General features: G+C 37.2%; 3 protein-coding genes across 3 annotated transcripts in view; 1 reads left to right on the top strand and 2 right to left on the bottom strand.

The window, feature by feature from the left end:
- LOC112053458 (transcription factor ces-2-like) overlaps positions 1–2015 on the bottom strand; it is a 10082-nt gene extending 8067 nt beyond the window's left edge. Inside the window, exon 1 of the mRNA XM_052889871.1 lies at positions 1895–2015. Coding sequence (XP_052745831.1) covers positions 1895–2015 — 121 coding nt within the window. The remainder of the gene's footprint in view (positions 1–1894) is intronic.
- A 15725-nt stretch (positions 2016–17740) lies between these two features.
- LOC128199607 (phenoloxidase-activating factor 2-like) lies at positions 17741–33576 on the top strand. Its single transcript, XM_052889831.1, has 7 exons — positions 17741–17908; positions 18572–18691; positions 24684–24766; positions 26758–26978; positions 31476–31642; positions 32299–32463; positions 33389–33576. The coding sequence occupies exons 2-7, from the start codon at positions 18572–18574 to the stop codon at positions 33548–33550; spliced, it is 918 nt and encodes a 305-aa protein (XP_052745791.1). The 5' UTR covers positions 17741–17908; the 3' UTR covers positions 33551–33576.
- Positions 33565–45355, bottom strand: LOC128199605 (zinc finger protein 613-like). Its single transcript, XM_052889825.1, has 6 exons — positions 45099–45355; positions 43327–44003; positions 42290–42470; positions 39265–39406; positions 37989–38526; positions 33565–36293 (listed from the first exon to the last, which is right to left on the bottom strand). The coding sequence occupies exons 1-5, from the start codon at positions 45246–45248 to the stop codon at positions 38339–38341; spliced, it is 1338 nt and encodes a 445-aa protein (XP_052745785.1). The 5' UTR covers positions 45249–45355; the 3' UTR covers positions 33565–36293; positions 37989–38338.
- Between the last annotated feature and the right edge of the window lie 26734 nt (positions 45356–72089).

The raw sequence follows: 72089 nt of genomic DNA, 5'->3' as shown, positions 1-72089 counted from the left end.
CTATGGCGTATGCTTAATTACCGAGGATTCGATCACTTTACAATCAAAGTATCTTTAATATTGTGTACATTTGACCTTACTCGTATTTAATTATTACACACTAACAATCCATAATCGATCGTTGAGCACGAGGCTCCTCTCAGAATGAGAGGGGTTAGGCTAATAGTCCACCAATGCGGATTGGCAGACTAAAATTCTCAAATAATGCGGGTTTCCTCACGATGTTCACCGTTGAGACACGGGATATTTAAATACTTAAGCATGTAACTGAAAAGTTAGCGGTGCTTGTCCCGAACCAATTTCGAACCTACGCCCTCGGAAATCTGAGACAGAGATCATATCCACTGGGCTATCACAGCTCTTTTCCCCCACTCTCATAGTCCGATGGGACGACAGATTCGACCGGTGAGAGATCAGACGCAGGACCGACGGCTTCACGTGCTCTCCGAGGCACGGGAGTCTACCAACACCGCCAACTTTCCAACTCCAGGATTGGAGATTAAGATTTTTCTAAAGAAGAAGAAAAGAAGAAAAATCCCAATATCGTATTTTTTGTTGGTCTGAGCTCATTCATTGTTCGTAGCTGAACCAGATAACCACGGCACTAATGTGATAGATATCCAAGTTATAAGAGTCAGAAAACACAGATTTGGGAAGGGTACAACAAACCTTAGCCGTGCATTGATATAAGAAGACGCAAAGCATTTTATAGGAGTCCAAGAGACATCAACAACTTAGGGATGAAAACCCATCCTATCTCTTTCGTCACCTACCACTCTCAGGTCTCACTCGTGTTAAAAACACCGTGTCTGAATTTATATCTAAAGTCCAAATCCAAAAGTAATGTTGGTCCCTGTATCCGTACTTTATAACATTACGTATTTTTTTCTAAAATTATGGAGGTTTGACTCCTTTCAGCAGGTAGTATCGACTTGGGAATTGTTGTAGCTAAATGAATAACACATAGCTCAACGAGTTGCGAAGCTGAAGTAGCAATGGGCGGGGCACATAGTTCGAAGAGCCGATAGACGTTGGGGTCCCAAAGTGCTGGAATGGTGACCGCGCACTCGTAAGCGCAGTGTTAGTCGACCCCCCACCAGATGAACTGACGACATCAAGCAAGTCGCAGAGATTCGCTGGAAGCAGGTGGCTCAGTAATGTTTGGAACAAAAAGCCTATGTCCTGCAGTGGACGTCCATTGGCGGAGATGATGATGATGATGATGATGATGATGATGATGATGATGATGATGATGATGATGATGATGATGATGATGATGATGATGATGATGATGATGATGAAATGAATAAATAAACGAAGCGCTGTTACGGTGGTGCTGTGAGAGCTGGCTTTCGAAACACTCACTGGATGCAGTTTGTACACCATTCTAAGCTATGATCCATTGTCACTGTCACTCATGCTTATTAACCTCTTCGGATTAACCATTTCGTCCACAATCTTGTGAGCAAAAAGTGCTGTGATAGCGCAGTGGATATGACCTCTGCTTCCGATTCCGGAGGGTGTGGGTTTTAATCCGGTCCGGGGCATGCACCTCCAACTTTTCGATTGTGTGCATTTTAAAAAAAAAAAAAAACATACATACAGCCGAACGTAGAACCTCCTCCTTTTTGGAAGTCGGTTAAAAATTAAATATCACGTGTCTCAAACGGTGAGGAAAACATCGTGAGGAAACCTGTATACCCGAGAATTTTCTATATTCTCTACGTGTGTGAAATCTGCCAATCCGCATTGGGCCAGCGTGGTGGATTGGCCCAACCCCTTTCATTCTGAGAGGAGACTCGAGCTTAGCATTGAGCCGAATATGGGTTGAAAATGATGATGATGACTTATTTTCTGTAATTTTAAGGAGATTTCTTTGAAGTCTAACACTCACCAGGTGGTACCACAAAATGATTGTAGCTTCGCAACAGTCGAAGCGCTGTGACGGCGCTGTTGTGAGTGCTGGCTGTTGATCCACACACTGGATCCAGTTCGTACAGCATGCTGTGATCCATCACCACTGGCACTAGCTGAGTTGATCCAGCACGTTCTCTTCTCTTTGTTTTGTTCTCAAACCCACTGTCTCACTATTATTTCTTATATTGTAATGTTTAACGTTGATTTACCATAACTTTGATTTCTAATAAAGTTCAAAAACTCTCTAAGATTTACTGTGGCATGAATAAACTAGAAGATTAAGTAGGTTAGGTAGTTAATTAGTAGTTATTATTTTTTATTTTATTTATTTATTATATTAGTTATTATTATTTAGTGAACAGTACTTATTATTTATTGTATTGCATATCCCATCTCACAGGATATTTAGATTATTTATGTTTAGGTTGCCTGGAAGAGATCACTATTAGAGATTATTTTTATTATTTGTTACTGTGTGATAAATAAATAATTTTTATTTATTTATTTATTTTATTAGTGATAAGGTCGCCTTTTGCCTAATTTATGTGTTCTTTTGTTATATTCTTTTTTGTGCAATAGAGTTATTATTATAAATAAATATTTTTATCTCGATACTAGATGACGCCGCGCGGTTTCGCCCGCGTGGTTCCCGTTCCCGTAGGAATACGGGGATAATATATAGCCTATAGCCTTCCCCGATAAATGGGCTATCTAACACTGAAAGAATTTTTCAAATCGGACCAGTAGTTCCTGAGATTAGCCCGTTCAATCAAACAAACAAACAAACTCTTCAGCTTTATAATATTAGTATAGATTAGTATAGATTAAAATGGAAAAAAATCAATGCGGGTGAAACCAATGGCAGAAGTTTCATATAGGTATTACGAAATATACTTCAGTAACTCAAAGTTTTATTTTTAACCCTCGACACAAAGGGGTGTTATAAGTTTGACGTGTCTTTATGTCTGTCAGTCTGTGAAGGATGAAGGGATTTCAATTTAGTTTGTTTTGTATGAAAGGTGACTTAATGTTCTTAGACATGTTAGATGAATCTAGGTTGAACCGTTTAAAAGGGGGGTGAAAGTGGGGAAGAGTAACCGAATGTCTGCAAATATACTCGAGTGGGGTCTCAAATGAAAGCGCACTGAAACAGAATATTTATGACTTGATCGAGAGTAAAATTGTGTGATCCACAATCTTACTTATTTTGGTGATTCCCAAAAAAAACATGAAAAACTGGCTGGTAGGTAGTTTTCACTATTACGACAAAAGTAAGAAAACCAATCTCTTTTTTCCTGGCTTAAAAGTCTGGCCTAAAAGTTGAAGACATCCTACATAGGTTGGGTTACTGTCTGCCTACGAATCTGGGTGCCTCCTGACTATGTCTCTGGATCCTCCTCAATATAGATGTACCTAACTACATTTGGACCTCGGGACTGTCAATAACTTGGAAAATACTTTTCGCTGTGGTAGAATCGAGAAAGTTTGAGATTTAATTTAAAATTTTTCGCCGCCGGTGCACTAGGCGTTTTGGAACCTAACAGCCATTGGCGTATCTAGGATTACTTCCTGGGGTGGGCCTGGGGTGGGCCTGGCCCACATATTACTGAACAGAATCGATACTCAATATAAAAATTTCGGACGCAGAACTCTGATTTGAATCGACTTATTTTATTATTTTTTCTTTGTATCTAGGGTAGGTATCCGAAAAGGTCTTAAGAGTGTGCTATATGTAATTTGGGGGTTACAAATGGTTCTGAATCTCAGATTCTGGAAAAGTTAGGAGCCTGATATTTGGGTAAATGATATTTCAAAGTGTTAGCTTCGTTATGACTATACAAAATACACAGTTTGTAAAACTTTTCTCGATTGTTTATTTTTTAAAAAAATACATGTTTTGCTCACATTTTGCTTTCAATCTCAGGAAAAGCAAACTTATTTTCTTAAATTTTTGTTTTGTATAGAAAATTAGGTATATATCTTGAACGTGGCCATTTTGTTTTTCGTTATGTTGTTTAATTTACTTGCAAAATGGTTTTGGCGCTCACGTCATAAAATTTGCGTCGCGCGTCAATCGCTCCGTGCTTTTCACTCACGTGAAAGTCATAATTCGGCGTCTCGTTTGCGCTTCGAATTTTATCTATATCGTACCGACGCGCTGCGCGCTCTTAATATATTTTTATTATAGATTTTTCTTTGTTATAAGTTGTAATCGTCATTATTTCATATTTTAAATGATATTTTGTGTAAAATTATTAGTATTTCCGCGTCCATTATAGAATTACAAATCGGTAGCCCAGTATTCTAGGGTGGGCATGGACCATTCTTGGGTGGGTCCGGCCCACCCGCTATATACGCCTATGCTAATAGCCTGGCATGATGCTGGCAAGAGACCGGATAGTATGTAATTGCCATGGAAGATGAGGTAGGCTTTTGGTGTGGGATTCAGCTTGCGATTAGCAGACTAGGTTTGGTTTAGGGAGCTGCTGCTGGAGTAGGTACCCTCAAGCGGCGCAAATACAGCAATCTAATAGGGATGATGACAGTTTTTAAATTGTATATAAATTAAGAGTATGCTAATAGTAAAGCAATTTTGTAAAAGTAATAGGATATCTGCGATCATTACTTTCGGAGCTACAGGGGTTTAAAGAGTCAGATTTGTAGCGCTGCCGCGGATCCCTGGAAAACGCTTCATACAAAAAAGCACGAACTAGTGACGAAGTTGACTCGCTGATCGTTAGATTTGTATGGGCGTTCAAACAAAATTACTAATATCTTTGTTATTTGTGCGTTTATGTTTATAGTTCATTTATTGAAAAATGTCACATTTAATGTAAGGAAGCTATAAAACTGTATGAATTTTCGTCTAATTACGATAAAAAAAATTCAATAGATTTTGAAATTTTATAATCTTATTTATTTTGCAAATATCCAGACAATCTTTGCTTTTTTGTATAAATTAGTTAACATTGACCTTATTTACCCGAAAGTATCATAAAAATCAATATATTCAAACCTAGTCATCATCCCCATTGGAGATTACGTATTTCAGCCATTTGGGGTCAAAACACTAAGACCGTGGGGTCCAAATACCCGCTTTCTCTTTTAAAAAAGGCAAAGCGATTAATCGACGCCTCCCGTGACCAGAATGGCCTATATTTAGGTCAGAGAATTAGTATTGCTTTAGAACGTGGCAATACTGATAGCCTTCTGGGCACTTTACAAAATTAAATAAATATAAATTACAAATTTAAAGCATAGTAGTAAACGTAGTACCAGTACCAGTAGTAGTAGTAAACTTCTACCAATTAATATCCAGCGCCGGACCGAGGTAAATTTTAGAATGGAGCGAGATCCAATTATGGCGCCTTTCCTGTTTGCTCCTAACATTATATACTAGGGACGTTTGAAAAGTTCGTAGCCTAACGTACATCGGAATGTCATACATTTTTAACCGACTTCAAAAAATGAGGAGGTTTCTCAATTCGGCCGTTCGATTTCGATTCGATTCAAGCCGTTTAAATCATAAAGATTTTAACTGGATTTTCAGACACTTCTTTCAGATACGGCTTTTATTAACACAACACTAACTTGGTACCGCCTTCAAACTGATCAGAAGATAGCACATACGATATTATGTTTCGCTTTTAATTTAAAACGCTTTTTTTTTGATATAGTAGTATATTGTAAAGTGCGCGGCCGAAGGCCGCGCGTTTTTTGCGCTCGGGTAAAATGCCCAGCCATAGTCACAGTCGGAAGCCCTATTACAAACCCCCGGCCGAAGGCTGGTGTAGAATAAAGTTCACGGCCGAAGGCCGCGCGTTTTTTGCGCTTAGGTAAAATGCCGAAAATTCGATCTTGTCTTTACCATTTCGGCGCCCCCTAGAATTTGGCGCCTGGAGCGACCGCTCCGTTCGCCGTATGGACGGTCCGGCCCTGTTAATATCCATATATTTCGGACCCTTATTCCATGTACTACACGAAATTAATATTATTTATTTTATATTTAATATAAAATAAAAAAAGTATACGTAGTGTTTTCTTTTTACTTAGTTTATTATTTGTAGTTACAGTTTGATGTTCTGTAGTGTTGTATTTTGTAGGTAGGTTCAGTTTTTTTTTTTATTTATTCTCTACAAGTTAGCCCTTGACTACAATCTCACCTGACGGTAAGTGATGATGCAGTCTAAGATGGAAGCGGGCTAACTTGTTAGGTGGAGGATGAAAATCCACACTCCTTTCGGTTTCTACACGACATCGTACCGGAACGCTAAATCGCTTGGCGGTACGTCTTTGTCGGTAGGGTGGTAACTAGCCACGGCCGAAGCCTCCCAGCCAGACCTGGACCAATTAAGAAAACCTGAATCGGCTCAGCCGGGGATCGAACCCAGGACCTCCGTCTAAGGAGTAAGGTTCAGTTTAAAAATTAAAAAGTACAATACCTCAAAAAAATTGGAATATTTTTCATCAATTTATCTCGAAATATTTGACAAAATTAGAAAAAATTAACGTTGTAGCTTGTACAAGCTTTGTTTGTTTTTTTTACCGGAAATTGGAAAAAAATTAACGTTGTAACTTTGTTTGTTTTTTTTTACCAGAAATATTAATTTAAAGCACCGTTAACGCGACAAAAGCACTTCCGTCACTAAACCTCTTACGATAGCACGGAAAGCTTATGTAAGTTTTCCAACTTTCCGATTGGCGCGTTCGGTAACGGTTAGATAATTTCCCGGGCCGTGATTGGTCGGTTTTGTAATTGTTAGGTAATTTTCACGGCCCCTATTGGCCGGGGCCACGCCCTCGCTTTCCAGTTAGCTGTCATTATGACATGCTGTAATGGGTGATGTATAGTTAATGAAGAGTCATTTGTGACGCCTGGAGCATGTTGGGCTTTTACACTTTGCTATTTTTTTTTTTTAATTTCTCTAATTTTTTTTTAATTTTTATACAGCCAAGTATTCTTGCCACCATTCCACGTGGGCATGATTTGTATAGTTATTAGGATAAGTTGGCTTAAAGTTCCCTATAATCTTTCTTTTTTTTTTATTCTTTACAAGTTAGCCCTTGACTACAATCTCACCTGATGGTATGTGATGATGCAGTCTAAGATGGAAGCGGGCTAACTTGTTAGGAGTAGGATGAAATCCACACCCCTTTTGGTTTCTACACGGCATCGTACCGGAACGCTGAATCGCTTGGCGGTACGTCTTTGCCGGTAGGGTGGTAACTAGCCACAGCCGAAGCCTCCCACCAGCCAGACCTGGATTAATTAAGAAAATCTCAATCTGCCCAGCCGGGAATCGAACACAGGACCTCCGATTTGTATATCCACCGCGCACACCACTGCGCCACGGAGGTCGTCAAAATTTCTCAATAAAAACAAAAACAATTTTTTTTTTATTAAACTAGAAAACTTTCTCTAGACTAAACTAAACTCTAGAAAGCTCAAGAAAGCGGTGGGCAGGGCTCCAGAGCGAGGAACATAAGCTAGTTGACCCTTTTTTAGGGTTCCGTAGTACAAAAACGGAACCCTTATTATATCACTCGCGCACATTTTAATGTCTGTCTGTTTTCTCTGAATGTACTGGACCAATCCAGTTGAAATTTGGTACACATATAAATTGGTGTGACCCAAATACAAATGTATCGTGAATAGGTAAAATTTGAATAAAGGGGGCACTTATAGGGGGTAAGATGGAAAGTTAAAAAAAAAACTTTTACGAACTTCATCGTGTCTACAAAAATATTTTTTTTTTGGAATTTAAAAAAATACCTTTCAAGGTATTTAAACAAATAGATGACAATTGACAATTGACCCTTTTTTCTCCGAAACTACTGTAATTAAAATTTAGAGAAAAACACAGATATGAGCTTTTTAATGAAAAATTTCTAGAAAATTTTTAAACTCGAAAATTTTTGAATATGAAGGTCACTTTTGGAGGGCAAGATGGAGAATACAAAAACAAAAAATTCTAACTTCATTATGCGACACATCAAATGAAAGATCTTGTTAAGAGGATTTTAAAATTGAAATAAATAGTTTCTAGAGCTAACTAGAGCAGCTTTGGATACTCGTTCTAATATAGAACTAGCTGCATTTCTAGAGAAGCAAGGTCTTTAAGCAAGTTATAGAGAGATTTTGCTGGTAATCCTCTCGCACCTACTTCTACGGCGTACAGACTAACTACATAGCCATTTTTAGTTAGTTCATTTGTTAGGTCATAATATTTATTCACTTTTATACTGTGGTCCTTCGGAATGTTAGTCTCCCACAGTAAGCTCTACAAGTACTATTCGCTTAGTTTGTTTGGACAAAAGGAAAATGTCTGGTCTAGATCTCGAAATAGCGAAAAATTATTTGGTCCAGGTCTGGCTGGACAACAAAGACGTACCGCCAAGCGATTTAGCGTTCCGGTACGATGTCGTGTAGAAACCGAAAAGGGGTGTGGATTTTCATCCTCCTCCTAACAAGTTAGCCCGCTTTCATCTTAGACTGCATCATCACTTACCATCAGGTGAGTCATGGCACAGAAAACATATGCTAAATTGTAAATATAAAAAAAAATCCTTTGGGATTTTAGAATGTTTTTCAAACGAATCCATTAATAAAGTCCAATCAACTAATAAACTAGTAGTTTAGTACACTATTTGCATTTTTAAAAGTTGGTTTTGAAAAAAAAAGAAAATTGTAAATCGTATCCGTAAAGTGTAAAGAAGTTAGCAGAACAAACATGGCGTCGTGGTGTTATAATTGTCGCTCACAAGTGACTTGCGATGGCCGGGGGGCAATCAATAGCTTATTCATGTTTTATGTGCGATCAAGTGGCACGCATAGGTATTCCAAAAGCCTTGATAGCTCTGTGGTGAAGGACATGTAGCCCCGTGGATATGACTTTTGCCTTCGATTCGGAGGGCGTAGGTTCAAATCCGGTCTGAGGCATGCACTTTAAATTCTTAGAAATATCACGTGTCTCAATCGGTGAAGGAAAAACATCGTGAGGAAACCTGCATACCAGAGAATTTTCTTAATTCTCTGCGTGTGTGAAGTCTGCCAATCCGCATTAGGCCAGCGTGGTGGACTATTGGTCTAATCTCTAGATTACAGAACCGATTTTGAAAATTCTTTCACCACTAGGAAGTCACGTTGTTTGTGAGTGTCGTAGACTATATTTTATCCCCGTATTCTCACGGGAAACTTCATCAGGAACTCAATATATTTTTTATTTTTTACAAGTTAACCCTTGACTACAATCTCACCCTATGGTAAGTGATGATGCAGTCTAAGATGGAAGCGGGCTCACTTGTTAGGAGGAGGATGAAAATCCACACCCCATTCGGTTTATACACGTCATCGTACCGGAACGCTAAATCGCTTGGCGGTACGTCTTTATCGGTAGGGTGGTAACTAGCCACGGCCAAAGCCTCCCAGCAGCCAGACCTGCACCAATTAAGAAAATCTCAATCGTCCCAGCCGGGGATCAAACCCAGGACCTCCGTCTTGTAAAGTTATGATTTACAAGTCATCATATTTGTGGCAGATCATCATCATCATTATTAACCTATATTCGGCTCACTGCTAAGCTCGAGTCTCCTCTCAGAATGGTAGGGGCTAGCTAGGCTATTATAATATAATCCACCATGCTGGCCCATGACGGCCTCCGTGGCGCAGTGGTATGCGCGGTGGATTTACAAGACGGAGGTCCTGGGTTCGATTCCCAGCTGGGCCGATTGAGATTTTCTTAATTGATCCAGGTCTGGCTGCTGGGCGACTTTGGCCGTGGCTAGTTACCACCCTACCGATAAAGACGTACCGCCAAGCGATTTAGCGTTCCGGACCGAAAGGAGTGTGGATTTTCATCCTCCTCCTAACAAGTTAGCCCGCTTCCATCTTAGATTGCATCATCACTTACCATCAAGTGAGATTGTAGTCAAGGGCTAACTTGTAAAGAATAAAAAAAATGCGGATTGGCAGACTTCACACACGCAGAGAATTGAGAAAATTCTCTGGTATGCAGGTTTCCTCACGATGTTTTTCCTTCACCATGAGGCAGATGATGACAGTAAAATCAATTCAATGATGACAGTAAAATCAATACAATAATTGCAATGATAATTTTCACCGCTCACCGCTGGCTGCCAGGCAAAGGGTACAGAGTACAGAGGGCGACACTAGTTTTGTGAAGGTTTTATTGTTCCTTTTTTAACCGAATTAAAAAAAAATATATGACTAAATTGATAATACATAAAATTAGATTGTATATTGTCAACAAAAAAATTTGGGGATGATGGTTTGAATATATTGATTTTTATGATACATTCGGGTAAATAAGGTTAAGTTTAACTAATTTATACAAAAAAAGCAAAGATTGTCTGGATATTTACAAAATAAATGAGATTATAAAATTTCAAAATGTATTAAAAATATTTTATCGTAATTAGATGAAAATTCATACAGTTTTAGCTTTCTTACATTAAATGTGACATTTTTTAATATTTGAAATATAAACATAAACGCACAAATAACAAAGATATTAGTAATTTTGTTTAAACGCCCATACAAATCTAACGATCATTAATTGCCTACGACGTCATTATATAGTTCGTATCATTTTGTATGGGGCGTTTTTCAGGGACCCGCGGCAGCGTCGCAAATCTGACTCTTTAAATCCCTGTAGCTCCGAAAGTAATGATCGCAGATACCCTGTTACTTTTACAAAATTGCTTTACTATTAGCTCAGAATACAGAAAACCACCAGAAGGAGTGATAGCGCAAAGAAGTGAAGCCATTTAAAGTACACATTTTACGATTACTCACTCTGTGTTTGTCGTGTTGTTTGACGTGCTATACAGGTGACAAATTTAATTAAATTAAGCCGTCTTGTGCTATTCCTTCGTGTAAAAATGCCGTTAGTAGAAAAAAGAAACTGAATAGGATCACATTTCACGTGTAAGTAGCACAAATAAATATTCTTATGTTAAAATAATGAATAATTTTTACGTGAATTTAGTTGTCATAGAAACCGATGACTTCATTTTGTAAGTGTTGCCATTGTAATTGTTTTGATTTTCCCTACTTTTAATTTCAATTCAAGGATTTATTATTTATGTAAAATATTAATCAACTAAATAGGTAGGCATAGGTTCCGGCAATTAAGTTGAAATAAAATTGTGGTAATCAGCGCAGATAAAGAAAGTGTAAAATAATCTCAAAGCTTTAAAATTTTACAAATAACAATGGCGTGCTATATTATAATAAGTTCGTTCGTTCTTGGCTGTTTGTGTGTTTGTTTGCACATTTGTTTGCTTTCGTGTGCTTGTTTGGTCTTTTGTTTGTTTGTGTACCTACTTGTTTGCTTGTTTGTTTGAGCAAGAGGATTAAATAAAATATTTTTATCTTCAAAACACATTCTTAAAAGATATTAAACCAATACAATGGCCTTATTTATACTTGAATTTTAAGAGACATAAAAATTAGAGAAATAAGACGAGGTAATAATAACTGTGCACACGATTGAAATACATATTTATAATAATAATATAATATAATTATATGGAATATATAAAATTATTATTGTAAATATGTATTTCTTTAGTTTGTTAGTTGATAAGTTTTATAATAACCGTCTTATTATATCTATTATTTATTTGTCCTTGTCTTAAATTTTTTAGAGTTCATTTTCTTGCTGACTCTTAGCAATCACTAGAAAACCGGTCCCACTGTTTTTATTATTTACCATACAAGTTAACATTTAATGTGATGAACTGTACACTTATTGTTTTCCTTTTAACATTATAAATTTTTACCACAAAATAGGGAAAAATTTAACAGCCTCATGTACTAGCAACATTACGCGGGTGAGAATTGCGACGAGTGCAGGCTGTTGTGTACAATTTTTGGACACACTGCGCACTATAGAATGACATCTAAACGTGGCTTCTGGTGGTTTTCTGTATTCTGAGACTATTAGCATGCTCTTAATTTATATACAATTTAAAAAACTGTCATCATCCATTTGTAATTTGTATTGTTTATTGAGGTTTATTGTATCTGCTATTGAAATAAAGGCTAAAAATTGTTACTATTATTTTTAACCGATTTAAAAAAAGAAGGAAGTTTTCAATACGTCGAAATCTTTTTTTTTTATTCTATGATAATAAGCCTTGCCATCTGGATTACGTCACAAGTTTATATTTTGTGTTTGCCATATTCGGCTAAACTCGAGTCTCCTCTCAGAATGAGAAGGGTTAGGCCAATAGTCCACCACGCTGGCCCAATGCGGATTGGCAGACTTCACACACGCAGAGAATTAATATTAATTAAATTCTTAGATATGCAAGTTTCATCACGATGTTTTTCCTTCACCATTTGAGACACGTGATAGGTATTTTATTTATTTAAATGCACATAACTGAAAAGTTGGAGGTGCATGCCCCGGACCGGATTCAAAAAATTTTAAGTGAAAAAAAGTGTCATTTAATCTACAGAACCCTACACTGCGAATGGCCCGACACGCATTTGGTCGGTTTTTAATAGGTATCCCATGCTATTTTCCAATGTTATATTTACCTCTGTACCAAAACTCATCAAAATCGGTTCAGTAGTTAATCCGTAAATTTTAATTTTGTAAATAACACAACATAAACTTGTGAGGTAGTCTGTACACATCTGTATGTTCTCACGCCACCCGGTAACCTTAACACGGTAATTATTACCGGGGTTCGATTACCGGTTGAGCATCTTCTTGCATCGGTAAATTGTTTTTTAGTAAAGTTAGCTCTTGACAATCTCACCTGATGGTAAGTGATGATGCAATCTAAGATGGAAGCGGGCTACTTTGTTAGGAGGAGGATGAAAATGTACACCCCGGTTTCTACACGACATCGTACCGGAACGCTAAATCGCTTGGCGGTCTTTGCCGGTAGGGTGATATAACTAGCCACGGCCAAAGCCTCTCACCAGCCAGACCCGGCCCAAAACGAAAGGGGTGTGGATTCACTCTCCTCCTAACAAGTCTGCCCGCTTCCGTCTTAGATTACATCATCACTTACCATGAGGTGAGATTGTAGTCAAGGGATATCTTGTAAAATAATTAAAAAAAACAAATGTAGATTATACAGTAGATTATGTAGATATATGATAAAGACCTTCATGTAATGTAGATTATATTGTAGATTATATAGTAGATTATGTAGATATATGATAAAGACCTTCATGTAATGTAGATTATATTGTAGATTATATAGTAGATTATGTAGATATATGATAAAGACCTTCATGTAATGTAGATTATATTGTAGATTATATAGTAGATTATGTAGATATATGATAAAGACCTTCATGTAATGTAGATTATATTGTAGATTATATAGTAGATTATGTAGATATATGATAAAGACCTTCATGTAATGTAGATTATATTGTAGATTATATAGTAGATTATGTAGATATATGATAAAGACCTTCATGTAATGTAGATTATATTGTAGATTATATAGTAGATTATGTAGATATATGATAAAGACCTTCATGTAATGTAGATTATATTGTAGATTATATAGTAGATTATGTAGATATATGACCTTCATAATTTTCGATTATAAGTTATTGTTCCTATGTATTTCTCGATTTCTATCTGAAATATTTTCTTGTTTCTTGTTTTAGACCACTTTTTTGCATAATTGGGTTATAGTTTATTAATGTATTTTTTGCTCCCATGGGTTTTTTAGATGAACTGAATATTTTTTTTGTATATTTTATCCTCAACAAACAAATAAATCAAGAAACTTCATTTCATTACGCAGAGGTTTTTCCGTGGGTTTCTATCGGGTTGCCAGTAACGGTGTATTCGTCTAGGAGAATATTTAATTTCTTTGTATCTTTTTTGTTACTAGCAACCCGCCCCGGCTTCGCACGAGTGATGATACTAAAGCGCTATTTATCGGCCGGTCGGTACCACTGCAAACTCTACGTCCCGCAATATTTAAATCTATACTTAATATTATAAAGAGGAAAACTTTGTTTGTATGTTTGTTTGTTTGTTTGTTTGATTGTAATGAATAGGCTCAAAAACTACTGGACCGATTTTAAAAATTCTTTCACCATTCGAAAGCTACACTATCCACAAGTAACATAGGTTACATTTTATTTTGGAAAAAAATAGGGTTCCGTAAGATATTTGGGGTTTTCGGACACAAGGTGTAAAAAATCAACCAGAAAAGTTACTTATTTTGCGTACGCTGCCTAAACTATAAAAGATAGAACCATAAAATGTTCTAATTAATTGTAGATCTTATAAATATCTACAAAAAAGCCCGCGACACACTATACCTATATACGTCGAGTGAGGCACAACAACCATTTTTTTATATAAAAATCTTGAACCTTTAGGGTAGGGGTAGGGTAGGGTAGGGGAAGGATAGGGGTAGTTGAAAGTTTACATCAAGTTTCACGCGGACGAAGTCGCGGGCGTCGGCTAGTCTGTAATATCTTCGAAAATATTCATTTAAATCATATGCTGTAAAGGGCCATAATTATCTATATTAATTCAACAATGTATTTAATTAAATAAGGATTAATGCGGTATTGGTTAAAACCGCTTCGAAAATTAGCGATTATTTGTCGTAAAAAGTTAATGACATGGAAATGTAATTGTGGTATATAAAGAGATAGACATATACCATTATTATGACAATACAATTTATTGAGATACAATTTATTGTGGGATATATCCATATGAGATAGATATATACCATCGCGGAGTGTTCTGTAGACCTTGATAAATCTCGTAGGGTTCAACCTGCGTTTACAATGTAATTATTTACGACATCACATTAGGTAGAAATTAAAAATAATACTATTATATTAACTAATAACAGTATTATTATCTATACTCCTCTACAGTACCACAAACTATTGATTATTATTTAAACTATTGATTGATATACTTTACTATATATAATTTCTTTCATTTATTTGTTATTCCATTTATTTTAATTTTTAACAATGTTAATATAAAAATATAATACAAAACACTATTATAAATTTATAAAAAAAAAACAACCCTTCCGCTGCGGGACATTTGAGTGCCCAAGCAACCGGCGGTCAGGGCTCCAGAGTGAGGAACCTCCTCACAATACGCGCCGTCTCAAGAATCACTGTCTTCTGTATCCGACTCTTGATCCAACAGTTATCTATACTTATAATAAATCTGTAGAGAGGTCAATTCTGTACATGAAACATATTTCCAAAATAACTATCAGGGGGTGATTAGTGGTCGATACTGATGCCAAAAATGCAATCAGTAAAATTTTTGTCTGTCTATCTGTATGTTCTTTATATAAACAAAAACTACTCGACGGATTTTAACGAAACTTGGTACAATTGTTCTTCATACTCCTGGGCAGGTTATAGTAGGTATACTTTTCATCACGCTACGATCAATAGGAGCAGAGCAGTGTTACATCATTTTTTAAGCTTCCGTCGCGTGTGCAGCCTAATGGGTAGGGTAGGGAAAGGGTAGGGAAGGGTAGGGAATTAGTAGGGTAGGGGTAGTTAAAAGTTTACATCTACCTTCACGCGGACGAAGTCGCGGGCGTCCGCTAGTATTAACTATAACTCAAAAATAAAAGTATTATATTAAAATACGTAATCGTAGTGGTAAGACTGTCGATATCGACGAGATATTGCAACTGGCACTCCGCACTTCACTAGTAAGCTACTTCATGATATTTATCAATGAATAAGTTTGACTAGGTCATATTTTATGGATGCAATACAAGGGACACAATTTAAGATCTATTTACAAAGAAATATTATTTACTACGAAAATTTAGAACATGTCATGTTTCTTAGACAGTTTTAATTAATTATTTAATAAAGAATATAACCCTAGAGTTATAAGAAACTAGCGGACGCCTGCGACTTCGTCCGCGTGGAAATCAGTTTTTCTCAAATCCCGCGGGAACCATGGATTTTTCCGGGATGAAAAGTAGCCTATGTGTTAATCCAGAGTGAAATCTATTTCCATTCCAAATTTCAGCCAAATAGCTTCAGTAGCCGCAGCGTAAAAGAGGAACAAACATACTTACACACTTACACACAAACTTTCGCCTTTATAATATTAGTGTGATGTGATGTGATACTCCCGAGCACCCTGTACAGGGAGGGGAAGGGGGGTAGTCATCATCATCATCATTATCAACCCATATTCGACTCACTGCTGAGCTCGAGTCTCCTCTCAGAATGAGAGGGGTTAGGCCAATAGTCCACCACGCTGGCCCAATGCGGATTGGCAGACTTCACACACGCAGAGAATTAAGAAAATTCTCTGGTATGCAGATTTCCTCACGATGTTTTCCTTCACCGTCTGAGACACGTGATATTTAATTTCTTATAAAATGCACACGACTGTAATTTTGGAGGTGCATGCCCCAGAACGGATTCGAACCCACACTCTCCGGAATTGGAGGCAGAGGTCATATCCACTGGGCTATCACGGCTCTCAATATAGTCAAATCCCATGCCACTTTATCTTTGCGGCTCGTGGAGCTAATATGTCAGTGACTTTGGTTCTGATGATGACCTAATAAGTAACTAGGTATCTAATAATAACTAATTATTATACGTATATGGATTTCCCATAAGCTATATGTCAATTGCTATATTATTATAGGAACGTATAAAATAGGGATGTCTTATATTCACAAAACTTCGACTACGTATACTTCGAGTACGTGAAGTCGAAACTTTTGATCGATTATTATCTGACTTCGATTTATTTTTTTAGCCTACATTTAAGGGTTACGATTTTAGCAATCTCTTTGTACTTAATACTACGTTTACGGTTGAACGTTTATGGATGGGTGTTTGGAGGTTTTTCGTTACGTGTCAATTTTTACCAGTTCACTGTATACCGCATAAAACCACTTTGTTTTTTTATTCTTTATAAGTAAGCCTTTGACTACAATCTCACCTAATGATAAGTGATATTGCAATCTATGATGGAAGCGGGCTAACCTGTTAGAAGTAGGGTGAAAATCCATACCTTTCAGTTTCTACACAACATCGTACCGAGACGCTAAAATCGCTGGGCGGCACGTCATTGCCGGTAGGGTGGTAATTATTTACGCAGCTCCCACCAGCCAGACCTGGACCAATTAAGAAAACCTCAATCGCCTAGCCGGAGATCGTACCCAAGACCTCCGTCTTGTAAATCCACCGCGCATACTACGCGCTGCTAATTAAAGGCAATAAACATAGATCTCTTATTTTCAACAGGAGATCGGTGGCAATTAATAAATAAATGAGGCAGATTTTAGCAATCTTACGCATACTTAATACAAAGGTTCAATGTGTATGGTTGTTTGATACTTTTTAGTTACGAGACGATTTTTAACAGATCACTTTATACCGGATTAAACACAAAATGTGAACTCGAATCTGGTCCGGGGCATGCACCTCCAACTTTACAGTTGTGTGCATTTTAAGGAATTAAATATCACGTGTCTCAAACGGTGAAGGAAAAACATCGTGAGGAAACCTGCATATACCAGAGAATTTTCTCAATTCTCTGCGTGTGTGAAGTCTGCCAATCCGCATTGAACCAGCGTGATGGACTATTGGCCTAACCCCTCTCATTCTGAGAGGAATGAATCGAATATGTGTTAATAATGATGATGAAGAAGATATACCGCATAAAACGACTTTTTTGCAAGAAACCTTTCGATTCGACTACGGATCTTGTAAAACCACTTCGGGCACATCCCTAAACTATAAATAACTAAGTTATACTTAAAGTATCGCGAGCTTATAACCAGTATGAGGAAAATGTCTGACTCGTGCTGACTTTATGTGACTCTAGAGATAATATTATTATAATTAATAATTATCACATGCAATTGATTAGTTCAGTGATTAGTGGTTTAGATTGAAAAACATAAACAAATGTTTTAGAATATTATACATAACAGTGAAAATATTTATGTTAAAAAAGTGAGTATACCACCATAACCAGTAGTAGTAAAATTTACTAAGCTGTGTAATTCTTTGTTTTAATTTATATATTTTACTAGCTGACGGCGCGCGGTTTCACCCGCGTGGTTCCCGTTCCCGTAGGAATATGGGGATAATATGCCTATAGCTTTCCTCGATAAATGGGCTATCTAACACTAAAAGATTTTTTCAAATCGGACAAGTAGTTCCTGAGATTAACGCGTTCAATCAAACAAACAAACAAACACAAACAAGCTTTATAATATTAGTATAGATTCGTCATTCTATTGTATTGAGTGTTAATGTATATAAATAAATTTTGAGACCAGTAGACAAAGATGTTGTCATAGATTAGCGGACACCCGCGACTTCGTCCGCGTGGAAATCAATGTCAACTTGCAAGTTTTTTTATATTCTTTACATGTTAGCCCTTGACTACAATCTCACCCTCTGTAAGTGATGATGTATTTTGTGAGGAGGATGAAAATCCACACCCATTTCGGTTTCTACACAACGGTAACTAGCCACGGCCGAAGTCTTCCAATCAGATCGGCCAAGCCGGGGGTCGAACCCAGGACCTTCGTCTTTTAATTCACACACACCACCGCGCCACGGAGGTCGTAGTTAGTTGACTGCGAACTCACTTGTTAAGTGTTTTTTCAGATGGTCGTGTATATCATTCTGCTCACGTTGGTGACCACTCACCACTGTGTGGCTGCCACCGATAAACTCAACCATCCGTCACCAGATAAAGCTACAACTCTGACATACCCTCACATGCAGGTACCTAAAATCTCTTTTTTGTAATATCTAACCCTCGATGGAAAGGCCTATAACAAGATCCCCAAGACTGTGATGGACCTGCCAATGCATAAATTTAAGCAATGTGTTAAAAACATTTACTTAGTCGAGGGTACTACAACATTGAACAGTTCCTCAATGATAAAGTTGCTTGAAGGCCGTTGGATCAGCTTCCACCTTCACACAGGAAGTAAAACTATAAGAAATTGTAATTGTTATCAATTGTAAATTACAAGGTTGTATGATTTTTCAAAAGAGCAACTGTTGAGTTTCTTGCCGGTATCTTCTCAGCAGAACCTGCCTTCCAAACCGGTGGTAGAAACTTTACAAATAGTCAACTGACGTGTCAAAAGTGCTTGTAAACTGAGCCTACTTGAAATAAATGAATTTTGATTTTGAAGGTAGGAAAAGATAAATACAGATACTATACTAGCGGAAATAAATGTAAACTTTCACTACTTTAGGGGTTGAATTTTAAAAATTCTTGAATCACCTTATATTTCGTATTTTTTTCATGATTTATGAACCAATTTTTAAAACTGTAATTCTAAATGAAGGTGTAGTATATAACGAGTGTCAATTCATTGTGTCATCAGTAATAAACTAGCTACCGAGCAAGACTGTCTTTCACTCGCACCTTACCGATATACCAACTGGCGACGAGTCGTGTACATACCCGCGTTTAAAATAAAAAAATAAAAAATGAGTTCTTATCTCGGAAACTTAGCTTCTTTTGACTATAAAATTAATGAGTGGGAAGTGTTTCACAGTAAATTAACACAGTTTATAAAGTTAAATAAAATCTCTGATGATAGTCAAAGTGCAGTGTTATTGACACATCTCTCGGATGACTCATATCGGTTAATTCGAAATTTGGTGCACCCAAAGAAGCTCGAAGTATGTAGTTATACTGAGCTGGTAGAAGTGCTAAACCAGCATTTTACGCCAAAAAGGTCGACCTTCGCAGACAGGGCAAAATTCTACGAAGCAAGCAGATCGGACGGTGAGAGTATCGAAGAATGGGCGGCACGGCTAAGAGGGTTGGCCGTATATTGTGACTTCGGTGCTGAGCTGGACACGCTCCTGCGCGACCGTTTCGTTCTGGGCTTCCGAGCAGGGCCGGAGCGTGATAAACTCTTCGAATGTGATTCGAAAACCTTGACATTCGGACAAGCCTTGGAAGTGGCACAGAAGACGGCTTGTGCGCGACAGGCGCGCGTCGTCGTGAAAGAGGAGCCAGTATTTCGCGTCGGTGAGCAGCGGAAGGCTGGCCACGGCCAGGCTCAGGCCAAGCCAAGTCGATCGGAGGATAGCTCGAGTGTAATGCAGCGCTGTAGTGTGTGCGGGTTGCGATCCCATAGTGCCGATAAGTGCAGGTTCCGTAACCTGAAGTGCAGATCCTGTGGGGGAGGGCATTTAGTTAAAATGTGCAAAAATAAATCTAATGTGCATAACATCAGTGCACAATCGGAAGGGTGTGCCCAAGACCCTCTTGCAGGGAGGGATTGCAGGGAGTGTGACCTTTTTAACATGAGGTACGTAGACTATAAGCCCATATTATTAACAGTAAACGTGAACAATACTCAGTTACATATGGAATTAGACTCTGGTTCGGGTGTATCTGTGTTATCAGAGAATTTTTATTTAAAATATTTTAAGAATTCTAAACTACATAATGGTGATCTGCGAATGTGCGTATATACTGGTCATAAAATTACACCTTTAGGATATTTTATTAGTGAAATTACGTATAATAATAAAACAAATAAAATTAAATTTTATATTATTAAAAACGGGGGCCCCCCGTTACTAGGTCGTGATTTTATGGCTAAGTTTGGAATTTCTTTTGTATCGTCTAATAATAATAATTTAATTTGTAAAAGTAGGCCTACTGAAGATGTGCAGCGGTTGTTAAGTCAATACCCAGAGATTTGGAAGGATGATTTAGGATGTTTTAATAAGTTTGAAGTTGAATTGCACTTAAAAGATGATGCGAAACCGAAGTTTTTTAAGCCACGATCCGTTCCTTTCGCATTGAGAGACCAAGTTAACGCGGAACTCGATAGATTAGTTAAATTAGGAATTCTCAAGCCTGTTAACCACTCAGAGTATGCTACCCCGATAGTTCCAGTGCTAAAAGAAAACGGGAAATTAAGAATTGCTGGAGATTATTCATGTACATTAAATAAAGACCTAAAGATAGATAAATACCCCTTACCTAGGATCGAGGAGGTTTTTTCTAGACTAGGAGGGGGAGAGTGTTATTCGAAAATTGACCTAAGTAATGCTTATAATCAATTTAAATTATCGGAGTCATCTCAAAACCTTACGACTATCAATTCTGAAAAAGGGATGTTCGCTTATACCCGTCTGGTTTACGGGCTAGCTAATGCCCCAGCAATATTCCAGAGAGCGATGGAAACATTATTAGCAGGGCTGGATGGAGTTAGCGTCTGGCTAGATGATGTTTGTATAACTGGACCAACAAGGGAAATTCATATGTCTAGACTTCATTCGGTTTTAAGTAGATTGCAAGACGCAGGTTTACGTTTGCAAAAAGACAAATGCGTTTTTTTCAAAAATAATGTGACGTACTTAGGGTACGTGATAGATAAGACAGGGTTAAAAACATGTCCTACGAAAGTCGAAGCGATACTCAAAGCGCCCGCGCCCGCGAACGTGCTCGGGGTCAAGCGTTTTTTGGGAGTCGTTAATTATTATAGGAAATTCATTCCGGGTGCGTCGGCGTTGCTAAGTCCACTGCATGAGTTATTACGCTCAGGCGCACAGTGGCATTGGAGCGAGCGGCAGCAAGCGGCATTCGAGAGCGTGAAGCGCGAGCTAGCTAGCGAGCGCGTCTTAGCACATTTCGACCCCGCCGCCCCCCTTCTCCTCACCGTGGATGCGGGGCCGTGTGGCTTGGGAGCAGTACTCGCTCACAGAGACGCCGAAGGCCGCGAGCGTCCTATTGCATTTGCGTCCCGTTCCTTAACGCAGAGCGAAAAGAACTATAGCCAAATACAGAAAGAGGCGACGGCTATAATTTTTGGTGTGAAATATTTTCATCAATATTTATATGGACGTCAGGAACCGTTTATACTGAAGACGGATCATAGGCCGTTACTATCTATTTTTGGTAAAAACAAAGGCATTTCTGTCACTGCAGCCTTACGTTTACAAAGATACGCAGTAATATTATCCGCTTATAATTATACAGTACAGTATATAGATGGCAAGAATAACCAAATCGCAGATTTCTTTTCTCGCTCACCCATATCGGTAACATTAGATAATGAACGAGAGGACGGTTACGCTAAATATTTCTTATTCTTCGAGTCGAACGCGGAACCGGTATTGTTCAGTGATATTAGACACGCGACCGCGGCGGACAAGGTACTGAAAACAGTAATGAAATACATGAGTAAAGGTTGGCCTAGGAAAATAAAGTGTAAATCAATATTGCCGTATTTCCTATGTAAAGGAGATCTAGAAGTGGTGGATGGCTGTTTATTACGGGGCCATAGAATAGTAATTCCGGTCGCCTACAGAGAAAGTATGTTAAAAGAACTACATTCATCTCATTTCGGCATAACAAAAACTAAAAATATGGCTCGCGGAAAAATGTGGTGGCCTCAGATCGACTCGCAAATCGAACGGATGGTGAACTCGTGTCAGACGTGCGCAGGCCTGCGCAGTGCGCCGCCGCGCGCGCCGCCGGCGCCGTGGCCTCGCCCGCCGGGGCCATGGCATCGAATCCACCTAGATTATTTTTCTATCGGCCAGTCAATTTATTTAATTGTCGTGGATGCATATTCTAAATGGTTAGAATGCATTTATATGGACCGGGGCACATCTACCGGTGCGCTTATTTTTAAGTTAAAAGAAATGTTCTCTAAATTTGGCGTTCCCGCTGTGCTAATCTCGGATAATGATGTTAAGATAAGTTCGGCGGAATTTCATAACTTTTGTAGAATGAACGGAATACAATATCTTACGTCACCGATCTATCATCCAGCTAGCAATGGACAGGCAGAGAACTCTGTAAAAACATGTAAAAAAATGATAAAATGCATTCTATCTGAAGGTAAATGCCAAAAACATGTCAATGAGAAACTCCTTAGTTTTCTTTTTAACTATAGAAATAGTGTACATTGCGCAACAGGGGCCACACCGGCTATGCTGATGATAGGTCGGAATTTAAGATCTAGATTGGATTTAATTTTACCGCCTAAGCAATTTGATAAACAAGACAAGCCAACATTAAATCAAAGTCGTAATTTTATTGTAGGTGAAACTGTTTGGGCTAAATGGTATATTGCGAAAAAAGGTATCTGGTGCGTGGGCGTAGTAAAAAAAATTATAGGATCGCGAATGTTACAAATTTACTTTGAAGATTATAAGACAAATTGTAACAGGCATATTGACCAGGTCAGAAAATATACTGGAAGTGATGTAAACTTAGATGATTGTCTACAAACGCCTCATAGTTCAGTTACGCCATTTTCACCGCATCCGTCAGTCCCCGCGCCGTCGCTTACTGAGCCACCGGCTTCTGGACCGGCATCTCCGCCCCCTCCTGACATTGCTGTGGTGGAGGAGAGGGACTTGCAGGTTCAGACAGGCAGTAGTCCTTCTGCCGCTGAAAATGAAGGACAAGACCTTACGGACCAAAGAGAAACGGTTGGCGAAAAAGGGGCGGAGCCTGGGGAAGACGGTGAAAACAAGTTGTACGTACCAGGTTCCGATTTAGTTAATGAGCCAATTAGTTCTGACAGTTCTAATCCCGATGTCTGGCGATCTACTCGTAGAAGAGTTAGAAAACGTATAGATTATAGGCAGTATTTTAAGTAAGTAAACAAAAAAAAATACCCGTTGTGTATATATTGTTCCAGGTTTCCAAACTAGTGTTGGAGGGATGTAGTATATAACGAGTGTCAATTCATTGTGTCATCAGTAATAAACTAGCTACCGAGCAAGACTGTCTTTCACTCGCACCTTACCGATATACCAGAAGGACTTTCCATACAAACTTTCAAACCCTATTTTACCACCTTCTATATTTATTTTAGGGCCAAAATATGGCCTATGTTCTACTCCAAAGGTCCTGTTTAGCTGTGAAAAGGTAACAGACAGACAGACATACTTTAGCATTTATATTACTAGCGGACGCCCGTCCGCGTGGAATTTAGTTTTTCACAAATCCCTCAGGAACCATGGATTTTTCCGGGATAAAAAGTAGCCTATGTGTTAATCCAGGCTGTAATATATCTCAATACCAAATTTCAGCTAAATCGGTTCAGTAGTCGAGGCGTGAAAGAGTAACAAACATTCATATCATCAAAATCATCAGTTTTCGCAAATCTCGGGAAACCATGGATTTTTTCGGGATAAAAAGTTGCCTATGTGTCAATCCAGATTAAAATCTATTTCCATTCCAAATTTCAGCCAAATCGCTTCAGTAGTAGCGGCGTTAAAGAGTAACAAACATCCAAACATACATCCATATTAACTTCCGCGTTTATAATATTAGTAGGATATAATTAGTATAAATAGTTCGCTAATCGATAATAACTCGAAACATGAACGATTTACATAAAAAAAAATTTCAACCCCTTTTTAACCATAATTTAGGGGTAGAATTATGAAGAAAACTCAGTATTCCAGGACCTCGTTATCTAAAACCACATATATTAACCACTGATACATCGAGGCAGCTAATAAGTCTGTATAGCTTGACAAGTTGACACTCCCATGACATACGGGCGACGGGGGGAAAGACTGCGATATGAAATCGTGCGCGGAGAAGTGAAGTGCAAGTGGATTTTTCATTCATCGCTACACGCCCCCCGGCCCGCGCGCACCATCTGGAATGTTACGAACGAACTTGCCAAATTATAGTAAAATAACACAACTTTGTTTAGGTATACGCTATTACCAACCGTTTCTATAAAAAAGTTCTAATTTATTTTTTCAGAAGAAGAATGATTTTACCAGAGTTGAGCCCACGGCCACTTGTGGGATGCGTGAGAATGGGAAAACACCCTGGCTGGTCATCATGTAAGCTTACAATTATATTAATAAACTAGCTGATGCCGCGCGGTTTCACCCGCATGGTTCCCGTTCCCGTGGGAATACCGGGATAATATATAGTCTATAGCCTTCCTCGATAAATGGGCTATCTAACACTGAAAGAATTTTTCAAATCGGACCAGTAGTTCCTGAGATTAGCGCGTTCAATCAAACAAACAAACAAACAAACAAACAAACTCTTCAGCTTTAGATTAATTTATTTCAAACTACCGGTTGCCCGCGACTTCGTCCGCCCTTAGACCTCTTTAATCCATCCCTTACAGTAGTATCGCTGTAAAAATGGAGTAACTTCTCCCGTTTTCCCAACATTTCCCTTCACTGCTCTGCTCCTTTTGATCGTAGCGTGATGAAAAGTATACTATAACCTGCCCAGGAGTACTTATGAAGAATAATTGTACTAAGTTTCGTTAAAATCCGTCGAGTAGTTCTTGTTTTTATATCAAACATACAGACAAAAATTTTATTGTTTGCAATTTTGGCATCAGTATCGATCACTAATCACCCCCTGATAGTTATTTTGGAAATATATTTCATGTACAGAATTGACCTCTCTACAGATTTATTTTTCTACTATATAAAAATAAGTCGGGTTTTCCTTCCTGACGCTATAACTCCAGAACGTACGAACCAATTTCCACGGTTTTGCATTCGTTGGAAAGGTCTCGGGCTCCGTGAGATTTATAGCAAAGAAAATTCAGGAAAAGTAAAGGAAGGGTAGGGGTAGGGTAGGAGTAGGGAAGGGGTAGGGTAGGGTTGGGGTAGTTGAAAGTTTAAATCGAGTTTCACGCGGACGAAGTCGCGGGCGTCCGCTAGTTATAAGTATAGATAACTGTTGGATCAATGATCACTTCTAAACAAGAAGATAATAATTATGAGTGCTTCAGACCCATAGATAAGTACCATAGATAGAAGTTCAGACCACACGACATGAAGTAATTAGTAAAACTTCTTTCAAAATTAAATATGAAAAATAAACTAGAAACCTAGTTATCGGTTAGTAGCGCCATCTCGTATCGAACTTACTTTACTCCACAAACATCTACTAGTTAGTTCACAGTTATGCCGTTAAAAACAAAACCGATTCGGCGCTAGCTTGTATTGTGTCGTAGTTTATCAGTGTTACTACAGATGGCGCTTTTTGATTACATTTTTTAATAACACTTTTACCAGCTTCCTCATACATTTTGAAGCTTACTCGTAAATCCAGCGTGCGTAAAAGATTAAAGAAGGTTTACTTAAATAAATTAAATTAAATTAAAATATCATCATCCTCCACTGGACTGAGGACATCAAGCACTGCAAAAAGCCGTTGGATACTCGCGGCTCGAGACCGTTTTGTTCTGAAAAACATGCAAGTACCTATGCATAGACTATGTAGAGGACGTACATACACCAGAATGCCCTAGATAGTTTTATACATCGTGTTCTGAAAATTACCAACCATCTGGTCAGAAATACGATCTACTACAACCACAAAATTATTCAAAACTAACTTGATGCCGCTTAAGAGCGCGCAGCGCGTCGGTACGATATGCATAAAATTCGAAGTGCGAACGAGACGCTGAATTATGACTTTCACGTGAGTGAAAAGCACGGAGCGATTGACGCGCGACGCAAATTTTATGACGTGAGCGCCAAAACCATTTTGCAAGTAAATTAAACAAAATGGCCACGTTCAAAAATTTAAGAAAATAAGTTTGCTTTTTCTGAGATTGAAAGCAAAATGTGAGCAAAACATGTATTTTTCAAAAAAATAAACTATCGAGAAAAGTTTTACAATTTGTGTATTTTGTATAGTCATAACGAAGCTAACACTTTGAAATATCATTAACCCAAATATCAGGCTCCTAACTTTTCCAGAATCAGAGATCCAGAACCATTTGTAACCACTAAATTATATATAGCACACCCTTAATTTAGTTACTCTGGATCGACAATCGATCTTCTTCCTATTTCAGAAAAGACTTATCGAAGTCTCAAAATACTAGCACCGCCATCCTCCAAGGCAGTATAGGTGGAGGCACTCTCATCCACCCCAGCGTGGTGCTCTGTGCAGCACACTCCGCCCAGAGCCCCGCCCCGCAGCTGCAAGTGCTGACCGGCCTCGCTGGAGGAGCCGGAGACAATGTGCAGACGTGGGGTGTCATTGAAACTGTGTTACATGAAAACTTTAATCCAAGTGAGATATCATTCGCCATTTTTTAACTCTAATCCGTATTATTAAAGCAGCTAACTTGAGGGACTTTTTGTAACTTTTTCCGGGTGGGGGGAGTGAAGTTTAGTCGCCTACCAAAATTACATAAAACTTAGGTTCAAAGTCACATTAAGTCACAGTCTTTGCAAATTACACTAATTTTAAAAAAATTTAATAAAAAAAATTTAATCGACTTCCAACTCAAAAATTAACCTAAACTAAAAAGCAAAAAATAACATCTTACCTATGTGCTATCTTCTGATCAGTTTGAAGGCGGTGCCAAGCCAGTGATGTTTTAATTTAAGCCCTTTAAATTACAAAATTTCTGTGGTTCTTTCAGAAACGGCTTTAATTAAAACATGACACTGGATTGGCACCGCCTTCAAACTGATCAGAAGGTAGCACATAGGTAAGATGTTATTTTTTGCTTTTTAGTTTAGGTTAATTTTTTAGTTGGAAGTCGGTTAAATTTTTTTTATTAAAATTTTTATTTTTAAATTTTTAGTGTTAGCACACCTACTGAGTGTGAACAAAAATTAATAAGCAATTAGTTAAAACGTTATTTTCTTATGATAAGTATCTAAGTCCTACAATCTCAATTTTAAAAATACTACCTAACTACTCATATACAAAATTTTACTCCCCCTTTATCCACACGTAATATGAATATTCAGAAAATCGTGAAAGGTGACTGTCCTCCGTCTTCATCACCAGACCCCCTATGCAGTCACATTCTCATCAATACAAAATTATCAAGTCAAAACACAAGGTAGCTACTGTGAACCGTTGAGGAGTTCCCTTAACTATCCTTCGTTTTCATCACCAGACCCCTAATACAGTCACAACCCATCTAGGTGGAAAGTTCTCATCAATACAAATTTATCAAGTCCAAACAAGGTAGCTACTGCGAACCGTTGAGGAGTTCTCCTAACTGTCATTCGTCTTCATCATCAGACCCTTAATACAGTCACAACCCATCTAGGTGGAAAGTTCTCATCAATACAAATAAATCAAGCCCAAACAAAAGGTACCTGCTGTAAATCGTTGACGAGTTCCATCGTCTGTGTTTCGACTCCATCATCAAACCAACTCCAAACCTTCATAAAAATGTAGTGGTTTAAAATACCTTATGGAAACACTAACAAACGCACAAGCCGTCCCTACAATTTTCGAAAGTTCCCCTCGATTTCTCCAGGATGCCATCATCAGATCCTGACCTGAAAAAAATGGGACCACCCTGGAATGAAACCCTTTAAAACAAAAAAAGAATTTTCAAAATCGGTCCACAAATGACGGAATTATCGCTGGACATACATAAAAAAAAAAAAAAAAAAACATACATACAGCCGAACGTAGAACCTCCTCCTTTTTGGAAGTCGGTTAAAAATCAAAACCATTTAATAACTCTCGCTCGCGTCTCTCCCGCTCTTACGCCTTATGTATTCTGTAGAGAGAAAAGAGAGAAAGAAATCACGCGATACGCTTGCCGCGCGCAACGCGTATATACTCGAAATTTACTTAGATGACTTTTTAACACAACAATAATGGCCGACTATGAATCAAAGACAATCAGTAGGGTTGAGAAGTTAACGGCGGGCATCGGAACGATATCAAGTAGGTATCGTTATAACTGAAATACCTAAACTAAAACATCCGTTACTATACAACGTTATCTTAAAAGGGAACGTATACTAACGTTTGTCGGTTGTGTGCATTTTAAGAAATTAAATATCACGTGTCACAAACGGTGAACGGTGCACGGTTTATGCCTATGGGTACGCGTGGTTAAGAAATGGGGTAATCTTTTTTTATTATTATTATAAATATACTTAAACAATACACATCACTATCTAGCCCCAAAGTAAGCATACAGAGTAGCTTGTGTTATGGGTGCTAAGATAGTTGATATTATAGTATTAATATACAATTATATACTACATATAAATACTTATATACACTCATGTTCATCACACAAATATTTTCCAGTTGTGGGAATCGAACCCACAGCCGTGGATGCAAAAAGCAGGGTCACTACCCACTGCGTCACGCGGCCGTCTCTTTCTTTAATCTTTTGGGGACGTACTAACGTCCAAGATTTGCTTATACTTCAAAAAAGTGTGCACGTATCCACGTACATACTGGGTGTAAGGGACATGATACCGAAAACTGCGTGAAGAGGTTAAATTTAGTTTCCACAACGATATTTTAAATAACAATTACGTGGGAAATGAGAAAATTCAGATTTTGAAAATTTTGAGCACGCAATGTACAGCGAACAATGCGATAACAACGCTCCGCAATCTACTGTGTACGTACGAGTAGGTACGTACGCATCGACAGCAAATCGGCTGGCTACACTTACCTATCTAATACCTATTTTTTATACTTTACAAGTTTTTAACTAGGTACAGGTAATTAACTTACTTCAGGTTGTTTCTCGTTTACGAGACGTTCTGTCGTCATAGTAGGTACAATATTCATGAGTACTGAATTGATTTGATCTAAGCATTTCAAGACTTCTCAGTCAACACACACAAACACACACAATTCAAACGACACAATTGTATGAGTATTCGTTACAGAAAATCACTACTAACATAACATAGAACATACACAAAGGTTTTTGAATTTTGGTTTGTTTGTCAACAGACCGCCGAACACGAACTAAAGAAAAAATAGCGTAGCGTCTAGCGAAAGGACCTAAAGTTTCAATATTTTGAAAATACCTATTAACCACGCCACGCAGCTTAGGTTAGAGAGAGATAGCAATTATTTTCCTCGGCACCGGCGGCGGTCGGCAATACAACGTCGCGCAGTTTGTTTGTGACTTTGTATAGATAGATACCTATTAGTCGTGACCTGCCTATTTGACCTCTTGGAAAACAGCTGATCGCGCGCATTTTGCAAATTAAATTTACATTGCTAGTTTTTGTTAAAATCTTGATTTGACGATTTTTATTAAAAATCGTATTGAGATAATGTTATCCATACCAGTGTTTGAATAATGCTACTATTCGTAAGATATCTTTTACGCTATAGAATAACGTGAGCATATGTATTGTATAACATTTTTATTAAAAAACTATTTTTTAAAATAAAATGATTATAAAATATTTCATTTTCCCATCTTTAAACTAACAACATATCAATTATTAAAGAATCATTCATTATCATTTATCGATAAGTTAACGCTCGATGTTATTTACCCATCCTTGCTTTTCATAGACAATCTAGCGTTACGAAATGTCAAATTGCCGTAATCGTAGTTAAGCTGTGCAAATTAATCTCGTTGTGATTTTGTTTTTCAGAAAATAAATGTGAATAAATCGTAAATTCGGTGTAGTTTTTGGTGTAATTCGTACTGTACGCGTATAATAAAGGATTTAGACACTTTGTTCTTTAGAAATAACGTATAACGTAAGTGAAATATGTGATTTTAGTGACAAGACGGGTTTGTTTTGGTGATTAGACTTCTAAGAAAATTTTTGGTATAGATGCAGCGCTTTTCAACGTGCGCGCGTGTGGGTGTTGACTGTTGTGTATGTGTGTGTCGTGTGGTAGAAAATGCGGGACATGCGGGACGAATCCAACGTTTTACGGGATTATTTTACTAATTACTAGCGAACGCCCTCCGTGGCGCAGTGGTATGCGCGGTGGATTTATAAAACGGAGGTCCTGGGTTCGATCCCCGGCTGGGCAGATTGAGATTTTCTTAATTTGTCCAGGTCTGGCTGGTGGGAGGCTTCGGCCGTGGCTAGTTACCACCCTACCGAGAAAGACGTACCGCCGAGCGATTTAGCGTTCCGGTACGATGCCGTGTAGAAACCGAAAGGCGCGTGGATTTTCATCCTCCTCCTAACAAGTTAGCCCGCTTCCATCTTAGACTGCATCATCACTTACCATCAGGTGAGATTGTAGTCAAGGGCTAACTTGTAAAGAATATAAAAAAACAAAATTTTAATAAAAAAAATTCAACCGACTTCCAACTCAAAAATTAACCTAAACTAAAAAGCAAAAAATAACATCTTACCTATGTGCTACCTTCTGATCAGTTTGAAGGCGGTGTCAAGCCAGTGATGTTTTAATTTAAGCCGTTTAAATTACAAAATTTCTGTGGTTCTTTCAGAAACGGCTTTAATTAAATCATGACACTGGATTGGCACCGCCTTCGTAATTACATAAATACATAAATACATACATTACATAAATACATACATACAAGATAAGTGTATTGTGGCAAATAAAGTTCAATTCATTTCATTTCACGCGCGAAAAACATAACCCTTCTTGCAGTCGGGTAAAAAGAAAAAAAAAAACATTGAAGCTGTATTATTTTTTTCTTTATTATTTATTGTCTGTAACCAACAAGCTAACAAGAAATTTGAAAACAAGAAAAAAAAATGATAATTTTTTTCAATCTTTACTAATTTGAAAAAAAATATATTAAATTTTAGAACGTTAATCAATTCAACACAATTTCAGTGAACGCACACAACGATATCGCGCTGCTGTTCTTGTCGGAGCCGATGAAGCTTTCGCGTAGCTTGGGAGTCGCTTGCCTGCCGCCTGCCGACGCGGCGCCGCCCGCGCGCTGCGAGGCGTACGAATGGTCACAGACCGGTACCGGCGGGCACAGAGGCGTCAAAACGGTAAGATAATAAATAAATAATTTGATTTAGTTAAAAAAAATAGCAAAACAATTCAAAGAAAAGAAACATTGTCATAAAAGTGAAAAATTTGAAAAACCCCTTTTGAAAATTTTTGAGAAAAATTTGCGCTTTTATTTGTAGACATTCGGTTACTCTGTTCCACTTTCATCCCTTACAACTTTTAAACGGCTCAACCGATTTTTTCTTTATCTTTTATCTATGGATTTTATAATGGATAATGTTACTAGGTACACAAAATCATTTGAAACTTCGTTACATTAGAGCTTTTATATATACAGATACACTAGTTTTGTTTATTATATCTATTAAAAATACCAAATAGTTATGATTTTACATGCATTCAAAGTTCGCATAAATATCGACTCCCGGTCACGATATTGTAGGTACGTGACGTCATCACACAACATTTGCTCACCTGTTGTAGACAATTTCGTAGTTCTGCCTTACCTACTGACGAAGTAATGGTTAAATATAATTTTTTTTTTGTGTTTTCAACACCATCAAATTTAAAAAGACAGATTGCAGCCTGTTTTTTTTTCAAACCGAACAGGCAAAGGTCGGTGACCATACAGCCTATTCAGAGTAATTTTCTCGTTAACTATGATAAGCGCTAAATCTCCAACTCTTCATCACAGGTGGATGTCCCGGTGCTGGATCACCAGGAGTGCCAGGAGAAGTACCGCAACACTCGCCTGGGCCGCTACTTCATCCTCGACCAGTCCTTCATGTGTGCAGGCGGCGAGCGGGGCAGGGACGTCTGCGCGGGGGACGGGGGCTTCCCCCTCGTGTGTCCGGCTCAGGTTAGTGGTGTGCACGAGGTTTACAACTAGGGTAGGCAGTAGGCACTGTACCAGTAGTACGAACACATGTTAATTTGGTCTTTATTGACAACCTGTTAACATCAAATCAACTGAGACGTGTCATCTATAATATACAGGATGTCCCGTGATTAATGGATAAAACGCAAATGGTAGATACACCAAGAGTAATTTTTATTTCATTTTTTTTTAATAACAATTCAATACAAATTACTACATTAGTAAATTCATGCAAGCAGATATTGTAGGAAATTTTGAAAGAAAATGTTGGAAACTTCACACTTTTTCTTATATTGAAAATTCAGCACCTCCCTTACATTTTTACCAGCAACTTTGTAAATACAAGTTTTACACCAATTTACAGTTTTATAAGTGTTCTAGTTTTTAAAATTATGGTACACTTCAGCTCCATACATTTTTTTTTACAAGACAATTTTTTTAATTGGGTCATCTTAATGAAATAAAAATAATTATTGCATTCAAAGCTTCTTGTACAAAACAAATAAAACATTATTCACAAAATAGTTTTAAAGTACATTGTTAATTTAATCCGTAATGTATAAAATAATCAAATCTTTATTACAGCATTGAAAAAACTGATTGAAGATTAAAATATTTGAAAATATTGAAAAGTCCGAAAAAAATAAATATGACTCGGTCACCTTAGGTATTTTTGAAACACTACAAATTAGTTTTAGATAATTAGGTGGTGTATCTACCATTTGCGTTTTATCCATCAATTACGGAACACCCTGTATATATTTACTATAATAAGATAACCGCGTAGGGTTGTCAGTGGGCATCAGATTACATTTTTTACCCAAAATGTCAATTTTGAGCGGTTTGTATTAATTATAGTGATTATAACCCAATAACAGATTGATAATAAATATTGTTTTTTTTTCAGAACGGACGCGTGGCTCAGTTTGGGATAGTAGTCTGGGACATCGAATGCGGTAACCATGGCAACCCGTCCGTATATGTCAACGTGACCAGATTCCGAGGATGGATCGACAGACAGATCGGCTCGAGAGGTCTCGACACTACCATCTATGCGTTAGAACAATGAATAAATACACAATATTTAAAAATAAACATCTTTTATTTTAAAGCCGACATTATACATAGAGATTCAAACATTTGAATCAATAAGATAACATGATTATCAATAAGTTACCTGATCGATGGTTTACTGTTGAATACCATCGAATAAAAAAATAATTCTGCAAATAAATAAATTGATTGTTTGATTGATTGATCTCCTATTAAAAAGTGGATGCACGATCAGCAAACAAAAAACATCCCCACTCAATGAGTGCCAAACACAACTTTTTGGCACTCAATTCAAGTCGCATTTGCAAATTCAACCTTAAACTCATTCGTTAAGGTTGAATTTGCTCTGAATTTAGGATTTTATTGAATACTAGCTGACGCCGCGCGGTTTCACCCGCGTGGTTCCCGTTTCCGTAGGTATACGGGGATAATATAAGGCATATGGTCTTCCTCGATAAATGGGCTATCTAACAATGAAAGAATTTTTCAAATCGAACCAATAGTTCCTGAGATAAGCGCGTTCAATCAAACAAACTCTTCAGCTTTAAAATATTAGTAATAGATTGGACTATATTTAAAAGCCTTTAGGTATAATTTTCTTTACCAATAATTCTAAAACTGTCAAAGCAAAATTGGCCAGTTTTTAAGTGAAATTTTCTACATGATTATGACATATTATAAGAGATCAATGGTTCCGGTTGAAGAATCAATACTTTTTACACACTATTTACAGTACAAATTTGATTTAATTAAAATAGAAATATTTATCTTTTAATAAACTAGAAGTTATATACCATTTTTTAACCGACTTCAAAAAGGAGGAGGTTATCAATTGGGTCGGTATTTTTTTTTTTTATGCCTCTTAACTACACAAACCGGCAATTATAAGGAGCTGTTTACACTACGAAAACGATTACAACAATGAAACATCGATTCTATAGCAACAGTTTATATAAACGCGTTAGATCGTTGATCTTATACTCTGACAGAGGGGTAACGGCTAACGAGTACTATACAGGGTGCTGGGGAGTATTTCCCATAACTTGAAGGTGTTGTCGAGTCGAGAATTTATTTAACTAAAAAAAATATTATTTTTATATTTTGATACAAAGTATTTCAAATAATTCCGACTATCCATGTAACACACGCCTTTATCTATCCTTGCATTCTAAAATACGTAAAACTTGGCTACGTCATAATTATATGGATGCGTCTATGGGACACATTTTAAGATCTATTTACAAAAGAAATATTATTGTCTACCTAGTTGTTTTAATTAGTTCTTAATAATTGTATTTAATAGTTTACGTAAAGTGTTGAACTGTGTGCGTGGCGGCACCTGAACTGGGTCTTAACTGAAAATCAGTGCTGCATACTTTTTTTATTGAAAGTATGCGGCAAAATGCTGAGTTGGGGCCTTTTTCTAGGTTGTGCCACATATTACAGGGCATTCTTTAGTGCTCCACTGTTTGAGTGGACAGTTAAGCCATATGTTATAATTTAGATTTTATGTGATATGTGGCATTACTTAAAAATAAAGATCTTTTTTTTTCTTTTTCTTTCTTTATTTACCCTGACAATATTAATTTTAGAACACATGTTCCTTGAACATTTTTAATTGATTTTCGCTAAAGAATATAACCCCAGAATGAACCAATAACGTCTAACGAGTCAGGTCCCTATATAGGGTGCTCGGGAGTATATCCCATAACTCTGGGGTTATATTTTCTACCGAAAAATAATTAAAAATGTTCTAACATTTATATTTTCAGGGTAAATAATATTTCTTTTGTAAATAGATCTTGTAATGTGTTCCTTATAATTACGATGTACCAAGTAAGTTTCACGTCTTTTAAAATGCAGGGAAAATATAAAGGCGTGTATTGACATGGACGGTCAGAATTATTTGAATGACTTTGTATGAAAACATAAAAAGTTTTTATTTTTTAGTTGAAAAAATATTAGTTATGCATATTATAATAGTAGGGGAGCCCGGGATGCTAAATTTGCAGTTACTCGAGCGTCATTGAGACCGATTACATTTGGTAGATTAAATTATAGGAAGAATAAATGGTTATTTACTTTTTCCGCTTTTAGCGGTGGAAAAAAAAACTACAGACTTTAAATACAATTTTTATTACTTTGGCTTACTGAAATTGTAAGAAAATTTTAGCGATTAATTAGGAGATTATTTCCTTAAAAATAAGTAAAAAATTAATCGCACTCGTACCTCGAGCACTAAAATATAAGGGTTTAATTTTGTAACTTTGAAACCCTCCCATTCCATTACGTTACGCTCAAATCGTCAGATTTTCGAAATGTGCAGTTTTTAGCTATCAACTCACCTACCTTATCTTAATCTGACGTACTGGTTGAGTATTTATGAAGTTAGTTTTTCATACTCGGTGGAGGTACTCGACAAAGTGTAAGGTATAGTCCCTTATGTTTATCTGCCGCGCTCGAGTAACTGCAAAAATCCCCTCTTCGGCTCCTCTACTATAAGTGGACTCGTCAACACCTTGAAGTTATGGGAAGAAACTCCCGAGCACTCTGTATAATTCGTCTGACGATACAGTTCTTCAAGGAAGTGCTACTCTGTGTGGTCAGGGTCATGGTCAGACGCATTTGTGCCCACGACCACGTTGATCTTCTGCGCTCCGCGCTTGAGTGGTGGTATCACGATCCCGTGCTGCTTCAGGAGATGGTTTTTCCACCCCCATCGCACGGCGAACTGCGTGTCGCATATGTCGCATTTGAAACTAGGGAGAAAAATAAAATTTGTCACTGTCATGTATGGCTTGGCAAAAAAGTGAGAAACGGAACTAACTTTTTTTCACTTGTTAGTGACAGAACCAAAAAATGTCCCCACTCGATGGGTGCCAAACACAACTTCTTGGCACTCAATTCAAAAAGTCGCATTTGCAAATTCAACCTTAAACTCAATACTTAAGGTTGAATTTGCTCTGCATTTGGGATTATATTGAATGTTGGACTATATTCAAAGGCTTTAGGTATAATTTTCTTTACCAATAATTCTGAAACTGTCAAAGCAAAATTAGCCAGTTTTTAAGTGAATTTTCTACATGATTGTTATAAGAGGTCAACGCTATGCAGTCTCAGACCAATTATGGTATAGACCTGCCTCGCTAGACGTTACTTTTCTGTCAAAGTATATGATCAACGATCTAATGCGATTATAAAAACTGTCTCTATAGAATCGATGTTAAATAGTTGTAATCGTGTTTGTCGGTTAAAGAGCTCCGTAAAAATTTCTTTTTGTGTAATTGAATTGTGTAAAAAACGTGCAAAAACTTCTAGTTTAGTACAAGATATATGCAAAATCTAAGCTCGTTTTCCTCAGAAAATGACAGACAATTTTGTTCGTGACTATGAGTGTGATACAGGTCCTTCTATAATTGGTCTGAGTATGCAGTCAAAAGTATCGGGACTATTTACGAAATTAATAGATTGTGGGAAATTATAGGCAGTGAACTAATATCATTGTGCACAAGATGAATATGACAATCCATAGCGGCACCCGCAAAGTTATATATCACGTTTATGTCTGGCAGAATAGTCTACTCGCCTGCTGTACAAAACCAAGAAGATTTTTTGCATATAGGCATAGGCCTAGAAACTCTAATCACATTTTTATTTGTGAAAATAATCTCGTAATTGTAATATTTTTATAATACAAAATTGTATTTTTATCTCGTCACCGCAAACGCCAATCATAAACTGCAACGTCATTCGCTACAAGACATCGGTTTGTGATTGGCGAGCGCCAATCACGCTGTTATCTCTATGAATGACGTCACTTGCTAATGTGTTGTGTTTCGGCGGCATAAATTTTACGTAGATATTTTTTTATTTATATTAAATTTTTTACTGGTTATTAATGACTGGACAAAATAAAATATAGCTTGTAACACTTCCATAATTCAGTTTAAACAGTATTTACAAGAGGCAACTAGTTTTGGTTTAAAGTTTTGGTTTCAAATAGGTCGAAACCAAAACTTTGTTATCGGATCTGGACAATTTATACCGAAGAACGGCTGACATGACATGTTTTGTATTTATTATAAACTAGCTGACGCCGCGCGGTTTCACCCGCGTGGTTCCCGTTCCTGTAGGAATACAGGGATAATATATAACCTATAGGCCTTCCTCGATAAATGGGCTATCTAACACTGAAATAATTTTTTAAATCGGACCAGTAATTCCAGAGATTAGCGCGTTCAATCAAACAAACTCTTCAGCTTTATAATATTAGTATAAATGTGAAAAATAAGTGTTTTCGTTATTTTCTCGGCTTTGAAAGTTTTGTTGTTATGGTTACGTTTACGTTTATCGTATTCGTGTTGCTATATTGGCCATGGTGGCGCCCCTGTTGATTTTTACTCTTTTTTGCCAAGCTATACGCGGTCATCTGACCATGTACGCACAGTTCTCACCGTTTGATCTTGTTGTGCGTGTCGAGGTGGTCGTTGAGGTCGGTGCTGGTGAAGAACGTCTTCCCGCAGACGTGGCACGCGTACCGCTTGAGCCGCTCGTGCACCTTGCGCCGGTGGTTCAGCAGGTTGGACGGCGTGTGGTACGCGGTCATCTGACCATGTACGCACAGTTCTCACCGTTTGATCTTGTTGTGCGTGTCGAGGTGGTCGTTGAGGTCGGTGCTGGTGAAGAACGTCTTCCCGCAGACGTGGCACGCGTACCGCTTGAGCCGCTCGTGCACCTTGCGCCGGTGGTTCAGCAGGTTGGAAGGCGTGTGGTACGCGGTCATCTGACCATGTACGCATAGTTCTCACCGTTTGATCTTGTTGTGCGTGTCGAGGTGGTCGTTGAGGTCGGTGCTGGTGAAGAACGTCTTCCCGCAGACGTGGCACGCGTACCGCTTGAGCCGCTCGTGCACCTTGCGCCGGTGGTTCAGCAGGTTGGACGGCGTGTGGTACGCGGACGGGCACTGCTCGCACTGGTACCTTCGGGGACCGGCTGTAGAACAGAACAAGTGTGCTGTAAGACCTCAGACCAATTACCATTGGACTTGTACCGCACTCAAATTCACCAACAAAATTGTTGTTTGTTTGTCGCTCGTCGTCAAAACTGTCGTTTTTTGAGGAGAACGATGTAAACTCGCACATCGAAAATATTTAACACCAATTAATATATTCTGTGTCACACTACACACACTGACATGACATGACTGACGTGAGTGACATGACTCGCTGACATGACATGACTGACGTGAGTGACATGACATGACTGACATGACATGACTGACATGTCATGACTGACATGACATGACTGACATGACTTACATGACATGACTGACATGACATAAGTGACATGGCTGACATGACATGATTGAGATGACATGACGGACATGATTCTTCTTTCCTGGACCTTATCCGCACTTGGCTACCAGGGGCTGGCCGTTGTACGTAGGTTCATTTGGTGCTGGTCCCCGCTGGAGTCACTCCAATCGGGCTCGCTCCAGAAGCTTAGCAGGCCGGCGAACGCCTCATGGAGTCTTGCTGGGGATCCAATGTATTAATGACGGACAAGACATGACGTGAGCGAGTGACATGACATGACGTGAGCGAGTGACATGACATGACGTGAGCGAGTGACATGACATACGCGAGCGAGTGACATGACATGCCGTGAGCGAGTGACGTGACATGACGTGAGCGAGTGACACGACATGACATGAGCGAGTGACATGCTCACCGGCGTGTATGCGCAGGTGGACGGCCAGCTGGTTCTTGACGGCGGTGCGGTAGTCGCAGTGGTCGCAGGCGAACGTGGGCGGCAGGTGCGAGCGCGCGTGCACGTAGTGGGCGGCGCGCCTCGCGAACGTCTTACCGCATACCTGGTCACAATACATTATATAATCTTTTTAACATAAAATTGCAACCGAAACAAAAGTATATAATGATTTATTTATTTTGCTATCATCCGCGAAAATTCGGCGAACCCATGCGACAACGTCACCCAGGTCCGACAAAATACTCTCTACATACGTTTCACCCCGAAACCGGAGCATCCTCAGGAGATGTTGACTCTACAACGTGCAATTGCAAAGTGTCTGCAAAAATGCGAGATAAATCGCTTATATTATGAGTATCTTGGCAACGCCCACCTCTTGCCCCACCTACTTTTTGGTCTATAAAAGACGAAGCAAAGGTCGAAAACGACACTTTGCAATTGCACGTTGTAGAGTCAACATCTCCTGAGGATGCTCCGGTTTCGGGGTGAAACGTACGTAGAGAGTATTTTGTCGGACCTGGGTGACGTTGTCGCATGGGTTCGCCGAATTTTCGCGGATGATAGCAAAATAAATAAATCATTATATAATCATGATGAACTTCCGCAAAGTAACGCCTGCTTCTATCCAATATTGAAACAAAAGTACTTAACCGATTTTCATGAAAATGTAATGAGACCAATCTGGAAGTATGCTCTTTCGAACGAAAAAATAATTTCTAAAATTGGTTAATAAATGACAAAGTTGTGAGGTAACAAACAATAAATTGAGTACCACCTCTTTTTTCGGTTAATTAATAAAAATAGTCTTTTTTTTTTCTCCTTTCTCTTATACTGTTACTCGGCAATCTGTCATTCGACATTGAGGTCGTTCGTCGTGTTGGTTAGAGGTTATGGGTCAGAAGGCTGTATTCTAGCTATTTTTCTTGGCTAGATTTTGAACACTGTTGCGTTTCAGTCTGCAAAAAAGCAGGCTGCCGTCTCCTTCTAGATTGTTTGCCAAGTCATTGACATGCATTGCTAGTCGCTCCTGATATAAAAAAAATAGTCTTTAACAACCTTTTTATTGGTCCAGTACAGGGCCAGTAAGTTATTAAGGTACAGAGTGAGAGTTGACCAGTTGATGGAATGAGTTATGCTCGACACGAAATTAATATTGTTCATATTAAATTTTATACGACTCGACTACCCCATTACACATCCAGCTCCAAGATTTTTTTTTTTGGCGTGTATTGGGGTGGTGTTCCCAGGGCCCGTCCATACGGCGAACGGAGCATAATAAAATGTTTTATTTAGCTGATTACAACACAAACATACAATATGAAATAAATAAAAAAAAAAACAATGAAAAAAATTAACACATGATTAAAGTAAGACAAAAGTTTACAAAATAGTGACTGCACACCTTGGGTAGTGGCTCTGCAGAGCTTTGCTCCCTGGCGTGCGGTCTCTTCTTATATCTAGACTAGCGGATGCCCGCGACTTCGTCCGCGTAAATTTCGATGTCAACTTTACTACTACCCCTACCCTACCCTACCCCTACCCTACCACTACCCCAACTCTACCCTACCCAACCCCTATATCTACCCTACCCCTACCCTACCCTACCCTACCCCTATAGAAAGCTACATTATTTGTGAGTGTCATAGGCTATGTTTGATCCCCATATTCACACGGGAACGGGAACTACGTAAATGAAAGCGCCGGGCGTCATATAGCGGAATTTCTGCGTCTTTTAGAAATTTTGTATTATCTCCGAAACTATTTAAGTAATTAACATACTGTAAAGGGCAAATCTTATCTCCATAATATCCTTGTGATTATTAAATAATTTATTTTAATAAGGATTAAAGTTTAGTTGTATAAATAATGACGTAAACCTAAGTATATAAAATTAATAATTTTTAAAACACAAAAGGTACTATATCTGCTAATATATAGAGGATAGATATATGGTGTCGCGGACTTTTTTGTAGAACTTTTAAAGATACATAAAGTCTCCATACATTAATTTCAATTTTACACAATAGTTAAGGCAGCGCATGCGAATAAGTCTGTTTAAGAGGATTTTCAGTCCGACCTGTATGACAAAAACTGTGATAACTCGGCTAATATATATGATACCAATATAAAATATAGCCTATAGCACTCCCCGATAATGTAGCATTCTACTGGTGAAAGAATTTTTAAAATCGAACCAGTAGTTCCGAAGATTACTCCATTTAAAAAATGTGACAAACTTACAAACTTTACCTCTTTATAATATTAGTATAGATTACACTTATGTTACAATTATTAAATCTACATTACTTACATTCATGTTAATCTATACAGATAATCATTAAGTTTCATCAGCTAAAAAGGTTACTGCCTCAGCATAATGCTGCAGTGTTTGCAACTGCAGCGCTGATTTTCAGGCGCAACCTTTGGTGGCGTCACGACGCGATAGGATAACGGTTGGATACCAATTTGACTAAATTAAATAATATAATACAGTAACTTAAAATATATAACTGGATAGGAAATATAACAAAAATAAATGAAAAGAAATAAAATCAAAAGGAATAAATTGTAAACAACCAAATCCTAATTTCCATAAAAAACATATACCTACTCTTTAACTTGCAGTAAATGAATTTTTTTAGGTACATTTCATTAAAATTTGAAAGCTAAGCATAGCAGTAAGGATAACGAAATTATGACATACATCCCCATTTTTTATTGTAGTCACCGGTTTTTTTTTTTTTTAAACGGTAAACGGTACTACACCTGATTTTCAATTGATCATCCCAGAGTATGATCAAGATCTTCGCGTTCCATTCTTACTCTACATTGGTATAGGTATCTGCACATTATTATGAGCAAACGGGAGAGGCGCCATAATTGTATCTCGCTCCATTTTAAAATTTACTTCGGGCCGGCGCTGGGTGTTTCAAACGCTGTTAAGTCTTACAATACAGTTGGATTTCCTCTTTCATAATAGTTGTACCTGACATGTGAAAGACGTCCTACGTTTATGCACCAGCTCCCTGTGCACACTGGCCTCTTGCTTGGTGGCAAACTTCATGTCGCACCACTTGCAGTATAATTTAATGCGCTTCAGTTTGCTGTTACTGTATGGACCGAACACAAATCTTTGTGTTACTTTGGTGTTACCTTCGTCTGATTCCCTGAAATATGAATAAATAGATATTATGGCCTTGTTATTTGTTTTTTCTGGGTTTATCAATAAAAGAATTATTTAAGCATTTGCATTATATGCATTTTGCATTTTGAGTGTAATGTAAATGTTTGATATACTGTTCTATTCTCATATGTTTACCTGGAATTAAATAAAAGGAAAATTTACAAGGTAGCAAAATGAAAATTAAAAATAAATACCAAACAACTTATGATGAGATGAATATCTTAGCATTCCATGGATTTACCGTGCAGGTGCCGAGTCCATCGTGTGGTAGAGAAATACTCCGAGCAGAGTCCAGGACTTGTGACTACAGGATGCAGGGTTAAGGATTCTTTGACGATCGATCAATATTCCCCTTTTCCGCTCGTGTTGTTCTCCTTGCCTAGCTAAACCTGGTAAGATCCTATAAGAGCAGCTTTGGATACTCGTTCTAATATAGAACTAGCTGCACTTCTAGAGAAGCAAGGTCTTTAAGCAAGTTATAGAGAGATTTTGCTGGTAATCCTCTTACACCTACTTCTACAGAGTACAGACTAATTACATAGCCATTTTTAGTTAGTTTATTTATTTTAGAATGTCCCAGAAAACTATTCAGACAAAAGTACCAGTTGTATTACTGAAAGGGGAGGGGAATATGTGGGTAAACTTTTTCATGCAGATGAGTTGTATGTGTCACCTAGTATTAATAGTAATGTAAGAAATAGTAGTCTGAGACGGATATGACGTCAGGTGGCGCGACTTCCGTAAAGAATGGGGCGTTAGAAAGGGGTACCGATCGGTTGGCGGAAACGACTTGCGATTTTTGGCGCTCTAAAGGTACATATTTTACATACATTACATACCTTTGAACACTACTGCTTTCTGTCCCAGATATCTCTATTTGTGAATTATCTTCATCTATATGGCTGCCTGGTTCATCCAGTAAATTATCTTGTTCACCAGGATCATATATGAAGTATGTCACATCTTCATTTTCATTTACATTAAAATTATTATCCATTACAATTTTCTCTATTTCCAATTCATTTGTATGGTCTATGTTAACAAAATTTTCTTTTGTACAATCTTCATTAACTAGGATTTGATTGTCACCAACCTGAACTTTGTCAATTTCAGACATCTCAACTTTTATTCCATTTTGCAGTGGTTTCATACAATCTCCGTCAACTAGCAATATATTTAGGCTTTCACTGTCATCAACCTCAATTTTGTTAATTTCAGGCATATCCACTTCTATTTCATTTTGGAGTAGATTCATACAATCTCCGTCAACTACAATTTTGTTTAGGTTTTCACTATCATCAACCTCAGCTTTGTTAATTTCAGGCACATCAACTTCTATTCCATTTTCCAGAGGACTTGTACATGTTTCAGGCTTGTCAATCTTTGTTCTGTTCTGAAGTAGATTACCGCATATTTTTTCAGCGATCATGCAAAGATTTTTGAACTTATATGCTACAGCGATGCTACTGAGACAGTCTTTGCATATTTGTGTTGGAAGTTTGCTGTCTTGATTTATCTGAACATAAAATATAATAAATCGTCATCGTTATCAACCCATATACTCGCTGCTGAGCTCCAGTCTCCTCTCAGAATTAGAGGGTATAGGCCAATAGTCCACCACGCTGGCCCAATGCGGATTGGCAGACTTCACACACGCAGAGAATTAAAAAATTTAGATTTAATTAGAATTAAAGAATTAAAAAAGAATTAAAAAATTCTCTGGTGTGCAGGTTTCCTCGCGATGTTTTTCCTTCACCGTTTGAGACACGTGATATTTAATTTCTTAAAATGCACACAACTGAAAAGTTGGAGGTGCATGCCCCGGACCGGATTTGAACCCATACCCTCCAGAATCGGAGGCAGAGGTCATATCCACTGGGCTCTTCATGTATATAATAAATACAATTATTTAAAAATGATTTGGTAGCCCAGTGGGTATGACCACAGCCTTTGATTCGAAGGGTATAGGTTCGAATTAGGTCTAGAAAAATCCATCTTAAAATGCACATCCAACTTTTCAGTTATGTGCATTTCAAGATATGCTGATTTTATGCATTTTATGAAACCTGCATATCTGAGTTTCTTAATTCTCTGTGTGTGTGAAGTCAGCAAATTCATATTGGGCTAGCGTGGTGGACTTACTCTTACTCTCCTCCTGAGAGGAAATTTGTGGTCAACAGTGCTGTTAATGAATGAATATATTTAGACAATACACACACGACGACGACAACCTCAGTGGTGCAGTGATAAGCGCAGTGGATTTACAAGATGGAGGTCCTGGGTTTGATCCCTGGCTGGATTTAGCATTCCGGTATGATGTTGTGTAGAAATCGAAAGGGGTGTAGATTTTCATCCTCCTACTACTAAGTTAGACCGCTTCCATCTCAGATTGCATCATCACTTACCAACAGGTGAGATTGTAGTCAAAGTTATAAAAATAATAAAAAAAAGTATGAAAAGTAAGCTTAATATATCCTGACCCAGGAATCGAACCCAGGACTTCGTGAACCACATAGGTTAATCACTGAATACGGCAGATAGCAAATACCATAAAATATAACACCAAAGAAAAACATAACCCTTTTTAAAGCAAATGGCAATGGCAACTTACCCTAATTCCAGTACAAAACTTAATACACTTTATTAACTTTTCGTTAATTAAATTACAACTGTTGTGGATATCTGGAGTCAAGCAAATTCTGCAGGAATTCGATCTAAACTGTTCTTCTAACTCCAAAATGTCTTTTTGTAGCTTATTCATTTCGAATACTATTAAAACCTTTAGACACCTATATTAAAACAAAGTACACTCTCGGGCTTATGTTTTAGAAATATATATCTCTCTACTAATAATAATAATCTCTCATAATTATGTACAATATATTAAGAAAATTAAAATATTAAATTTATTTCCAAATTAAAAATATTTATGATTTTTCCAATCTAAAGAATATCATGTTCATGTTCACAGATTAAGAATATTGAACGTCAAAGTCAAATGAAGGTACTATTCATGCCATGGGAACTTAGAAGAACGTGAAATCTTTATGAAGCAGCGCCATCTACATCCTAGATTTAAGATTCCAGGATAGTAAATTCAATTACTTATGGTGTGTATGTATTATAATGTTTTAAATTATAAAATAAAAAAAAAAAGAAATATTTATCATTTTCATTTTGATGCGTAATAGGAAGAATGTGTTTGTATTTCTAAAGCAAAGGAATTATTAAAGAAAAACAGTAACCGTACATTAATTTCAAAATTGAACCATATAGTCATTTGGCCTAGTGGTGCATAACAAAGGTACGATCTAATAATCCTGAGTTCGAGCCCGGGGGTAACAATGGAAAACTTTCAAACAATTGAGAAAAACAAAAAAAAAATTTTTTTTTGTTTTTCTCAATTGGTTTCTTCAACTATTACAAAATCAAAAATCTCTCCTTTACAAAAAATATGCATTATTATTTTTAAAACATAATGGATACTATACTAAAAATACCGTAGCTAGTCACTAGATGGCGCTACCACAAGCGTTCCGAAAAAAGTTAAAGTAGCCTATCTATTTCCATAATACATTGTAATCTATGGTACTATTACGTATTTCAGACATGGCTTACGGTATAATACCTTTGCCTTTTCCATTCACGAAAGAATAAAGAAAAAAAATTATTAAAACGTCACTTTGACAGTTGCCAACCCCCTAGCTTATAGTCTATGATTCAATGTCAATGTAGTATCTATTAATCTGTGGTCAATATATTATGCGGCTGACTCGTACTCGTAAGTCGTAGGGATGCCGGATGCCTGATTTGAATCGATCTTCAAGATTCCAGTTCTACTTCCGATCCGACAGATATACCGATTTTGATTCTAAAAATCCGTTCAACAAGGGTTGGATTTGCACTATCTATACTTATAATAAAAGTGATCGAATTCTATACATTTATTCGCAATTTGAGATTTTACTAATACCATTTGTAACACCAAACGTTATTGTGGACCACAACATACGCCAGCGCCATGTAGAATCTATACTAATAATACGAATTCTGTACATTTTATACATTCTGTACATTGAAGACATTGTGAATTTTTTTGTTAGGGAGCATTATATAATCGATACTGAAGCTTAAAATATTTTTTTTCGATTTTTTGTCTGTCTGCCTGTGTGTCTGTCCGTGTTTTTTTGTTATTCGGGCATCACGCTGAAACTACAGATTGAATTTAAATGAAACTTAGCACGTTTCAAGCACCATAATACGAAAAAGGTTATAGGATACTTTTTATTGCGAAAATAAAATAAGAAGGGGGTGAGATAGGGGTTGAAAGTTTGTATGGAAAGTCCTTCATTTTTAGAGTTACAATTTTAAAATTTTTTTCATAAATCATAAAAAACATACGAGTTATATAATGGGATTCAAAAATTTTTAAAATTCAAATTCTAAAGTGGTAAAACAGGGCTTGAAAGCTTACCACGCGGTCGAAATTGCGGGTGTCCGCTAGTTCATAATAAGAATTGTGATTGTATGATTAACTAGTAAAATAATTACGATTTATTCACTTCCTAAACGTCAAACAAAACTTTCTAAACCACAACAATGTATGTAATATGTATAATTATGTAGGTATAATTTGAATTGGTTTCGAGTAACATTAATCATATAGTTATGTATGAAATATGAAAGTCGATACCGTGAAAATATATTGTTTATTACAAAGTAGAAATGTAACATCGAGAAACTTTAGATACCTATATCGAAAAAGTGAATGTAGTAGCGGTGAGGCGTATATACTGGAGCAGGTCTTAACACTAGGTTTGTTGGAAGACGTATGGCGTACGAGTACGGAGCAGGGACTTAAACACGTATTAAGCGTATTTAGAAGTACCGAGTACAGAGGAGCGCAAGACGTCAACAGAGTGCGAGTCCAATACTCGCAAATACTTTAACGGTCCAACCAATGCGGGACGTGTTCAGAGACGCGTTCGATTAGTAATGTGTGAGTGAGAGACTTCTATCAATGCCGAAAGAAAATAGACTTTGTTGTCTAGACATAAGACCGGTTTTTCAACGCAATAAACACTTCATACTCCATCAGTCAAAACCTCGCGAGACGCGTTCCCGGACGCGTTCGTTTAAGAATGTGTGAGTGACGTCCTATTGCCGATGAACAATTGTCTTTACCTTATCAAACATAAGACCGAATTTTTAACGCAGTATACACTTAATACTCCAAACATCGTACTGAAGCATGCGTGAGTGAGTCCCTGATTTTAATCCTTATTTTAAAAACATAATGTGATCATTTATTGTTTTAGTATGATTATTTATCAGCTAAAGTTAATGTAACCCGACAGTATCATGAGGTAATGTTAAAAGAAATAACTAAATAATAGAATTAAATTGAAATTTTGAAATTAATGACTGAAATATTTTTTTTAGCAAATTTTTTTTTTGTGGATTACAATAACCAAAAATAGTTGAAGAAACCAATTGAGAAAAACAAAATAAAAAGACAAAAATGATTTTCTGTTACCCGGGATCGAACTCAGGATTTTTAGTATATCGTACCTTGCGTACATACCACTAGTCCAAATGACTGTGTAGAACTCGGTTGAAATTAATGTACGCTTACTATCAGATAATATGATGTAAAATCGCTGGCCACTGAGTATTTAGGAGTACGTATCTATTCTATAGGTCCTAATGGCTCGTACTTCTAAATACTCGTGGAGCTAGTCTTTGGAGCGCGTCTCTCGGCGTACTCGTACTCGTAATACTCAGTACGCTTTTTAGCGAGTACGACTCACCTCTAGAATGTATGTTTCAATTCAATTCAATTCTTCTTAATGGCTTTCATTTGTGCCAACTGGGCACGGTTTATCTCGCCAGTGTCGAGTAGATGGAGAAGGCACGTAGGAGATTGTTCAGTGAGAGCTGACAAGTTCAATTTTGAGAATCTACTAGATAGTTACTATTACATAATATTTTTGTTAGTTCCTAACCTATAACAACACAAATAACATATATTAATATTAACAAAATATTTAAAATATTTTACATAGTATAAACATATATTACAATTTAATCTTATTACATTCTACATATTTACATAAAAATCTACAATATGGACTAAACACAAACATTAACAAACATTTAACACTTAAAGGACGAGGGACTTTTGGGGGAAGAATGTCATAGAGAGGATGAAGAAGTCTGGGACAGTTAAAAAGGAGATGAGTAACAGTGCCTTCATCCAAACCACACTCACAGATAGAGTTATCCCTAATCCGGAGCTTGTTTAGATGCACAGGTGTACATGAGTGACCAAGACGCAAACGAGAAATAGTTGTAAGAACCCAACGTTCAGTCATTTTTTGAAAGAAAAACCAGGGACGTCTTGGTATATTTGGTTGGATAGATGAATAATGTTTGCCTTTCACCAATTTTGATTCATTCCAGAAGGACTCCCAAGATCTATCCAGATAAGTTTTAGCCAGGGCAGTCAAGTCTTGCGAAGAATTTTCAAAATACTCAAGGGAGCCAGTAATCACGGCAGCTTTTGCACATGAATCGGCAGTCTCATTTCCAGGGATTCCGGAGTGGCTTGGGATCCAAACAAGCAAGATGGATAGTCCTCTTTGATAACTTGACAGCAGAGCTTGCCTGATCTTTAAGATTATGTGAAACCTTGATTTGCTTTTGAATGGGTTTTCTTTAATGGACAATAAACAACTTAATGAGTCTGTAAAAATAACCGTCTGTTGAATGTTATGGGACTGTGCAAACAGGACTGCTTCCAATATAGCAGTGGCTTCTCCTGTAAACACAGAAGACTCGGGAGGACATTTGAATTTTAATATTATCTTATACCTGGGAACCCAACAGGCAGCACCAACACATCCATCTGGGGATAACTTTGATGCATCAGTATAAATATGTAGATGATTTGACCAATTTTGATTAATAATGGCTTGAAATTTAATGCTAGTATCTGGGGCTCCTTTAACTAGGCCTAGATCTGTGATGATAGGGGGGTTATATAACAGAGCTTTATATGGCGTGGAAAAAAGTGGGTTATATTGGAATTTTGATATAGGATGAGGGAGGCTATTAAATTTCATGAAGCTGTCTAGTAAATAGGAAGAGGAGTAACGACAGTGGGGAGTGCGGGACAATTGAATTAATTTGGGCCAAAGAGGATGTGATGATAACTGTAACACCTTGCTAACATACCGGTCACAAAGATATTGGCGACGGATAGATAAAGGAGGGTCAACACATTCTACCTGTAAGGCATTAGTGGGGGAAGATTTCATTGCTCCTAGAATAATTCTAAGGCATTTAAATTGAATTTTATTTAATTTTTCGCAACCTGCTTTGTTAAATGGATCCATAACAAAAAAACAGTAATCCATATAGCTTCTAACTAGGGCATTGTACAATAATTTAAGTGAGTAAGGGTGAGCACCCCACCAGACCCCAGCAACTGCTCTTAAAACATTAATGCCCTTTTCACATTTTTTAACCACATATTCACAATGAGCCAATCCGTTCAGTCGATTATCTAAATTAATGCCCAAGAATTTGACATTATCTTCAAGGTTGATTGGTTGACCCTCAATAAAAATTTGGTAGTCAGGGAGGGATCTTTTCCTCGTAAACCTCACTGCCTGACATTTGTCCACTGAGAGGGACAGACCATGGTCAGACAGCCACTGGTTTAGATAATATAAAGCAGAATTTAAGCGACAGGATACTTCTTCTATACTGCCTGAGCTGTGATAGAGGACTATATCATCAGCATATTGCAAAATGTTACAGAAACTATTTACAGACAGTTCAAGATCATGGGTATATATGCTATATAGCAGAGGGCTGAGAACTGAGCCTTGAGGAAGACCTTTCCAGACTAGCCGGGGGGGAAGACAGGAAGACTGGTGTTTAACTAGAATGGATCTGCCAAATAACAGATTACATATGAGATGTACCATCCTCGGAGGAATACTCAGCTTGAGCAGTTTATGCCTGAGCACCGGAAGAAGGACATTGTCATATGCAGAAGCAATATCAAGGAAGACACCCACAAGGTACTCTCCTTTTGTAAAGGCTAACCGAATGTCTGTTGTCAATATGCTGAGGCTGTCTGTAGTACTCATACCCTTCCGAAATCCAAATTGCGAAGAGGGTAGAATATTTCTGCTTTCCACTATCCATTCCAATCTATTTTTAAGCAGGTGTTCCGTCACCTTAGCTAATGTAGATGACAAAGCTATGGGTCTGTAGGAATTTGAATTTAGTGGATCTTTACCAGGTTTGAGTAGGGGAATGACAATTTGGGATTTCCAGGAATCAGGGATAGAACCGGATTCAAAACAATTATTAATAAGACTAAGAAAATAGGATTTAGCTTTGTCATTTAGATTAGTTAGGAAAGAGTAAGGCACGCCATCTTCCCCTGGTGTTGTGTCTTTTAGACCACTGAGAGCCATTTGAAGCTCAGAGAGTGAAAAGGGGGCATCCATTTCATCAGAGGTTGGAGCTGGCGTAGAAGTCAGAAATAAATCCTCATTAGGAATAGAAGGTGGAGCCAGTTTGTTTGCAAAGTTGTTAAGCCAATCGGAGGGATTATTGGAGGTTCTGTCAACATGGTTGAGGGAACGGCGGAATCTTCTAATATTTGTCCATACAATAGAGGAAGGAGAGCGAGGGTTAAGGGATTCACAGAAACTCATCCAACCTAACTTTTTCTTTTTCGATACAACCCTTTTGGCTTTAGCATCAAGTTTTTGGTAGTCTAAAAAATTTTCTAGGGACATACAAGATGAGTATGTCTCCTCTGCATTAGTTCTTTCCCTAAATAAATCGCTGCATTCATCATCCCATCAGGGAGGTGAAAGCATGTGTTTTTTGGGAGGATGTTTTTTAGGGATATGTGAATCAGCCGAACATTTAAGACAATTTAGAAAAGATTCATAACAAATCATAGAATTTCCGTCAATCTCAAGACTTGGCAGGGAGTCAATCATGCAGTCAACCGATTGGGCGTATGCTGCCCAATTGGCTTTTTTAAGTTTATATTTCAAAAGAGGATCATAGTTGAGATTGGAACGGATCTATTATTTAATGAGATGATAATAGGAAAATGGTCACTGCCATGGGTGGACGGCAGCACTCTCCAATTCATTTGGGAAGCCAGGTTCGAGGAGCAAAGGGTAAGGTCCACTGCTGATTTTGGATTCTGACCAGGGTATACTCGACGTGTAGGAGAACCATCGTTGAGGATGCACAGGTTAACATCGTCCAGTATATCTATCAGCATAGGAGCAAGCCCATCAGTGGCATGACACCCCCACATAGTGTGGTGAGTGTTGAAGTCACCCATGACTATGACCGGACTGGGAAGAGAAGATATATTTAGGTGTATTTAGGAGTACGTATCTATTCTATAGGTCCTAATGGCTCGTACTTCTAAATACTCGTGGAGCTAGTCTTTGGAGCGCGTCTCTCGGCGTACTCGTACTCGTAATACTCAGTACGCTTTTTAGCGAGTACGACTCACCTCTAGAATGTATGTTTACATCCCTAGACTCTAGATGTAACGTAATGTCAAAAATCAAAATGTCAATGTCAAATTACATGGTCGAGCGTCGAATCGAATGCTAGCAGGGCTAACATAATCATTTAATAGTTCAGTGTACGTTTGCATTAATTTATACGTTTTATTAACCGTTCGAAGTTACGTTACGTATTCCTCCACGTCCAGCTGGGATATCGGTAAGTTTTTCCACTTTATTATACATAATTATAGGTTAACTACAGATAAGTTTTACAACTTAACTAGCTAATCTCCTATTATATCAATACAATAAGCCGGTAATACCACATACGATTGGGAGGAATTGATTTAGCATCGGTAAATAATGTTAAGTCATCGTTTGCGGGTTTGGTTGGAGATTTTCAATTCTGTTAGTTGGAACTTGGAATATATTTTTTTTTAATTTTGCTCTTTGGTTGTGGTTTCTGACTTTTCTTAGAAATAAAAATGAAATTAATATTACATCAATTTTGCCATATAATATTAAAGTTTGGTTATATGCCTTGATAAAGGTCTATAAACTTGTACACAGTTTTATTATGTAAGTATAATTTACCTATATAATTATTTTAACCTAGTGACATAGCTTGTTTGTCTCTTTCTAATCCCCCCCCCCCTATTCCCTAAAACGCAGGGTGGAATTTTGTATGGAGTACTTGTATGGCAGGGGTGGGGTAGGTAGGGATGAAGCACACATAACACCGCTAGTTACTAAATAAAAATATTAGCTTACTGACTTTCAGTCTGAGTTATGTGTTAATATATTCCCAGACACATTGTCTCCATTGTTTTACAGTATATACAGATTGATAAAAAAGATTGTGTTCATAAAAATTGGTTATCTTAGTAAATACCTACATAGGTGATGGTTAGTGTGCACAGACTAATCACTAGGACCTGTTTCGCTAGACCTTACCCATCTGTCAAAGTATAAGATCAACAATCTAGTGCTTTTATAAAAACTGTCTCTGAAGAATGGATGTTTCGACCCAAGACCTCTGTTGAGAACACAGCACTACCAAAGGTGCCGGAGAGGTGGTCGACCTTTTCTTTTAAATATGACCAATATTCGCATTCCCCTCCAACTACACTACAGCCTTTCTTGATGAGTACTGTTTACCAACAAACAAATTTAAAATGAGGGTATATATCACTAGTCATTTCACACCTAATATTAATTATAATTAATTTGTTCTTAAATTAATGTAAATAAATTTAATTAATCAGCTTAGTACAGTTAGATATGGTTAGTATATTTTATATAACATTTTATACCTTGCATAATGTAAAATAAATAAGTTATGATATGTTTTCTACCTTCATTTCTAATTTCTTTGTTGGTAAACAGTATTCATCAAGACAGTCTAGTATAGTCAGGAAAGTCTGTATTAGGAGTGGGTACGACAATTCGTATACAGCCTTTCGTGACTATTGAGTCCAATGGGGCTGGATTTAACTACCCCTTGATGATGAGTCCGACCTCTTTACTGTTGAGACTCAATAGCTCTAAAATTGTAGCTCACAGTTGGAAGTAGTGTTTTGAAACTTAGCACCTAGTTTGCCTTAAGGATAATCCGCCACTGTATGAAACATCCGTCCGATCTTAACCTACGCTAGTGTAGTGTTTGCCCACCGTCCAAAAGCGACCCTTAGGCCGCTTCAAACCTTACAGAATCGTTTTCTGCGTCAAATCACGGGCGCGCCGTGGTTTTTACGCAATAATGACCTCCATAGAGATCTAGAATTACCGACAATAGCCAAGTACATGAAACAGCTCTCTCAAAATTATTTTGACAGAGCTGCCATCCATCCCAACCAACTAGTGGTTGAGGCCTGCAATTACACTCCCAACCTAAACGCTAACTGCAAGCAGAGGCGTCCCAAGAACGTCCTTTACGATCCAGATGATGACATAACAACCGACAATGCTTCCCAGGTAACACAATCACAAGCTACACAGCGTCTTCGCCGGCGAAGACGAGGTCCCCGATATCTAACGTCACCCGGACATGGGTTTTCTAACTCACGATCTTGGGGGCGTCCGGACTGATTCACTCAGGTCACGGTTACCTCCTCCAGAATGGCCCTCTAAGCCGAGGTCCGAGTCTCATAGGAGACGCCCTTAGAGAGCCGTTCCGTCCTCTATCTTTCTTTCAGCCTTCGGGTCACATCAGGCGATGCTTCTGCGCTCGCCCAACCCCCCGGTGACGACGTAGTGGTTCCGCAGGGAGCTATCGGCACCTACTCAGACAGAAAAAAAAAAAAAAAAATGTATGAAACGAATATCTTAACATAACAGTTATATAAAATCCATGTACGTTGTACACTGTTAAAGAAAATAATTTTCCTTGTTATGTAGGTGCGTCCCACCGCAGAATACCCAGCTTTGTTTTGATTTCCTTTTTGTAATCATATTTTAGTGAAGTTTCCTCTTAAGTCGTAACCTTTAAACATGTTTTACCTACTATATATACTAGATGACGCCCGCGACTTTGTGCGCCTTTTAATCTGAGCCACTTGCAAAGTCCATTCTTAGCAGCAAGAGGGATGATGACAGTTTTTTAAATTGTATATAAATTAGGAGTATGCTAATAGTAAAGCAATTTTGTGAAAGTAACAGGGTATCTGCGATCATTACTTTCGGAGCTACAGGGATTTAAAGGGTCAGATTTGCGGCGCTGCCGCGGATCCCTGAAAAACGCCCCATACAAAATGGCACGAACTAATGATTGTAAGATTTGTTTGTGCGTTCAAACAAAATTACTAATATCTTTGTTATTTGTGCGTTTATGTTTATAGTTCACATATTAAAAAATGTCACATTTAATGTAAGGAAGTTAAAACTGTATGAATTTTCGTCTAATTACGATAAAAAAAATTTAATAGATTTTGAAATTTTGTAATCTCAATTATTTTGCAAATACAATCTTTACTTTTTATATATAAATTAGTTAACATTGACCTTATTTACCCGAATGTATCATAAAAATCAATATATTCAAACCTAGTCATCATCCCCATTATAATGAAATTACAAGGAAAACTATAAAAGCTAAGTAGTCATTGATATTTAAAAACTAAAATTAATAGTAGACCAACTTAAAAAATGTATTTGAAAACAATTGCTTACTAATTCTGTTGTTAATTAAAAAGATAAAGTTGCCAGTGAGTCTCAGAGTATATTAAAACTAGAAAGCTGAAATGATGTATATGGTATTGGTTATGTATATGAATTACGTCTTTAAAATGATAAAAAAAAATTTTTTTGATCTTCATTCCCTACAGTGAGAATTTTTCATTGTCTATCAAATGGGGATGATGACTAAGTTTGAATATATTGATTTTTATGATACATTTGGGTAAATAAGGTCAATGTTAACTAATTTATACATAAAAAGCAAAGATTGTCTGGATATTTGCAAAATAAATGAGATTATAAAATTTCAAAATCATTTATCGTAATTAGATGAAAATTCATACAGTTTTAGCTTCCTTACATTAAATGTGACATTTTTTAATACATGAACTATAAACATAAACGCACAAATAACAAAGATATTAGTAATTTTGTTTGAACGTACATACAAATCTAACGTTACCTACGACGTCATTAGTTCGTACCATTTTGTATGGGGCGTTTTTCAGGGATCCGTGGCAGCGCCGCAAACCTGACCCTTTAAATCCCTGTAGCTCCGAAAGTAATGATCGCAGATACCCTGTTACTTTTACAAAATTGCTTTACTATTAGGATACTCTTAATTTATATACAATTTAAAAAACTGTCATCATCCCTATTGTGTGGGGTATCGCAGTATTTTTGTGCATTCAGTACAATCTACGGAACCCGTGGCCAGACACGCATTTGGCCGGTTTTTTTCCTTTTAAGCTATGGTACCCTAAAAATAGCGTACCTTTTTCGTAAACATTCCTACATCTAGAGTCAGATAAGTCTCGTCTCGTGTTGAATGTATGCTCGCTTATGCAACCCCTCTTTGACCGCTGACCTCTGGACTGATAGCTGCGACCTTGCCAATGTCGCAGCAAAGTCGCGCCGTCCTCTGTACAGGGTGTCGCGGAGGCTCTGAAGAGCAACTGACCTCTGTGACCTCTTGTCTGCGGTGTTGTCACTTCATACCAGTGGCGTAGCGTGTCTTGAAACGGCCTAGTATCGAAATTATTTGGGGGGGGCAATAATTTTATACTATAGATCGGTTACGTCCCTACAAAATCACCGCAAAAAATTATCCGAATTTGGCTATGAGCTGAGCGCACACATGCATATTTTTGTTTTTAATTCTGTTATATATTTATGTATATATATAGTTTTTACACTTCCTGAGCTTACAACTGATTATTGTAGACTATATTTTAGTGGGGGGGGGGGGCAAATGAAGGTCAAAAAAGAAACAATAAAGCTTGCATAAAAATACATTACATAACCTATAATAGGATGTTTTCAACTTTTTGACAACATGGTTAACCCGGAAAAAATGTATTGCTTTTTATACTTATGTTATTTCTGAAGTGAAAACTCTTATAGGCAGTTTTTTATGTTTTTTTTTTTCGGAATGCACCAGAATAACTTAGATTGTAGATTACATAAGAAGGTTTCTCAAAGTGGGGTAGCATTCGACGGTAGCGGGTTCGCGACAAGATTTACGTAACGGTGGCTTGATAACCAACTGAGAATTAAGGTTAAAATGTCCAAAATTACTCCTAGCATTGAAAACATTTGCGACTAGAAACAAGCACACCCATAACATAAATATTATAAAGACATTTCTTTTGGTACTTTATGTGCTACTAGCTGACGCCGCGCGGTTTCACCCGCGTGGTTCCCGTTCCCGTAGGAATACAGGGATAATATAGCCTATAGCCTTCCTCGATAAATAGGCTATCTAACACTGAAAGAATTTTTCAAATCGGACCAGTAGTTCCAGAGATTAGCGCGTTCAATCAAACAAACAAACAAACTCTTCAGCTTTATTATATTAGTATAGATTTTTTATTCAAATAAAAACCTTATGTTCTTCAACAGTCAAATTTATTTTTTCTTTAGGGTTCATCAGTTAGTAAGGGGTTCGCTGTTACTTGGAAATTTTAACAGGGGTTCGTGGAGCCGAAAGTTTGAGAAACCCTGACCTATAGTGTCTCTAGCTATCTGCTGGACAGTGTGAATAGACGGTGTCTGTGGGTGTCTGCCACGCTACATGTCTGTGACGCACTGTGTCTGTAGATTTTTTTTTTTTATTCTTGACAAGTTAGCCCTTGACTGCAATCTCACCTGATGGTAAGTGATGATGCAGTCTAAGATGGAAGCGGGCTAACTTGTTAGGAGGAGGATGAAAATCCACACTCCTTTTGGTTTCTACACGACATCGTAATGGAACGCTAAATCGCTTGGCGGTACGACTTTGCCGGTAGGGTGGTAAGTAGCCACGGCCGAAGCCTCCCTCCAGCCAAAAAAACGTTAGCTTCAGCGTTCTATGTTCTGTGGTTACGCTACTGAGTGTCGTATACGTGAACTGAGAGTGATATTTTTTATCTGTCACCCGGCAGACGTGGTGAATGTTGACATAATATGAACTTGTTTTTATTGACGGCCGCGTGCTGTGTGGGTGGTGACCCTGATTATTGCATGGTCGTCGGTTCGATTCCCGGTACTGGAAAATATTTGTTTGATGGGCATGGGTTTTGTTTTTCAAAATTCTTTATTATACAGAAATATTATTCACAAGCATGTTATATACAAATAACATACAGTTAACATAACACTAGAATTAGGTACTAACTAAGGCTAACTTACAGCTATTTCAGCTAACGGCTATGTACTTAAATGGGTGTTTCTTAGTCTGTTTTTACATTATAATATTATATGTCCTTATATGAAGTATATTAATGTACAATTACTAGAGCAACTCCCTCGTTAGTAAAATGATGTGATGTGAGTTAGTTTATAATCTCAATTTATTTGGCTTCACTTTGGTACTCGGGTTCGAGTCCTGGGACGGGCTATGTAATATTGAAATTTCATTTTGACTGGAGTTGGGAAGTTGGTAGTACCCGTGCTTCAGAGAGAACTTACACTAGTTAAAAACATAAACCACCAACCAACCCGCATTAGAGCGGCATAGTGGGTGTAAGTTACAAATCCCCTCTCCTATATGAGAGCCGCTCTGCCTCCTATTCCAGAGGGTGTTCCGGATTCGAACCCACACCCTCTGGAATTGGAGGCAGAGGTCATATCCACTGGGCTATCACGGCTCATAGCGAGTCAGGTCTTTGTATAATTAGTCTGAGGTATGCCTAGCTGGAACTAATGTCTAGATATCCCGTAGCAATAGACGGTATTGTACCTTCGTTTAGCCACTTTATATTTGCAATGTCAAAGGCCAAAAGAGATTGACCTAGCTACAGCATTTTGTAGGACGGCTTCCTTGTAGCGTTGTCAGGCGTCCGGATAAGGCCGGACATTGGTACGCTTTTTGTTTGCGTGTCCGGACATAACAAACGGTGTCCGGCTTGTCCGGCTTTTGTTTTTTTACATTACGTATTAGGCCGACCTGAGGGTTATTATGTAACACTACATCGTTTTTCATCGTATTTTCGTTTTTGCAATCATCTAACATTGTTTTTTCAACGAAATGACACAATGGGGATGATGACTAGGTTTGAATATATTGATTTTTATGATACATTCGGGTAAATAGGGTTAATGTTAACTAATTTATAGATAAAAAGCAAAGATTGTCTGGATATTTGCAAAATAAATGAGATTATAAAATTTCAAAATCTATTAAAAATATTTTATCGTAATTAGATGAAAATTCATACAGTTTTAGCTTCCTTACATTAAATGTAACATTTTTTAATACATGAACTATAAACATAAACGCACAAATAACAAAGATATTGGTAATTTTGTTTGAACGCGCATACAAATCTAACGATCATTACATTGCCTATGACGTCATTATTTCGAGCCATTTTGTATGGGGCGTTTTTCAGGGATCCGCGGCAGCGCCGCAAATCTGACTCTTTAAATCCCTGTAGCTCCGAAAGTAATGATCGCAGATACCCTGTTACTTTTACAAAATTACTTTACTATTAGTATACTCTTAAATTAAATACAATTTAAAAAACTGTCATCATCCCTATTGTCGTTATTTTACCTAAAATAACATTAGTTTATTAGTGATAGTAACAGATAGTACCGATATTTTCTGCATATTGTCTCCAAAGAGTAAAAAAATCTTTTGTAGGTTTGGGTGTACTCTTCTATAACAAGATCCCCAAGACTGGGATGGACCTGCCAATGCATAGCTTTAAGCAATGTGTTAAAAAACATTTACTTAGTCGAGGGTACTACAACATTGATGAGTTCCTTAATGATAAAGATGCTTGGAGGCCGTTGGATCAGCTTCCACCTTCACTCAGGAAGTAAAACTATAAGAAATGTAAACAGTAATTGTTATCAATTGTAAATTATAATACTGTATGACTTTTTCAAAAGAGCAACTGTTGAGTTTCTTGCCGGTATCTTCTCAGCAGGACCTGCCTTCCGAACCGGTGGTAGAATCTTTACAAATAGTCAACTGACGTGTCAAAAGTGCTTGTAAACTGAGCCTACTTGAAATAAATGATTTTTTGATTTTGATTTTTGATTTAGACCCCAACGTCCATCGGCTCTTCGAACTATATCGCCTGCACATTGCCACTTCAGTTTCGCGACTCGCTGAGCTATGTCAGTGACTTTGGTTCGTCTGCGGATCTTTTTAATGCTGATTCGATCACGCAGAGATACTACGAGCATTGAACCTTCTAATAAGGCCCATAGTTAGCGACCAAGTCTCGGATCCTTAGGTCACTGGTAACACGCACTGTTCCAAGACTTTCGTCTTCAGGCACTGAGGAGTTTTGTACGTAAAGATGTCGCGGAGTTTCCAAAAAAAAATACATTTTTGTAGTACTTACTATTTTTTTTTTCATTAAATTAAAATGATTTAACAATTACTACCTTATGCTATTTTCTCGCCAAACTGTAGAAGCAGTTTGTTGGCGAAATTACGCTCATTCTCCTAATTATATCTAAAACTAATTGCTTCTAATTAAATAATAAGATATTTAACACTAAAAAAAAAGAAAATTAAAACTTTACAATTTGCAATTTATAAAGACTAGCGGGCGCCCGCGACTTCGTCCGCGTGGAATTCAGTATTTCACAAATTCCGCGGGAACCATGGATTTTTCCGGGATGAAAAGTAGAATGTGTGTTAATTCAGAGTAAAATCTACTTCTATTCTAAATTTCAGCAAAATCGTTTCAGTAGCCGCAGAACAAAGGAGATCCCTTGTTTTATCCCCATGGGGATTGAATTTATTAAAATCCTGTAGGCCGCTTCAAACCCTACAAAATCGTTTTCTGCGTCAAATCACGGGCGCGCCGTGGTTCTTACGCAATAATGACCTCCATAGAGATCTAGAATTACCGACAATAGCTAAGTACATGAAACAGCTCTCTCAAAACTATTTTGACAGAGCTGCCTTCCATCCCAACCAACTAGTGGTTGAGGCCTGCAATTACACTCCCAACCTAAACGCTAACTGCAAGCAGAGGCGTCCCAAGAACGTCCTTTACGATCCAGACGATGACATAACAACCGACAATGCTTCCCAGGCAACACAATCACAAGCTGCACAGCGTCTTCGCCGGCGAAGACGAGGTCCCCGATATCTAACGTCACCCGGACGTGGGTTTTCTAACTCACGATCTTGGGGGCGTCCGGACTGATTCACTCAGGTCACGGTTACCTCCTCCAGAATGGCCCTCTAAGCCGAGGTCCGAGTCTCATAGGAGACGCCCTTAGAGAGCCGTTCCGTCCTCTATCTTTCTTTCAGCCTTCGGGTCACATCAGGCGATGCTTCTGCGCTCGCCCAACCCCCCCGGTGACGCCGTAGTGGTTCCGCAGGGAGCTATCGGCACCTACTCAGACAGAAAAAAAAAAAAAAAATTAAAATCCTATTTAAGCGAACGTCTTCATCATAGTAGCTGCAATCTTTAATTTCAGTTCAATCAATATCATCCCCTATTTTATCTCTTTAGGGGTGGAATTTATCAAAATCCTTTCTTAGGGTATGCCTACGTCATAGTAGCATTATGCATGTAAAGTTTCAACCCGATCGGTTTAAAATTGACAAAGTTTTATACAAACTTTCATCCCCTATTTTATCCCCTTGGGGGTAGAATTGATCAAAATCCTTTCTTAGCGGATGTCTACGTCATAATATCTACCTGTATGCCAAATTTCATCCCGATCCGTCCAGTGGTTTGAGCTGTGCGTTGATAGATCACTATGTCAGTCATTCACCTTTGAGTTATATATATTTAGATAGTCAAATCTATGTAAATTAGATCTTATAAGAGCATGTGCATTAAGGTGGGTCATAAAACCTTTTTGACGTGACGTCTTATAATTCGATGGAGCTGCAAACTCGAAAAAAGATGACGTCATGCGTCGCTCCCTCGCTCTAGGGTTGCCAATTTTTTTACAAGAAATAAAGTATATTCTGGTGTATGAAGATTATTAAACGGTATTTTAGAAAAACGAACATTTTCTTTTGAAAAATGCAACCACTCCATCAGTATTTTCTTATGACGTTGTCACGTTCAACTATCGTCAGTAAACCGACTTTACAGACAACCGTTTTTTTTCTTCATTTAGGATTCTAATAGCAAAAATATGGTGCTAGTTAGTGCTGATATGCTGTGTGTAGAATATTATGTCAATCGAATGTAACTGTCTCCAGATTCAGTTTGAAAATTGCCCAAGGTTAACTATGTTTAATTTCCTCTTGAGGACTTCACTGATCTCCCTTTCTTTTTTAAGCCATTCAAGACACCAAGACAAAGATTTTTGCCCGTCCAATTTAAAAGAACAGACATTCATACAGAGTTTCACCCGACCCTTTACATCAGGGTTTCTCAAACTCCATGAACCCGTGTTGAAATTTCCAAGTGACAGCGAACCCTAATAAATACCCTAACTAATAAAAACCCCTTACTTAAACAAACCCCTCCCCCCCATAATAATAATTTGCCTGTTGAAGAAAATAAGCTTTTTATTTGAATATAAGTTAACACATGAAGTACCAAAAGAAATGTCTTTGTAATATTAATGTGATGAGTGTGCTTGTTGTAGCAAATGGATTCAATGTTAGGAATAATTTTGGACACTTTTAACCTAATTTATTCTGACTCGGTGTCAATTATCAAGCCACCATTACGCAAAACTAGTCGTGAACCCCCTGCCGTCGAAAGGCGAACCCCTAGGCGTACCTCACTTTGAGAAACCCTGCTTTATATCAAGCATAGAAATAAAGAAGAAATCATCAATTATTACTATAATAAAAAAAAAACAAATGACCCTATAAATGTAATGATATTAAGTACATGCCTCCACGGTTTTCTCTTTAAGTATATAATTATATAATCCCTAATTTGCTTTGTTCGTTACTGACAATTATGCAATCATAAACGTATATATTACGAAACATCATACATAACTACGAATTAGCTGATTATATTTAGGCAGGTTTATTTGCAAATGTTTTTAGGGTTCCGAACGTGCGTACAAAAACGGTACCCTTACAGTCAGAATGTCTGTCTGTCACAGTCAATTTTCTTCGAATCTACTGGACCATTTTGGTACACATATCAATTCCTATGATTAAACCTAAAATCTGAATATGGGGCAAACTTTGGGGGCAAGATGGAAAGTTAAAAAAAAACTTTTTCTAATTGCATCGTGTGATACTCTAAATGTAAGAGCGTTATAAGAGCATATTAAATAATTTTTTTGTAATGTTAAAGTACAAAAATAGACTAAAATTGACCATACTCCTTATCTCAAAAACTATCAAATCAAAGATTTTATTTTGATTAAATTTATTTAAAAAAAACTTTTGATAATTGAATCTTGAGATGCAATTTGCAAATGTATTTTTCTTATTTATTTATTGATACTTCAATATATATTTTTATTTATTTTAGTGATACTTAAAAAATATATTGTTTTTTTATTTATTGATACTTAATTGGACAAAAAGAGCAATTACAAAGTTAATAATAATAAACATGATAACATGCATATCGACATGACATTAAAGGCGGTGTTAATGCAGTTTTTTATTATTTTGTTTATATCACTTTTTATAATCTTAAAATAAATAGATTTCAAGTTATTTTTAAGTCTTTCTCATTTCTGTTTTTTTTAATGTATTTTTTTTTGTAATTTTGAAATAAATAGATTTCAAGTTATTTTTAATTCTTTCTCATATCTGTTTTTTTTTTGTATTTTTTGTATATATTTTTTTGTAATTTTGAAATAAATAGATTTCAAGTTATTTTTAAGTCTTTCTCATTTCTGTTTTCTTTTTTTGTAATTTCTTTAATATATATATATTTTTGTAATTTTGAAATAAATAGCTTTCCAAGTTATTTTGAAGTCTTTCTCATTTCGGAAGACTGTTTGGCTTTGATGTAGTAGTAAGGTAAGGTAATGGCTTGTTGGTGTGTAAAACTATCACTAATTAGCAATTTGCACGGTACAGAAGCGTATTCGTTTGTTATTCTGATTATAAAAGTGATAATAAATACCAAAAAAAAATGTTATGTTCACTTATCAGCTAGTGAGTCATATCAGAATTGCGGATCAAAAAATCAATGTTTGAATTTTACGATCTGACAACCCTTCACTTACTCGTAACAACACTTCAGTTCTATACAAGATAAGCTTCAACTATTCGACCTTGCACCTTGTTTGAAGGTCTCCGTGACGCAGAGGTGTGCACGGTGGATTAACAAGACGGAGGACCTGGGTTCGTTCCCCGGCTGGGCTGATTGAGGTTTTCTAATTGGTTCAGATCTCGCTGGTACGAGAAATCGAAAGGGGTGTGTATTTTCGTTCTAAACAAGTTGTTTTTGTGCTGGCCAAATTTCGTAATACTTGGTCAACGGGCAGTACCTTAAGAATGTTGATTGTCTTGATAGTGCCGAAACGGCAGTGTTTTTTACCCGACTGCGACATTATATCATGTATGTATTACTGTTTTAACACAAATTATCAAAAAGCATACCAATTGGAGCCATCGAAGTATAATCGAAAAAAAAAAAATCAAATCAGGAATGACATTATCTGTACTTAGTTACTTATATTTAAAATAAAGGTCTGTCTTAAAATAACTAAAAATTTTGAAAGAATATTATTATAAAACCCGACTGCTTTAGCGTAATGAACTGAAAAAGGAAAAACAAGTAGCTCAATATCTATATAGAGATCCGACTAAATTCTTTGTAGTGCTGCAGGCGGTGACAAATAATAGTTTCTTACGAGCAAATTATGAAATACCAATGTTTGTCACCCCATGCCATAGTCGGGTTTTTTGTATATTTATAATGATATTTTTTTTCAAACTTTTTAGTTACTAAAGTAACTAAAAAGTCAGACCTTTTATTTTATTTTTGCAACTTTCCATCTTGTCCACATTCTGATTTCATCTATTCACGGCAAACCAATGCGTTTGGGATATGTGTATTAAATTTCAACTTAATTGGTTCCGCAGATTCGGAGAAAACAGACGGACATTCGAATGTTTGCGAGTGATCATATAAGGGTTCCGTTTTTGTACATTACGTTCGGAACTCTAAAAACAAGGCACGTAACTCCAAAGATACGTCACTATTAACAACGTATGACGTATGCATTGACTTGCTATCAGTTCCATTCTCCAGCATATTATAACTAATGGCTTTACATTCAGTTGGCCTTTGGATTCCGCGCGCGTCGGACGTTCGCGCGGCAGTGAAAATATATCGCATGTGATAAAATCGTGATAAAATTCCTACTGGATTTCGCATTCGGCCGAAGACGTCTTTAAATGTATGTCGTACAGTTTTTATAACATTTTAAGTTAACTAAGTTTCATGTTTACCGAGTTTTAAGTATATTACGTCAAGGGAAAGTTAATACAGTCTCAACAAGTGTTAGTTTTACTTTTAAATAAACCGTATGACGCTACGTATGTTCATTATATATGGTAATAGTGTGAGGAAACGCACGGAATTCATAATGTTTGAATGAATTTTCGCGTTCCCGTCATTTGACGGTGCAACTTTTCGTATTTGAATTATGTAAGGTTTTTATTTTTAACCGACTTCCAAAAAAGAGGAGGTTCTACGTTCGGCTGTATGTATGTTTTTTTTTTTTTTTGTTTTTTTTTGTGTTTTGTGTTTTTTTAGTTCAATTTATTCGTACACATAGATAAAACTGAAATATTATTTCACATTTTCTTTTGGCATTAAAATATAAAAAAATAGATTTTTTTTTCCGTGGAGATCTTTTTGAGCACCTTTTTAAAATTTTTAATAACAATTCCGAAAAAGGAAAGACATTCTCAAATTTATTGTTTAACAAAAATATATATATACCTAACCATTTTCTTTCAGGCAGGGTACAAAAATATAGAAACAAAAAAAAAACAAATCAATTAAAAGTAAAAAGGAACCTAAAATCAGCATAAACTATAAAGAAAGCCTAATCCTAGGTATTTTACGTTAAGAATTCCAATTAAAAAATAATAGGTGATTACTTAATTAATTAACTAATTGGAATTGTGATAAGCAATATATTTCTTGCTGGCGGATTAATTAAACTTTATTAATTTACTTTTATCTTTATCAATTACACTTTTATAGTTAATACCTACTTATTCAGTAAGTGCCTATTTTTTTTATTTTTTTTTTATTTTTATCTTTTTTTGTGATTCTGGGGGCTTTTATATTTTATATTTGTTTTAAGTTTAATTTGATAAAAAATCAGAAGTGGGATGTCGGGACAGATGGACAGGCAGATAGAAAGGCAATAAAGTGGTCCTATAAGGTTTCCGCATTTTTCTTTTTAAGGTACGGACCCCTAAAAAATTAAAATATTGTATTATATTGTATTATATAAATATTGTATTATATATGACGTAATGTTTGTTATTTCGTAAATAATAAAAATCCAATATCTTTCAAACTATATTATACTTTAAGTCTCACAAAAATATGTACATTTCTAACACTGGAAACTAAAATTTTTTGAGAAAAATAACAAATATATAAAGAAAAAACAACTATTTGAAGTTATTGATTAACTATTCTTCTATCTTCTATCTTAAGTCTTAGACAATGGTTTGAAGAATTTTGAATTTTTTTCTTGCTCGACATTTTTTTTTTATTCAGTGTGATTTTAAGCAGTGGCATTCTTAAACCGTCCATTCGCAATTTCGGCAATAGGTATTTGCAAGTTAAAGTTTTAACTTGCAGAAATTTACGTCAGTTTCGTCAGTGAGATCCGCGAATAACGAAATATTTAGCCGCGAATATGGGAATTGGGACGCAACTTTTTAATCCGCGAATAGTGAAAACGTGAATAAAGGAAGCGTGAATAAAGAGCTTTTACTGTACTAAATTAAACTACATATACAATTACATATCTAATAGTAATAATCGTTGACCTCCACACAAAAATCGACACGAAATTACATCTATACTAATATTATAAAGAGGAAAACTTTGTTTGTATGTTTGTTTGTTTGTAATGAATAGGCTCAAAAACTACTGGACCGATTTTAAAAATTCTTTCACCATACGAAAGCTATTCACAAGTAACATAGGCTAAATTTTATTTTTGAAAAAATAGGGTTCCGTAAGATATTTGGGTTTTTCGGACACAAGGTGTAAAAAATCAACCAGAAAATTTATTTATTTTATTTATTTTATTTATTTATTTTATTTACTTATTTTGCGTACGCTGCAAGGTAAGGTAGGGATATGGGTAGGGTAGGGGTGGGGTAAGGGTTAGGGTGGGGGTAGGATAGGGGTAGTTGAAAGTTTACATCGAGTTTCACGCGGACGAAGTCGCAAGCGTCCGCTAGTCTTTTATAAAGTTGGTTAAAAAACAAAATACGTTGTAGTTTGTGACATATACGGAAATATTTTGCTAATAACTTAACCGGTCCCTCATGACTACGTCGCAAGGTCTTGGTGAAAGTTTGTATGTTTGTTTCTCAATAACTCAAAAACTTTGAAGCTGAACGTGTTTGGATAGGAATTCGCACACAGGCAGCTTAATTAAGGTTTGGCTGGTGGGAGGCTTCGGCCGTGGCTAGTGACCACCCTACCGGCAAAGACCCTGCCGGTATGGTGACTAGCCACGGCCCGATGATGTCGTATAGAAAGCGAAAGGGGTGTATATTTTCATCCTCCTCCTAACAGGTTAGCCCGCTTCCATCTTAGACTGCATCATCACTTACCATCAGGTGAGATTGTAGTCAAGGGCTAACTTGTAAAGAATAAAAAACGAAAAATATCTTCATGATTCGGTACGGTGTTTACCTATAGTAAAAGCATTTTTTTTTAATATTCTTTACAAGTCAGTCCTAGACCACAATCTCACCTAATGGTAAGTGATGAGCAATCTTATACGGGCTAACTTGTTAGGAGGAGGATAACAAATATATAAAGAAAAGTCATTGATTAACTATTCTTCTATCTTCTACTATCTTCAGTCTTAGACAATGGTTTGAAGAAATTTGAAAATTTTTCTTGCTCGACATTTTTTAAAAGCTTAAAAATTCTTAAACCATCCATTCGCAATTTCGGCAATAGATATTTGCAATAGTAGGGAAGCCCTGGATGCTAAATTTGCAGTTACTACAGCGTCATTGGAATCGATTAGATCTGGTAGATTAGATGATAGAAATAATAAATGGTTATATAATTTTTTCGCTTTCAGTGGTGGGGAGAAAAACTACAGTCTTTAAAGAGAATTTTTATTACTTTGACTTACTGAAATCATCAGAAAACATGAGCGATTATTCAGGAGATTATTTCATTCAAAATAAGTAAAAAAAATAACCGCAATCGTGGCTCGATAACAAAAATATAAGGGTGTTTTTATTGTAACTTTGAAACCCTCCTATTCCATTACGTTACGCTTAGGGTTAATTCCCGGGAGTTCTCGAGCCGAGAATTCCCGGGAAATCTTTGGGCTTTGATCCCGGGAAATTAAGCTCGAGAAAAGTCGAGAATTCGAGAAATCATATTGGAGTCTATTTATGTATAAACAAAAAAATGTAATTAAAACTTTTAAACAAAGCTTTTATAAAAACGAAACAAAAAACAAACAAAAATCTCAATATGAAAGACAACGTTATCGTTAACTTGACTTATATTAGAATTAAATTGAAAAATAAAGTGAAGCTAACTTTAAAGTTTTATAATTGTTTTGATACTTTTATTTGAGAGAAAGTCGCTGAATTTGATGATTAATCACATTATTGAAACCGAATAATTATGAGAAAATGTACGTTAATGTAAATTTCTCGACAACCCGAGAAGACCCGAGAAATTAGCCTCGAGAATTCTCGAGACCCGCGAAATTGAAAAGCTCGAGAAATCATGAACCCTAGTTACGCTCAAACTGTCAGATTTTCGAAATGGACATATTTTAGCTATCAACTCAACTAACTTATCTCAATCTGACGTGCTGAGTATTTGTGAAGTTAGTTTTTTTTTTGGTTGCCCTAATCGCACCCACCAATATTATGAGCTCATACTTGGTGGAGGTACTGAACAACGTGCAAGGTATACTCCCATAAGTTCATCTGCCGCGCTCGAGTAACTGTAAAAATCCCCTCTTCGGCTCCGCTACTACAAGTTAAAGTTTAAATTTGTGAGCAAACCTCGATTGACCCAGCTGGGGATCGAACCCAGGACCTCCGTCTTAACCTACTGCGCCACAGAGGCCCTTCGGTCCATTACTGAAGGTGCGATGTTAGGTGCAAATATAAATTAACCACAAACAACTTTTAAACCGGTCTGTGTGTATATACCTTTGTTTGTCTTGACATGTAAGTATCATGATAATCTATTTGATTAGCCCAATATGGCCCAGGCCTTCATTATAGGCCTCCTATAAGGCCTGGCCCTGGATATGGTTTTTAGGTCCACCACATTACTCCAATGCGAATTGGATTCACTGTAATAATATCAACTAGCTGACGCCGCGCGGTTTTACCCGCGTGGTTCCTGTTCCCGTAGGAATACGGGGATAATATATAGCCTATAGCCTTCCTCGATGAATGAACTATCTAACACTGAAAGAATTTTTCAAATCAGTAGTTCCTGAGATTAGCGCGTTCAACCAAACAAACTCTTCAGCTTTATAATATTAGTATAGACTAGCTGACGCCGCGCGGTTTCATCCACGTGGTACCCGTTCCCGTAGGAATACGGGGATAAAATAAAGCCTATAGTTTTCCCCGATAAATGGGCTATCTAACACTGAAAGAATTTTTCAAATCGGACCAGTAGTTCCTGAGATTAGCGCGTTCAATCAAACAAACAAACTCTTCAGCTTTATAACATTAGTATAGATTATTGTCAGGTATATGTGATGAAGTCAATATTAACTCTTTACTCGACACTATGTCAAAGTACACTGCGAAATACTGGAAGGAAAATTGAATCAATATAAGAGTAGGTACATTGGATCGATAAATGTATTTTTAGATTCACTATAATTATTATTAATCACGCGGTTGGCAACTAGGAGCCTCCTATGAAGATTCAGAGACACACAGCGGGCTACGATATTTAATACAAGAGATATGACACTAGCGCGTAAAAACTGAGGCGGACAAATGTGCATAATTGTCTTCATTTGAATTTGTCGCTTGTTATACAACGAAAGTTATTTAAACACATATTACGTATACTGGCTGAGTTACTGAGTTACCTGGCTGAGTTTGTTGTGGGCTCTTCTCGGACCAAGGCGCGTTTGGAACCCTCGTAACTTTAATTTTCAGTTTCGAATAATTATTATCACCATTATCTTAAGTTTAATATTATTACCTGACGTTTCAAAAGAGCTTGTAAACTAAGCCTATTTGAAATTAATGAATTTTGACTTTGACTTTGACTTTGACTACAGCCTTTCTTGATAAGTACTGTTTACCAACAAATAAATTAGAAATGAAGGTAGAAAACGCATGTCATTTGATAACTTATTTGTTTTAAATTATGTGGTTTGTATAAAAAATGTTATATAAAATATATTAACCATATCTAATTGTTTTTATTAATTTAAGAACATGTTAATTATAATTATTATTAGGTGTGAAATGACTTGTGATTTATACCCTCATTTTTAATTTGTTTGTTGGTAAACAGTCATCATCTCCTTACCCTTATCCCACTTAAGTGGGGTCGGAAAAATATGTCAATCTTTTCCATTCGTTTCTATTACTCGTCAACTCATCATCCACTCCTTTTACACACATGTCCTCTTTCACACAATCCAACCATCTCTTCTTTGGCCTTCCTCTTCTGTTATGACCTTCCACTTGCACATTCAAAATTTTTTTAGTAATATGACTTTCCTCCCTACTTACATGTCCATACCAAGCTAACCTTCTACTCCTCAATTTTTCTGTCACTGGCGCCACCTTCAGACTCCCTCTTATATCGTTATCAACCCATATTCGGCTCACTGCTGAGCTCGAGTCTCCTCTCAGAATGAGAGGGGTTAGGCCAATAGTCCACCACGCTGGCTCAATGCGGATTGGCAGACTTCACACACGCAGAGAATTAAGAAAATTCTCTGGTGTGCAGGTTTCCTCACGATGGTTTTCCTTCACCGTTTGAGACACGTGATATATAATTTCTTAAAATGCACACAACTGAAAAGTTGGAGGTGCATGCCGCGGACCGGATTCGAACCCACACCCTCCGGAATCGGAGGCAGAGGTCATATCCACTGGGCTATCACGGTCTTATATACTCATTCCTTATTTATTTATTTATAAACAGTACTCATCAAAAAAGGCTCTAGTATAAATATTGTCTAAAATATCGAGTTGTGTGTTTAGGATGTGTAAAAATGTAAGTAAACACAAAATTTTGCATGTGTGTGTGTAGTGCAGTCGCTAAATGCGATTAATTTTTTTCGGTGATTTTGTAGGCACATAACATGTCTAATAGTAAAAAAATCTTTGACAATAATACAACGGGCAGAGGTCGAACCCACGACCTTTATATTGAGCTAGGCATTACGTATACAATACACAAAGAAGCAAAGAAGATTCCCTTCTCTTGATAAAAAAAAATAGTTTTTATAACCAAGGCTGTAGCGAGAGGCAGTAAAAAAATACAATAATATTAACTTATTTTTAATTAGCAAGGTCGTATAAAATGTGATTTTTATCTCAAACATTTAAAAAATAAAAATCCCTTTTCCGTCCAAACGTGAAACAAAAAAAAAAAATGAGAACAAAAAATATACATATTTACAAATTGTCAGTTCCCTTTTTTTTATTCTTGACAAGTTAGCCCTTGACTACAATCTCACCTGATGGTAAGTGGTGATCCAGTCTAAGATGGAAGCGGGCTAACTTGTTAGGAGGAGGATGAAAATCCACACTCCTTTCGGTTTCTACACAACATCGTACCGGAACGCTAAATCACTTGGCGGTACGTCTTTGCCGGTAGGGTGGTAACTAGCCACGGCCGAAGCCTCCCACCAGCCAGACCTGGACCAATTAAGAAAATCTCAATCTGCCCAGCCGGGGATCGAACCCAGGACCTCCGTTTTGTAAATCCACCGCGCATACCACTGCGCCACGGAGGCCGTCCCTCTCCAGTATCGAGGTGCTTTTTTACCCGCATTTATTTTATACTTAGAAATAAATTGTAAATTTTATACTTAGAAGGCCTCCCTTCTCTTGGATAAACCATTAAAAAAACAAAAATGACAAGGCCACAGTTCTCTTCTCCAAAGTTGTGGTTATTTTTTTAAACGCAATTTTAACTCGTTTTTCATGACAAATAATAATAATAATTGATTCATCATACATTGAACATTTAAACCCTTCTCTTGGATAAACCAGAAAAAAAAAAACAAAA

Source organism: Bicyclus anynana, chromosome 26, assembly GCF_947172395.1.
Source record: "Bicyclus anynana chromosome 26, ilBicAnyn1.1, whole genome shotgun sequence".
In the NCBI taxonomy this organism is placed as follows: Eukaryota; Metazoa; Arthropoda; class Insecta; order Lepidoptera; family Nymphalidae; genus Bicyclus; species Bicyclus anynana.
Note: the sequence above shows the minus strand (reverse complement) of the source record. Positions and strands in the feature narration are given on the sequence as shown.

Coding starts and splice junctions, on each gene's coding strand:
- LOC128199605 (XM_052889825.1), bottom strand. CDS start 45,248: ATGAATAAGCTACAAAAAGACATTTTGGAGTTAGAAGAACAGTTTAGA. Junction 42,471..43,326: donor GAAAGCAGTAGTGTTCAAAG/GTATGTAATGTA, acceptor TTCATATTTCAG/GGAATCAGACGAAGGTAACA. Junction 39,407..42,289: donor GGACGTCTTTCACATGTCAG/GTACAACTATTA, acceptor TATTGTGACCAG/GTATGCGGTAAGACGTTCGC.
- LOC128199607 (XM_052889831.1), top strand. CDS start 18,572: ATGGTCGTGTATATCATTCTGCTCACGTTGGTGACCACTCACCACTGT. Junction 31,643..32,298: donor GGCACAGAGGCGTCAAAACG/GTAAGATAATAA, acceptor TCTTCATCACAG/GTGGATGTCCCGGTGCTGGA. Junction 32,464..33,388: donor CCCTCGTGTGTCCGGCTCAG/GTTAGTGGTGTG, acceptor TTTTTTTTTCAG/AACGGACGCGTGGCTCAGTT.